At 54.1% G+C, this 69,210-nt stretch overlaps 2 protein-coding genes and 1 non-coding gene across 4 annotated transcripts in view; all 3 read left to right on the top strand.

Moving 5' to 3' along the window:
* HMCN2 (hemicentin 2) overlaps positions 1-18,675 on the top strand; it is a 172,740-nt gene extending 154,065 nt beyond the window's left edge. The window contains exons 82-94 of the mRNA XM_026457114.1: positions 4,369-4,638; positions 7,863-8,012; positions 9,722-9,859; positions 9,955-10,076; positions 10,743-10,980; positions 12,352-12,414; positions 12,534-12,656; positions 13,390-13,524; positions 14,577-14,705; positions 15,285-15,605; positions 16,357-16,476; positions 17,415-17,541; positions 18,330-18,675. Of these exons, the coding sequence (XP_026312899.1) occupies positions 4,369-4,638; positions 7,863-8,012; positions 9,722-9,859; positions 9,955-10,076; positions 10,743-10,980; positions 12,352-12,414; positions 12,534-12,656; positions 13,390-13,524; positions 14,577-14,705; positions 15,285-15,605; positions 16,357-16,476; positions 17,415-17,541; positions 18,330-18,675 (2,282 nt within the window). The remainder of the gene's footprint in view (positions 1-4,368; positions 4,639-7,862; positions 8,013-9,721; positions 9,860-9,954; positions 10,077-10,742; positions 10,981-12,351; positions 12,415-12,533; positions 12,657-13,389; positions 13,525-14,576; positions 14,706-15,284; positions 15,606-16,356; positions 16,477-17,414; positions 17,542-18,329) is intronic.
* An 8,536-nt stretch (positions 18,676-27,211) lies between these two features.
* Positions 27,212-63,500, top strand: ASS1 (argininosuccinate synthase 1). Of its 2 annotated transcripts, none has more exons than XM_026457135.1 (10): positions 27,212-27,335; positions 34,273-34,334; positions 36,212-36,321; positions 38,262-38,844; positions 41,573-41,657; positions 42,239-42,303; positions 51,392-51,523; positions 56,838-56,994; positions 61,790-61,855; positions 63,199-63,500. In XM_026457135.1, exons 1-10 carry the CDS (start codon positions 27,265-27,267, stop codon positions 63,242-63,244), a joined length of 1,377 nt encoding a protein of 458 aa, XP_026312920.1. In that variant the 5' UTR covers positions 27,212-27,264; the 3' UTR covers positions 63,245-63,500. The 2 variants fall into 2 exon arrangements, with proteins under 2 accessions (XP_026312920.1, XP_026312921.1); XM_026457136.1 differs by lacking the exon at positions 27,212-27,335 and adding an exon at positions 28,765-29,055.
* Positions 33,863-33,962, top strand: LOC111545991. Its single transcript, XR_002732607.1, has one exon. It is a non-coding gene; the product is annotated as a small nucleolar RNA U13 (small nucleolar RNA).
* Positions 63,501-69,210: the final 5,710 nt, after the last annotated feature.

The raw sequence follows: 69,210 nt of genomic DNA, 5'->3' as shown, positions 1-69,210 counted from the left end.
CAGCCTCGGTTTAACTGTCCTTTGTACCCCTCAGGTCTCCCCTGCACAGGTACATATTTCCCACATTGGCCAGGGATTGTGGGGAGCCGATCCAGCCTGTCCGTGGCTCCTTCATTTCCAGGTTCTCCCTGTTAAGTTGCTGGCTGGGCCCCTGCTCTTCTCAGCCGGGGCCACGCCACAGGCCAGCGCAGCAGCCATTTCTCTTTTGGTTCCTACCAGTTTTGCCCCTTTTCCTGATGATATTTCTCAGGGCATGCTTTCATCTTCTACTGCACATCAAGACAGCCCTCAGGGGTGGCAAAAGCTGCTGTGTTTTTTTTTTGTTTTGTTTTTTGTTTTTTTGGTTTTTTTGAAACGGAGTCTTGCTCTGTTGCCCAGGCTGGAGTGCAGTGGCGCGATCTCAGCTCGTTGCAAGCTCCGCCTCCCGGGTTCACACCATTCTCCTGCCTCAGCCTCCTGAGTAGCTGGGACTACAGGCGCACGCCACCACGCCTGGCTAATTTTTGTATTTTTAGTAGAGACGGAGTTTCACTGTGGTCTTGAATTCCTGACCTCAGGTGATCCACCCGCCTTGGCCTCCCAAAGTGCTGGGATTACAGGCGTGAGCCACCACACCCGGCCCCAAAGCTGCTGTTTTTGACAGTCATCCCTAATAAAATCACTGTGATGGTCACAGTGGGATGAGGATGGGCAGAGCCCTAGGCAGGAGGACCAAAGGTTTCGCTGTTCTTATCCAAAGTTCTAGAGGCTTATTTTTTTTTCTTTTTTTTTTTTTGAGACAGAGTCTCACTCTGTCACCCAGGCTGGAGTGCAGTGGCATGATCTTAGCTCACTGCAACCTCCACCTCCCAGATTCAAGAGATTCTCCTGCCTCAGCCGCCCAAAGAGCTGGGATGATAGGCACCCACCACCTCGTCACAGCTAATTTTTGTAATTTTAGTTGAGATAGAGTTTCACCATGTTGGCCCACCTGGTCTCGAACTCCTGACCACAGGCCATCCGCCCACCTCAGCCTCCCAAAGGGCTGGAATTATAGGTGTGAACCACTGTGCCCAGCCATAGAGGCTTTTTTGGATAAATACTTCTCAAGACCTGGCACGACGGCTCACAGCTGTAATCCCAGCACTTTGGGAGGCCAAGGTGGGAGGATTGCTTGAGTTCAGGAATTTGAGACCAGCCTGAGCAACACAATGAAATCCCATCTCTACAAAAAATAAATAACTTAGCCAGGTGTGGGAGCACACACCTGTAGTCCCAGCTACTCGGGAGGCTAAGGTGGGAGGATGGCTTGAGCCGGGAGGTCAAGGCTGCCGTGAGCTGAGATCGCATTCCAGCCTGGGCGGCAGAGCGAGACTCCGTCTCAAAAAAAAACAAAAAATGTAAATGCTTCTGAATTTGTGGTGTGTCTTTGGTTGATTTTGGGAGCCCTGAAATTGTTATTTTGGGCAAGTGTATCCAGTTTTATGCTTGTTTATGGGGGCAGTTAGCTGACCTCTTCCCTGAGCCACAGCTGATGACTGACTCTTGCTTATTTTGACATTTATTTATTTATTTATTTATTTATTATTTATTTATTTATTGATGGAGTCTCACTCTGTCACCCAGGCTGTAGTGCAGTGGCACGATCTTAGCTCACTGCAACCTCCGCCTCCTGGATTCAAGCAGTTCTCCTGCCTCAGCCTCTCGAGTAGCTGGGATTACAGGGACCTGCCACCACACCCAGCTAATGTTTGTATTTTTAGTAGAGACGGGGTTTCACCATGTTGAACCTAGGAATTTGAGAAGAGTCTGGCAAACATGGTGAAACCCTATTTCTACTAAAAAAAAACAAAAATTAGCCAGGTGTGGAGGTCTGTGCCTGTAATCCTAGCTACTTGAGAGGCTGATGCAGGAGAATTGCTTGAACCTGGGAGGTTGGTCTCGAACTCCTGACTTAAGTCCACCCACCTTGGCCTCCCGAAGTGTTGGGCTTACAGGCGTGAGTCACCGTGCTTGGCCTCGACCTTCATTTAAATGGACTCACCCCACACGTGCTTTTGCATAGACTCTTCTTTTGCACATCATTATTTGTGGCATTCGTCCATACTGTTCACATGGAATTCGTTTATTGGTTCTCATTGCTGTATGTTTTTCTGCAGTTTATTCATGTATACCACAGTTTATTCATGTATTCCACTGTAGGTTAGTTTCCAGTGATGGGCAGTTTAGAACAGGGCTGCTGTGACCTTCTTACGCACGCCCTCCGGTGAACGCGCACACACACTTGTGTTGGGGTATTCGTCCAGGAGCAGAAGTGTGAGGTCTCGTGGTACACATGTGTCCCGCTTTAGGACACATGGGCTGTGTAGTATCTGACGAATGGCTCCCAAAGACACGTCTAGGTCCTAGTCCCCAGGGCCTGCGAATGTTTCCTTACTTGGAAAAGGAATCTTTGCAAATGTACTTAAGTTAAGGATCTTAAAGTAGGCAGATTATCTTGGTGGCCCCTAAATGCTATCACAAGTGTTTTATTTTGGGGTGTGGTTTTTTTTTTTTTTTTTTTTTTGAGATAGAGTCTCGCTCTGTCGCTCAGGCTGGAGTGCAGTGGCGCAGTCTCGGCTACTATAACCTCTGCCTCCCAGGTTCAAGCAATTCTCCTGCATCAGCCTCTCAAGTAGCTAGGATTACCAGCACAGACCACCACACCTAGCTAATTTTTATATTTTTTTTAGTAGAAATAGGGTTTCACCATGTTTGCCAGACTCTTCTCAAATTCCTAGGTTCAAGCAGTCCACCCACCTCAGCCTCCCAAAGTGCTGGGGTTACAGGCATGAGCCACCATACCCAGCTACAAGTATTCTTATAAAAGAGAGCCCGGGCCGGACTCATGACTATAATGGTGGCTCATGACTATAATCCTAACACTTTGGGAGGCCGAGGAGGGTGGATCACCTGAGGCTGGGAGTTTGAGACCTGTGTGATCAATATGGCAAAACCCCATCTCTAACAAAAATTAGCCAGGCGTGGTGGCGCACGCCTGTAATCCCAGCTACTCGGGAGGCGGAGGCAGGAGAATCGCTTGAAGCCAGGAGGCAGAGGTTGCAATGAGCTAAGATCGTACCACTGCACTCCAGCCTGGGTGACAGACTGAGACTCTGTCTCAAAAAAAAAAAAAAAAGAGAGAGAGCTGGGGTGGTGTGGCAGGGGAGAGAGAGAGAGGAGAAGGTAAAGTGGAGATGGAGGCAGAGGATGGATTGTTGCAGCCTCAGGCTAAGGAATGCTGGTGGGCGGAAGCTGGAAGAGGTGAGGAATGGGCTGTCCCCCAGAACCTCTGGAGGGAGCAAGGCACCTGAACTTTGGCCCAGTGAGGCTGATGTGGGTCTCCTGGCCTCCACGGTTTCTCCCGTGTTTCTGCAACTTGCTGCAGCATCCGCAGGAAGTGAACACGCAGGCACACAGCAGCCCACCTTGGCTGAACCACGTTGCATTTCTACCGCAGTGTGTGCGAGTTCTGCTTGTTCTGCAGCCTCAGCAGCACTGGGCCTTTCCCATCCTTTCCATGTTAGCCTTCCAGGAGGGTCTGTAATAGTAAGTGGACAGGAAGCATCATCCCCATATTTCAGATGGGAACACTGAGGGTGAGGGAGTGACTTGGTGAGAGTCACCCACAGTAGGTGACAGAGCCCTAGAGGCAGTTCTGACAGATGGCCCTGACTTCATTGGAAGCAGCCTAACTGTCCTGTAGGAGAGGCTTGGTTTAGCCAATCCCAGTAGAGCCGGACAATAGAAGACTACCTAGCCACTAACAACAGATATGTAACTGCGTGGAAAGGTAGTTACGATCTATTGGGGAGGAAAAATAAAAGCAGATGGTCAGGCATGGTGGCTTATGCCTGTAACCCCAGCACTTTGGGAGACTGAGGCGGGTGGATCACCTGAGGTCAGGAGTTCGAGACCAACCTGACCAACATGACGAAACCATGTCTCTACTAAAAATACAAAAATCAGTGAGGTGTGGTGCCAGGCGCCTGTAATCCCAGCTACTCAGGAGGCTGAGATGGGAGGATCACTTGAACCCAGGAGGTGGAGGTTGCAGTGAGCCAAGATCGCGCCATTGCACTCCAGCCTGGGGGACAGAGCAAGACTCTGTCTCAAAAAATAAAATAAAATAAAAATAAAAGCAGATATGGCCATATGATCATATTTTCATAAAGCAACAGTGTCTAGAGGGAAATATTCAGGAAAGATGACTGGGTGGAAGAATCCTATGTAGTTCTTATTTTCTTCTTTCTGCCTCTCTGGATTTCCCAGTGTGTCTAAATGAACATATTCCACTTGAATATGCAAAAATAATTAAATGTTCCTAAAAGCCACCTGGGCCTCCCACAGGTGCTCCGGTGTTCCAGGTGGAGCCCCAGGACATGACAGTGAGATCCGGAGATGACGTGGCTCTGCGATGCCAGGCCACTGGAGAGCCCATACCCACCATTGAATGGCTTCAGGCGGGTCAACCCTTGCGGGCCAGCCGGCGGCTCCGGACCCTGCCCGATGGGAGCCTGTGGCTGGAGAATGTGGAGACTGGGGATGCAGGCGCCTACGACTGCGTTGCTCACAATCTCCTGGGCTCTGCCACAGCCCGGGCGTTCCTGGTCGTGAGAGGTACGGGGCAGCCCTGTCTGGACCTCTGTGGACAGAGGCAGGATCTCTTGCCGATGGGGATTGTGTGGTGCTTATGGGGGACCTGTCCCCAGCCTTGCCAGCTCCCCACCTCTTCCCTTTGCTTTGTCACAAGCCCAGAATGAACCCCTACCCTGCCCGTTTACAGTTGTGGAAACTGAGTCTTGGAGGTGCTAAGTGTTTGCCACTCATCTTGGACAGGGAACACTTGCCTGGCTGTTCTCTCTTAACTGGCACAAATGCATGTCCTCTGTCTGGACACTGCACAGCCCCTGGAAGCAGGCAGAGGAAGCCAAGGGCATCCACGGTGCCCTCAGGGGCTGCTGCAAAAAGTCTGTGGGTCAGTGCGTGTCCCAGGTGTCACACATTGCCTGGCCATGGCAGGTGGTTGGAAAAGTGATGGCTTCCTGTTGGGATGGACCCCTGCCATCTCGGATTCCTCAATCAGCTCCCTTCTCCCTTGGGTCAGACCAACTTTAAAATTAAGAAAAGATCAATCCTTAGAAACCACAGTAAATGGATTCAGCCCTGCATAAAGGCAAGTCATAAGATATTATTTCTGTGGCCTGTGCCTCTGGAGGGAACACTCCATATGTGTGGTGATGTGTCCCCCTCCCTGTACCTGGCAGACATCACTAATCTATCACCACAAGGGAACACTCCCTATGTGTGGCAATGTATCTCCCTCCATGTCCCTGGCAGACATCACTAATCTATCACCACATGCTCTGGCAGAATTTTTCTCCAATGAGCCCTCCCAGGCAGCAGTGCCTCTCAGCTAATTGGAATTGGGACTTGACACTTGACCCCCTGGAAATCCATGCGAAACCCACTGCCAACCAAATGTGGGACCCTTTCTGGCTCCTGCTCTCATCTCCCATAGGCCGGGACAGGGTACCAACCTATGCAGCTCTGAAAGTTCAGCAGTTCTCTGACCCCCCCACCAGCTGCAGATGCGGTCTCGGAGTTAGCCTTGGGTCTAAGCAGACGCCCCTCTGTTTCAGGGCTTTGTCCCACTTCTTATCCTCTCCTGTCGGCAGGCCCCAGTCCAAACCACGGAGCTATGTACGTGGCCTTTGTATTTGTTCTCTAGGGCTACGGTAAAAAAAAAAAAAAAAAACACCACAAGCTGGAGGCTTAAGGCACACTGATTGTCTCACAGTTTTGGAGGCTGGAAATCCAGGATTACACTGTCAGCAGCCCTGGTTCCTGCTGAGCACTTTGGGGAGGAAATGGTCCGACCCTCTCTCCCAGGGTCTTGCTGGTGGTCCTCGGCATTCTGTGGCTTGTCGAAACATCACCCCCACCTCTGCCTTCATCTTCCCCGTGTGTGTCTACGCTTCCCTATTTATAAGGACACAGTCATGTTGGATTAGGCCTGCCCTAATGACCTCATTCTAACTTGGCTTACTCTATAAAGACCCTGTCTTCAAATAAGGTCACATTTTCAGGTTCTGGGGGTTAGGACTTCAACGTATGAATTTTGGGTGGGGTGGTACCATTCGATCCATAACCCAGCCTCCTTATTTTTTTAATAGAAACAAGTATTCTTCTTTTATATATGTTACTTGTAGAAAGGCCAGATACTGTAGAAATCTATGAAGAAGAAGGTCATTCTCTCTCATAATTCAATGACCCAAAGTAGCGTAAGCAATTATTTGGGGAGATACATGCTTCCACACTGTTTTCTCTGGATATAAGAGATACACTTCTCTTTTTACAAATGTCAAATTTACAACCTCTATAACCTGCCATTTTTACTTCCTCTATCTTGGAAGACATCTCATTATGACACACATCGGTCCACAGCTTTTTATTGGCTTCATGTCATTCCATGGGAACGTTTTTGATCTTCATTCCTGTCGGCTTTGTCAAATGAGCAACGTAGTTTGTTTTTCTACTTTCCATTCCCCAAAACCACACCATGCTGTGCATCTTTGTGTGTGGCCCTGAATATTTCTATGGGACGATTTCCTTAAGGGGCATTGGTGGGTGAGGGGAGTTCAGGCTTTGGGAGCCTCTAACTAAACATGTTTTCCCTCCTGACTACTTTTCCTCCTTGCCCCTCAGCCTGGCAGGTCCCAATCCTGGCCTTGTAGGGAGACAAGAGGCTGCTACATCACTCCATGTCTGAGAGAGTTGGCGGTGGCTTGCCGTGCCTGGGTTCCATTTCCTGTCCCCTTCCAAAGCTGCCCGGGTCACGCTCCAGCCTTCTTGTCTGCAGCTCCCGATTCCTTCCTCACCCCCCTATTAAAAGGCCAGGGATAAGTTCACGACCCGTCTCCTGTCCCTCCCATAGGCCCCAGAGCATCAGATACTGATGAGAAACATCCCAGATGGGCTTCAAATCTCATCAAACCCCAGCTATGGGCTGCAGGAAATGGCCCTGCTTCCTAGAACCCCAAATTAACCAGCCCCTTGATTCATCCACTTAGGATCCTAGCACTTGAGTGTTTTATGTTATTTTTTGACAGATCATGGGCAATTTGTTGTTAATTTCCCCTGAGAGCTGGTGAGTGGAGAGGCAGGCTAACTTCGGTCTCTCGCCCCCTGGAATGCCATCTGCCTAAACAAGACAGCTGGCCCATTAGTCAGAGGAAGCACCCCCCGGTGCCTGCACCATCCGTTTGATTAGCGCTAAGGAGCATCTGCTCACAGACGGCCTGGCGGACGGCCGCTAGGAAGCCAGCCCACCCAGCCAGGCCAGCTGCAGGGCAGCCGGAGCCAGCAGCACTGATGGAATGGGGCTGTTCAGGTGACAGCACCCGGCTCTGGCTCGGTGCCCTGGCTCCTTCAGTGTGCCAGCCGCACCATCGTGGGCTCCTGGCATTCCACACACCCACAGGTCTTCTGTGAGTTTGTGGCTCTACCTCCTCATTTTACAGGTGAGCCAACTCAGGTGTGGCTTGGGGGCCTGATGTGGCCAGGTTTCAAGGAATGGTAGAGCCAGAATTAGAAGCCAGCTCCATGCACCTCCCCCCAAAGCCCAGCCCAGGGTTCCTCCTAACAGCCTCCCTTCCCTTTTAGAACCAAGATCCCCTGGCCGTTGAGTCCATGAGCCCCTAGCTGTGTGTCCTTGGACAAGTGGAGGTGAACTCTCCAAGCCTCCATCTACTCCTTCATGAAATGGGAATGACAGCCTGCTTGTGCTGTGGGCCTCGGGGGTGGATAGTCAGTGGCACTGTCATTCTTTCCCTTCCTTACAGGGGAACCCCAGGGGAGCTGGGGCAGCATGATTGGGGTGATCAATGGCCGGAAATTTGGCGTGGCCACACTCAACACCAGCGTGATGCAGGAGGTGCGCTCCGGGGTCAGCAGCATCCACAGCAGCATCCGCCATGTCCCAGCAAACGTGGGTGAGTGGGAGACAGAGCATCACCTGCCTCTGGGCCATTGTCCCAGCCCAGCAAGGATCCTCCAGAACATGCTGGACCTAGGAGGGGGCAGAGCCTATACCCTGAGACTTGCTCAGGGCCAGATGACCAGAGTATGTCTGACCACCTCTCATAGCTGGGTGCAAGCCAAAGTGGACTCAGGTGCAGGCAACTTCCCGTCCCCCTCACAGCCCCCTCAAAACAAAGTAACTGCATTTACAGTTAGACCAAGAGTGTGTGACATGGTCAGTGCTCTGTGGGTGTGGGTGCTCAGACTGTGGTTTCCCAAGCCACCAATGGCTCCCTGAGGCTTTTCCCCATTTAAGTTAAGGCCCGGGCTGATGGAAGTGGAGGGATCTCCAGTCATGAGTGAGGGGTGCGGGCTGGAGGTGACGGGAAGCGAGAAACACGGAGAATTGAATTGCCCAGAAAACCTAGAGGACTAAGAAGCGTCACCTGCACACAGAGCTCTCATGCACGATGTCTGAGCGATGAATGCTCTGAGAGACTTGCAGAGCTTGTGACAGTGGATGTCACTGTCTCTCCCTTCCCAAGGAATCCCTGGCCCCTCGTGGGGGTCCAGGAGGGGCAGTGCTCATGGGGTCTTCACTAAAAGCAGCTCTTCTGAAGCTGCCCTTGGCCATGGTCCTGCGTAAGCAGTGTGGGGTCAGGGGATTTTGCTGGGGAAGTCACTCTGAGCTGGCTGTCAACAGACAGCAGGTGAAGTGAGACACTGCCCAGACATGGCTGCTTATTCCAGCTGCAGGAGTGCGAGGCCTGGAGAAGCACCTGGCCCCAAGCCTGCGGGCCAGGCTCTGTTGCATGAAACAGGTGCACAGAGAGGCTGAAAGGTGGTGCCCACGCACAGGGGCCTGGCCGGTTCATGTGAACCTTGCAAAGCCGGCACCGTCCCTGACTCCAAACAAGTAGGGAGTGGGTATGTTCCCGTTACCCAGTCCATGGCCCCGCCTGGCCCTACGTGGAGGGCGGGGCATCACATGAAGATCTGAGAATCCACGTCCGGGGCCATTTTTTGTTCTTTTTTCAAATGATTTGGAACAAACCTGGGCTTGTCCAGAAGGGATCTGCAAGTTAGAATAGTTGGTTGACTTCAGCTCAGCAAATATGTCATGACAGTCCGTGGAGTCCCTGGCTCCGTGGTGACCCAGGGGCCCTCAATCGGTATTTGTTGAACTGAGTTAAATATCAGCAAGGTACATGCATTTATTTCTTCTCTTTTTTCCTTTTTGAGACTGCTTCTCACTTTGTTGCCCAGGCTGGAGTGCAGTGGTACAATCACAGCTCACTGCAGCCTCAACCTCCCAGGCTCAAGCAATCCTCCTACCTCAGCCTCCCCAGTAGCTGGGACTATAGGCGTATGCCACCACACCTGGCTAATGTTCTTAATATTTTTATTTTTTGTAGAGACAGAGTCTCACTATGTTGCTAAGCATTTCCTTGTATACATTTATTAATTTCACAGTTACTCCAGGAAATAGATTATTTGCCTCCACCAGGTCCCGGATTCTGGTTAAATAATTGACATGGCAGTCACAAGGCTGAGTATGGGTGGCAAAGGAAGGGGCTGAGCTCTCCTGGGGGCAGTGGGGAGCCATGACAGGACCTTGAGCGGGAGAGTGGCCGCCCTGAGGATCAGCTCTCACCTGGCCTTCACGCCCTGCCCCACCCAGGACCTCTGATGCGGGTGCTCCTGGTCACCATCGCCCCCATCTACTGGGCCCTGGCCAGAGAGAATGGGGAAGCCCTGAATGGCCAGTCCCTGACCGGGGGCAGGTTCCGGCAGGAATCACACGTGGAGTTTGCTACAGGTAAGCAGGACCTCCCCTAGGTGGGCCAGGTAGGACTGAAGCCTGCGCCCAGGACCTCCCGTAGTAACTCTGGGCTGGGTGGGGATGGATTGCAGGGGAGCTGCTCACAATGACCCAGGTGGCCCGGGGCCTGGATCCCGATGGCCTCCTGCTCCTCGATGTGGTGGTCAATGGCGTTGTCCCCGAGAGCCTGGCTGACACAGATCTTCAAGTGCAGGTCAGGGGTCAAGCCCTGGGGTGTGCAGACAGGGTGGGTGAGAGAGACAGAGGCGCCCGGCTCTCAACCACCCCTGAGCAGCCAGGCCTATTGTCCCTCCTGACACCGCTGCAGGGCTGGGTCACAGTCTGGCCTTGGACTTAGGGTAGGATGAGCAGTTGTTACAGGCTCAAGTTCGAGTCCTTGAGGGGATGCTCTGAGCCCTGCGACTCCAAATCAGACTATTCTTGTTCAAAAGCAAGAGTCCTGAAGAGAGGTGAGCTGCCCAGAGCAGCCCAGCTGGTTAGAAGAGGCTCTGGGAGGCTCACCGCATCTCCTCCCAGGGCGAACCCCGTCTCCTCCCATGGCTCACCCCGTCTCCTCCCATGGCTCACCCCGTCTCCTCCCATGGCTCGCCCCGTCTGCTCCCAAGGCTCGCCCCGTCTGCTCCCAAGGCTCGCCCCGTCTCCTCCCAAGGCTCACCCCGTCTCCTCCCATGGCTCACCCCGTCTGCTCCCAAGGCTCCCCCCATCTCCTCCCAAGCCTCCCCAAGCCCCTGAGTTGAGGTGAAGGTCTCAGGCTGCTTGGGAGTTGAAATCTCAGCATTTTCCTCCTCCCCTTCCAACCCTGACCCCTTTCTCCCTCTCCCCCACCCCTCCTCCTCCTCCCCTCCTCTTCATCTTGCAGGACTTTGAGGAGCACTATGTGCAAACAGGGCCTGGCCAGCTGTTTGTAGGCTCCACACAGCACTTCTTCCAGGGCAGCCTCCCCTCATTCCTGCGCTGCAACCACAGCATCCAGTACAACGCAGCCCGGGGCCCCCAGCCCCAGCTGGTGCAACACCTGCGGGCCTCAGCTATCAGCTCGGCCTTTGACCCAGAGGCCGAGGCTCTGCGCTTCCAGCTCACTACAGCCCTACAGGCGGGTGAGGCCCCCCTGCTTTGTCCCACCCCCACTGCCCCAGCTAAAACCTGCCAGGGGCCCAAATGCACATGGCTGGAATCCACCCCTGCCCCTAGCATCCACTGACCATGGGCCAGAGACTTCAGACTGAGACAGCCCACCTGGCCTGCTCACCTGGCCTGTCCCCACTCCTATCCATCCACCCACCCTCCTCACAGGGACACAGTCCTCTAAGCCACCCCTGCTCCAGCCTCTGGATCCTTTCCCCAGGCCCCAAGGTGAAGGTCCAGCCACCCCAGGCTGATGTTCAGGAATTGAGTCACCCCACCCGCTTCTCCCAAGGGCACCTGCACTGAGGCCCCACACAGGGAGCCAGGAACCACTGTTGGAACCCCTGGAGACCCACAGAAACATGCTTTCTATTCTTACCCAGTGAATGCTAAAGATACACACGTTCATATTACTTGAGGTTCCAAAGTGTTTTGAACATTGAATGAGAGATAGTGATAAGAGCACTGCTTTGAGGTAGACAGACCCCAGTTCAAATCCCAGGTGCCCCACTTTCTGGCTGTGGGACCTTAGGGGCAATGTCCTGGTCCTCTCCGAGCTTCAGTGTTCCCATCTGCACAGCAGGCATGACATCTCCTGCCTTGCAGGCTGTCGCCGTACAGATGTTGTCTCTAAAATCCTAGCCTGGCACCGCCTCATCAAGGGTGGCTGTCCCTACAATTATTTGGACCAAGCTTGTCCAACGCGTGGCCCACAGGCCGCATGACACCCAGAACAGCTTGGAATGTGCCCCAACACAAATTCGTAAACTTTCTTAAAACATTATGAGATTTTTTGCAATTTTTTTTAGCTCATCAGCTATCCTCAGTGCTGGTGTATTTTCTGTGCGGCCCAAGACAATCCTTCTTCCAGCATGGCCCACAGAAGCCGAAAAATAGGACATCCCTGATTTAGACTGTCTTGTGTCCTTCCCGCCTCCAGAACCCAGCTCACCCCTCCCCTGCCTTTGTTTTTGCTGCCCGTGGGACGCTATCCTCTGCCCCTCTGCACGCTCTCTGTGCATTGCTGCCGTGGTCTCAGGAGAGCCGTTCTGTGCGTGTTGACCTCCTGTGTTTTATTTTAATGGTTTTCCTGGGGCTGCCTGACTCACTGCCCAGCCCCACTGGGAGCCCTTCAGGACACATTTCCTTGACTGGGTGTGCCCTGCAGTCATCACCTCCAACAGGCCTAGGCCGGAAATGGGCTCGCTGACTCTCTGGCATTGTCTTGGCTCTGTCTGGCTAAGCTGGCGGGGGGGGTGGAGCTGCGAGCCTGGGCTACGGCCAGGGTAGCCCTGGGAGAGGACACCCTCATGTCCTTAGAGTCTATCCTCTTTGCCTTGCAGCGGAGAACGAGGTCAGCTGCCCCGAAGGCTTTGAGCTGGACTCCCAGGGAGCATTTTGTGTAGGTGAGAGCCCCCCACCCTGGCATGGACATGGCAGGCCTCTCAGCCTGGGATGGATGGCTTCTCCCAGCCAGCTGGCAGGAGGCTGGGAGCAGAGAGCACCGGATACTTTCCTGCCCCAGACAGGGACGAGTGCTCAGGAGGCCCCAGCCCCTGCTCCCACACCTGCCTTAACGCACCCGGCCGCTTCTCCTGCGCCTGCCCGGCTGGCTTCGCCCTGGCCTGGGATGACAGGAACTGCAGAGGTGAGACAGCCCCTGGGAGGAGAGGTGCTCCTCAGACCTGACCCAGGTGTGTGGAAGGGTCCCCAGGGCCAGGACCCTGGCTGGGGACACAGACCTGCAGGGATGGCCCATTCTTGAGGGCATTTGATGTCAGCCTGGAGGTCCCAATGCCATGTCCCCACCAGGCTCCTTCCTGCTATGGGAGCTGCAGACGAGTGAGGCCCAGGTTTCAGGGGGTGATGGGCAGCCCAAGAGACATAGGGGCGGTTATCACTTGCTCACGGCCTTCTGAACCTGAACAGGCCTCGGAAGCTTTCCCAACACTCAGCATCATTTCCATTTGACTGAGACTGGCAAGTGAGTTGTACCCCTCAGCAATGTTGCTGGATGACAAATCTGACCTTGGGTGACGGTGCTGATGCTGACCCCCAATCTGTATCTCTGCACTCCCACCAGGAGGGCCTGGTGCCGGCAAGTCTCCACTGGGCTCCAAGCCAGGTGCCCAAGGGGACGTTGTCTGCAGCCTTGCATTAGAAGCTGCAGGCCCAAGCTCTCAGGTCCCTTGGAGTGGGCCCTGTGTTTTGGGGTAGGGAGCAGGTCAATGGAAAGAGGTAGCAGAAGGGGTGGGGACCTTCCTGCCAGTGGCTCCTGGGCCTGCAGACGAAGCCTCTGGGGATAGGCTGGGCCAGGGTCAGGTGGCGAGGCAGGCCTGGGGATCGTGTTCACACAGCCATCTGCCCTGATCTGCCCCCAGATGTGGACGAGTGTGCGGGGGATGCTCGCCTCTGCCGAGAGGGACAGCGCTGTGTGAACCTGCTCGGGTCCTACCGCTGCCTCCCCGACTGTGGGCCTGGCTTCCGGGTGGCTGCTGATGGGGCCAGCTGTGAAGGTGATGGGGACACAGTGTGCGGCCTGTCCATACTCCTGGAAACCCAGAGGTTGCCAGGGATCAGCTGATAGGGGGCTGTGTGTCACTGGGCTCTGGGCTTCCAGGAAGACTGGGACTCTTGGCAGAAGGAGCACAGCAAGGCTGGGGAGACGCCTGAGCCGGGCGCTGGAGGTCTGAGCCCTCCCCTGGCTCCTGGCAGCTGGCAGCTTCTTTGACAGGGGTGTTTTCTTTCTGGACCTCAGTGTCTTGTCTGCTTGATAAAGAGGCAGCCGGGTCAGGGATGGCAAACACACTCTCCCTCTGCTGCCGTCCGTTCTGTTCCCCCGCATGAATCCAGGCCCAGCTAGAGACCCTCTGAATCCTTCTTGAGCCAGCAGCCCCTGCAGCCACCATGGAGCAGGTGCAGTCAGCCTTCGAGACAAAACCTAGGTGCCACCCCTGGATGGGTGACCTCAGTGGTCCTTCCTGTTCTAGCTCTATGGCTGCAGGACCGTGGGTCCACCCGGCTCCTCTGAGAGACTGTCTGGTGGGGAGGGAAGCATGGTGGAGGCTGACTCAAGAGGAGCAGCCATCGCACCTCTGCGGCCCCCAGGGCCCTTAGACTGCCTGGCAACTCACCGGGCTCTCCTGCCTGCCGCCTTTCCTCCTTTCTCACCACTTTCTTAGCTCTTCCCACATACCAGGCTCCCCTCCTCACCACGACCCCATGAAGAGGTCACATCTTTACCCGCTTTATGGATGAGGAAACTGAGAATCAGAGCGGGAGAGTTCCTTACCCAAGGGCTAGAATATGGCAGAGCTCAGCGGAACCCAGGACTCTGCCCGCAAAGCCCACCCTTTCAGCCCCTTTCTTTCTTTGGGACCTGGAACCCTGTTGACCTCCAACCTGGTATAACTGGGAGAGGTGCTGCAAGGGCTGCCATGCAGCCTGATAGCACTGAAACTGGATAAGGGGACAAGGAGGAGGCTCAGATATGGAGGGGGATGGTCTGTCCCTTGGGGGAGGGGCTCTGGGCTAGACCTCGCCCCCTGACCATGGCCCTGCCTCCCAGATGTGGACGAATGCCTGGAGGGGTTGGACGACTGTCACTACAACCAGCTCTGCGAGAACACCCCAGGTGGTCACCGCTGCAGCTGCCCCAGGGGCTACCGGATGCAAGGCCCCAGCCTGCCCTGCCTAGGTACGGGGAGACCCACCCTCTGGCTGGCACCCCCAGCTCAGGGGCTGAGGGTGTCTAAGGCGCCAGTGCTGGTGAGTTCTGAGAATAACCAAACAGCACCGACACATTGCCTCACTGTGTGCCTGCCTGTGCACCAAAACCTCAGCCTGACCCTAAGGAGTTACCTTCCGGGGAATTTCAGGAGGGGAAGGACTGTTCTCCAAAACCTCAGCCTGATCCTATGGGGTCATCTTCCGGGAAATTTCAGGATGGGGAGGACTGTGGAAGCAAATGGGTGTATCTCAGAGAGGCTTAGGAGAGGGAATGGATCTCACTGGGGCACTGAAGGGCTGAGGGGGAGCTGGAGTCTGGGATGATGCTGAGAGCTGGGGAGGCTGGGCCTCTGGGAGCTGTAGGTGGAATCAGATTGGAGGCTGGGGCTGGTCCAGGAGAGGGGGATGCAGTGTGGCCCGCCTACAGCGTGGGAGTGGTGGGATTCTAGGGAGTGCCAGCAAGAGAGAAGGCAGGGCTAGGCAATGGCTGCAGGCTGCAGGGAACCCTGGGTCACCTGTGCACACGCCTGACCCCGCGCCTCTACAGATGTCAATGAGTGCTTGCAGCTGCCCAAGGTCTGCGCCTACCAGTGCCACAACCTCCAGGGCAGCTACCGCTGCCTGTGCCCCCCAGGCCAGACTCTCCTTCGCGACGGCAAGGCCTGTACCTCACTGGAGCGGAATGGACAAAATGTGACCGCTGTCAGCCACCGAGGCCCTCTAGTGCCCTGGCTGCGGCCCTGGGCCTCGATCCCTGGTGGCTCCTACCACGCCTGGGTCTCTCTCCGGCCGGGTCCCGTGGTCCTGAGCAGTGTGGGCCGGGCCTGGTGCCCTCCTGGTTTCATCAGGCAGAACGGAGTCTGCACAGGTAAGGCCAGGCCCTGACCGTTCACGGGACACTGCCATTATGGGCTCTTGGACCCCTAGGGTGGGTGTGCAGGTGCCACCCACCGAGTCCAGAAAGCCAGACCTTCCAGGCAAGTGGGGTGGGTGGTGTGGGATGATGGCTTCTGTGATGCAGGGTGTCTCAGAGCCTTGGCTGTGCTACTGGGCAGGGGGCTTCCAAGATGGGGGTGGACTACTTTTTAAACCATTTGACTTCAGGACACTTTGCCCAGAAGAAGGGCATCCTGGGCAAGTGGTCCTGGGAACCCTCTTTGAGAAACACTCCTGTTAGCACTCAGAGGGAAAGCAGGGAGATTTTCAGGGGTGAAGGAGAATGTTCCAGGTAGACATGAGAATGTGACAAGGGACTGCTGAGAAGAGAGGGCAGGGTGGGGGATGGCCCCTGGACCCTGCAGAGAGGGACAAAGAGGAGGGGACCTGCCCCAGGGCTGACGCCTCGGCATTCCTGCCTGGATGGAGGGGTCTGTGGGGCGGTGCTGCCTGCTCCCTCTATGCCTTGGTGAGCATGGGGTAGGTAAGGTGGGGATCCTCCCTCTCACCAAGCCCAGGGACTCCCCCAGCCCCTGAACCCGGGCTGGGAGGGGCAGGACAGGGAGAAGGAGCAGGGCAGCTCCAGAGCCCAGGGGGCAGGTGTGTGGCCATGTCAGTGTCTGTGGTTCAGCGCGTCTCTCTGCCCCCGTCCCCCACCTGCCCCACCCCCATGCCCGGGTCAGACCTCGACGAGTGCCGGGTGAGGAACTTGTGTCAGCACACCTGCCGCAACACCGAGGGCAGCTACCAGTGCCTGTGCCCCGCCGGCTACCGCCTGCTCCCCAGTGGGAAGAACTGCCAGGGTGAGCCGGGCTCAGGCTGCCGCCCAGACACCCATGGGGCTAGGGCAGGCAGCGTGGGATGGGACATGTGGCATCTCACCTACTCCATTCACTGCAGCCCCTTCACAACTATCCTGTGAGGGTGGGGCGGGGAGGCAGGCTCAGAGGGGTTCCGTGAACACCCCCGGCTCTCACAGCCATGCCAGGGCCCCTGCTCCGGACAGAAGCTCTGAGATTACGCCGGCAGGCTCTGAAAGCAGCCCTGCAAGGCCAATCCCAACTCTGCTGTGTGTCCCTAGGAAAGTCACTTCACCTCTCTGAGCCTCCATTCTCCTGGTTAAATAGGGCTAGCACAGTCCCCCTCAAATAGCTGGGATGAGAGCTGTGGAGGTTGAGCACAGAGCCGCACAGCTGCTACTGCTGGTAGAGTCAGTGTCTCTAACTCCCAAACTGGGCACAGTTTCCCTGGTGTGCACAAACGGGGCTGGGGCCAGTCATGCTGCTTCCTCCAAAAGAACAGGAACCATGCCTGCCCTGCCTGTCTCCGTCCCTCACGCTGCCATGGCGGTCACTGAACATCCTCTGAGAAGGGTGGGGGTTCCACTGAGGCAGACAGGATCAGGGGCTCTGCCCGTGGGCAGTGGGCACTCTGGGTCTTCGGGCAAAGCAGCCACCCAGGGAAAGCCCTATCTCTCCCAGGCCGTCCTGCCCAGCACTTGCTCAGGAGGCCCCCATGGTGCCCACCTACACACCCTGGAAAGCCCCGGCCCCTGGGGAGATGAGAAGGTGCTGGGGGCCTCCAGGCTGGGTGGTCACGGGTCAGACTGACTGGGGACAGAGGGAGAAGGGCTGCTCACCTCACTGGTCCCCCAAAGGTACTTCTCCCCCCACACACTCCCCTTTTCCTTTGCTCCATCTTTTCATCTCCCTCCGCCACTTCACCAACCTCCCCCATCCAGACATCAACGAGTGCGAGGAGGAGGGCATCGAGTGTGGACCCGGCCAGATGTGCTTCAACACCCGCGGCAGCTACCAGTGTGTGGACACACCCTGTCCTGCCACCTACCGGCAGGGCTCCAGCCCTGGGTAAGGGCTGACTTGGCAGGGCCTTGTGCCCTCAGGAAAAGCACATTTTTCAGTCACTCCAGGTTCAGGCTGGCCCTGTCACTGTCACTCCCCACGCAAGTGATACAGGCAGGAGTGCAGGGAGCCCTGGGGACAGGGAGAGGCTAGAGTGGGAGAGAACGGGGATGCAGGAGCACACACACCAAACCCAGACACAGGAACACCATGCAGACTCACAACCCCAGGACAAAACTCAGACACGCCAGCACCAAACCCATCTCCACGCCACTCACAGCGGCCACGGACACTTAGCACCACGCACGGAGACATGGGGACCTTAGGGGTGACAGCACTGCCCTGGAAAGGTTTCTCGCGGCGGGTGACCTGCCCCAGGCCTTACAACTAGAAACCTAGGCTGGGTTTGGAAGCGGATGCGCCGGGCAAGGCTAAGCTCAGTCTCTACCTCTAATCCCACCCTGGCAGGCCAAATCCAGACTGGGTGACTCGGCCCAGGGACACATCAGTTCCCCTGTGTCTGCTGGGCTTCCCTGGGGCACGGACCTGGAAAGTCCGCTGGAGGGACCCTGAAAGGGCACGTCTCTGGCTTCTCTGGGTCTCAGTTTGTTGATCTCTAACACGGGCTAGCGGGGATGCCCGCAGAGAAGGCGTGTGGGGCTCTGCCGGAGAAGGACGGGCAGCGCGTGGGCGGAACTGCAGGGGCTGGCAGGGAGGTCTGATTACGCAGCAGGGCCACGCTCCGACCCACCCCCGAGTCCGCCTGTCCGTGTGTCTGTCTGTGCCACCCGCAGGACGTGCTTCCGGCGCTGCTCGCAGGACTGCGACACCGGCGGCCCCTCCACGCTGCAGTACCGGCTGCTGCCGCTGCCCCTGGGCGTTCGCGCCCACCATGACGTGGCCCGCCTGGCTGCCTTCTCCGAGGCCGGCGTCCCAGCCAACCACACCGAGCTCAGCGTGCTGGAGCCGGACCCGCGCAGCCCCTTCGCGCTGCGCCCGCTGCGCGCGGGCCTGGGCGCGGTCTACACCCGTCGCGCGCTCACCCGCTCTGGCCTCTACCGGCTCACCGTGCGCGCCGCGGCGCCACGCCACCAAAGCATCTTCGTCCTGCTCATCGCCGTGTCCCCCTACCCCTACTAAACGGGAGAGGGCATTGGCGGCTGCCCCGGCGTGACCCACGAGGAAGGGGGCGAGGAGGAGCTTGGTCCACGCCACCTGCTGTGGCAAGCGGAGCGTCATCATCTCTCGCCCCGTGCGTCAGCGAGACCTTGGGTCAACACGACCCTGCGCGCAGCCTTGACCCCCGACAGCGAGGACCTGAGCTCACAGAGGGAGGCGTCCGGGGCGGTCCTTGGGTGGCCAGGCCCGCAGGCAGGGCCCGGGGAAGCCTCCAGGTCTGATCCGCCCCTCAGTGGGAGCGGGACAGGGACACAGGGCACCTGGACGCCCGGGGGAGGAGGCAGACTCCGCGTTGGGGGTGGCAGCAGCTGTCGCCCGGCCACACCTGGCAGTGTCATTCTGAACCCTGTTGCAATATAAAAAGATTGCTTTTTTAACCAACTTGGTTTCTTTGTCTAATTATTTTGCTTTGTAGGGAAGGGTTTTGACTGGGAAGGAGACCACGCCTTCTGTTCTGATCCAGGAGCACTGCAGTTTGAGTCCACCAGCCGCCTCTCCTTAGGAGTAGGGTTGCCTCAGGCACCTCCTGGCCTCAGTTTCCTAATCCATAAAATATTGCAATAGGGCCCTCCCTTCCCCCACAGGGCTGTGGGGGCAATTAAATGAGGAGTAAATGTGTTGCATAGACAGCAACAGCCGGTGGCAAAAAAATCTTACTTTTTAGAGGCAGGGTCTTGTCCCATTGCCCAAGCTGGAGTTGCAAATGACATGATGGTGACTCCCTGCAGCCTCGACCTCCTGGCCTCGCCATCCTCCTGCCTCAGCCTCCAGAGCAGCTGAAACTACAGGCACATGATACCGTGCCTGGCCTTTATATTAATTCTTCATGTTTTGTATATAGGTAAGGCATACAACATGACACTTTGATATGCATAATGAAATGGTTACTATAGTCAAACCAATTAACATAGCCGTTAGGGATTTTGGGTGGGCTTGAAAAAAATAAAATTAAAACATACCCATCATCTCGTATATACTTATTTTTGTGGCAAGAACACCTAAAATCTACTCCCTTAGGAAAATCCCAATGTGATATGATCATTATTTTGAGATAGGATCTCGCTCTGTTACCCAGGCTGGAGTGCAGTGGCGTGATCTCTGCTCACCTCAATCTCTGCCTCCTGGGCTCAAGCAATCCTTCCACCTCAACCTCCTGAGTAGCTGGGACCACAGACATGCACCACCACACCTGGCTCTTTTTTTTTTTTTTTTTGAGATAGAGTTTCGCTCTTGTTGCCCAGACTGGAGTGCAATGGTGAGATCTCGGCTCATCGCAACCTCCGCCTCCTGAGTTCAAGTGATTCTTCTGCCTCGGCCTCCTGAATAGCTGGGATTACACCTGCCACCACGCTCAGCTAATTTTGTATTTTCAGTAGAGACGGAGTTTCTCCATGTTGGTCAGGCTAGTCTCAAACTCCTGACCTCAGGTGATTTGCCCGCCTCGACCTCCCAAAGTGCTGGGATTACAGGCATGAGCCACCATGCCAGGCCTTATTTTTTAAATGTTTTGTAGAGATGAGGTTTCATTATGTTGTTCAGTCTGGTCTGGAACTCCTGGGCTCAAAGTATCATCGCACCTCAGCCTCCCAAAGTGCTGGGATTACAGGCGTGTGCCACTGCACCCGGCTTACTCCAGCCTATTTTTATCAGCTAACTCTTGTTGTTTTCCAGTCATAGACTCCTACAGCGGGCTTTATGGCTTAGCTATTATCTTGTATCCTTTGCAGCTCGCCCCTGGGTTTCACGTGAGTCCTGTTCCAAGCTATCTTTTTCCTGATAGCATCTCCCCCTCTGGGGGACAGATTATTGAAGGCAAGGGCCATTTCTAGGTCCTGGCCTTAATAATTCATCTAATTCATCCACAGGAAGGGCCTTTGTTAGATGAATGGATGGGTGGAAGTTTAGTGCAACAATCCCTAAGTTTTTTTTTTTTTTTTTTTTTTTTTTTTTTTTTTTTTTTTTTTTTTTGAGATGGACTTTCGCTCTTGTTGCCCAGGCTGGAGTGCAATGGCGTGGTCTCGGCTCACTGCAACCTCTGCCTCCTGGGTTCAAGTGATTCTCCTGCCTCAGCCTCCCGAGTAGCTGGTATTACAGGCATGCGCCACCACACCCGGCTAATTTTGTATTTTTAGTAGAAACAGGATTTCTCGGGCCGGGCGCGGTGGCTCATACCTGTAATCCCAGCACTTTGGGAGGCCGAGGTGGGCAGATCATGAGGTCAGGATATGGAGACCATCCTGGCTAACAGTGAAACCCTGTCTCTACTAAAAAAATATTTTAAAAATTAGCTGGGCATGCTGGCGGGCACCCATAGTCCCAGCTACTCGGGAGGTTGAGGCAGGAGAATGGCGTGAACCTGGGAGGTGGAGTTTGCAGTGAGCCGAGATTGCACCACTGCACTCCAACCTGGGCGACAGAGCGAGACTCCGTCTCAAAAAAAAAAAAAAAAAGAAAAGAGAAACAGGGTTTCTCCATGTTAGTCAGGCTGGTCTCAGACTCCCCACCCCAGGTGATTTGCCTGCCTCGGCCTCCCAAAGTGCTGGGATTACATGCATGAGCCACCGCGCCTGGCCTAATTTTTGTATTTTCAGTAGAGACAGGGTTTCACCATGTTGGCCAGGCTGATCTCAAACTCCTGACCTCAAGAGATTCACTCGCCTTGGCCTCCCAAAGTGCTGGAATTACAGATGTGAGCCACTGTGCCCGGACCCTGGGGTAGTTTTTAAAAGGCAGTCAGGGCAGGCCTCACTGAGCAGGTGGCACCTGAGAAGAGACCTGAAGAAGGTGAAGGAGAAGGTTACATGGCCATCGCAATAGAGGGGAAGGGTGTTCCAGAAGAGGGGACAGCAGGTGTCAGGGCCCTCAGGCAGGAGGGTCCAGCCAGGAGGTTGGGGAGGCTGGAGATGAATGAGGTGGGAGAAAGGGAAGAGAGAAAGGTCGAGGGGGTGGGGTGGATCCTGTGGGGTCTTTGGGCCACCATAGAGACTTTGGCTTTGATGAGTGAGCTAGGGAGAGACAAGAGTAAATGTATAGCTAGGTGTGGTCGTGCACGCCTGTAGTCCCAGCTACCTGGGAAGCAGAGGAGGGAAGATCCTTGAGCCCAGGAGTTTGGGACTACAGTGAGCTATGATCTGGCCACTGCACTCCAGCTGGGGTGAGAGAGCAAGACCCCATCTCTTACGAAAATGTTTTTTTCAAAAGTCAATGCATATCTGCGTGTTGGCCTATCTCCAGCGTGCTGGGTCTTGGGAGGAGTGCAGATGAAACGGAGTTTGGCAGAAGCCGACGCTCCTGCTCCTCCTTCTCCTCCTGTTCCTGCCTTCTCCCTGGGCTGGTTGCAGCCCCCTGCCTGGGTGGGTGGCCTCTTTGTTGCCAGCTGCCCTGACACAGCCTCTGGTACAGAGGTTGTCTATTGCATGTGGTTCTGAAGAAAAGAGTTCCTCTCTCCCTGCTCCTCCTACTCAGTGTGACATGGTCAGCTCCCCCTAAGTGTCCCCTCCCTCTCATCCAGGCAACGAGGAAAGTCGTCTGAGTTATTTCCTTCTAGCGATGAATGACAATCAGGCTGTCTAAACCGAGCTGTTCTGGGTACACAGAGAAGAAATCGCTGTGTCCATTTTACAGATGGAGAAAGGCAGGTACAGGGAGGGAACCTGATCCAGTCACTTGCCTGAGGTGTGACTGGTTAATAGTCAAATTGGGACTCTTGATTCCCAGCTAACAGCCCCAATAGAACCTTCTCCAGGGCGCTTCTTTTTGCTGGTTTCCTTTAAACCAGTCTGCAAAGTTTTTCTGTTAGGACCAGATAGTAGTTACTTTCTGCTTTGCGGGACATTCAAGTTCTGTCAAAGTGACTTACCTTTGCCATTGCAGCACAAAAGCAGCCCCGGAGAACCCATGAACAGATGGGCACGGCTGTGTTCCAATAAAACTTTATTTGTGGACACTTACCTTTCAAATTTATTATCATTTTCATGTGCCATGAAATCTTCTTCTTCTTTTGATGTTTCTCAACCATTTACAAATGTAAAAGCCATTCTTAGTTTGCACGCAGGCTTTACAAAACCAAGTTCAGACCAGAGTTTGCTGATCTCTGGTTTAAACCACAGAAATCACTGATGGTGGAAGTCCAGGCTGGGTGGAGAGATTAGAGGAGGCAGGAAGAAGTCGGGGAGAAGCTTCCTAGGCCCTCCTGTATCCTATTCGTCCAAGGTCCACCTGCGAGGGCCTTGGGCCGAACGCCCCTCTTTGTGCAACTCCAGGGGTCAATGGGTCAGAATTGGAGCGCTGCTCTTCGCTAGGCTGTTAATTTTTTATGGAGCTGGGGACTTTGTGGAGGCAATGCAGAGGTGGAGACCCACAGAGGGGAGGTGCCACTCCTCTCTCACCCCTGCTGTCTCCTGCAGGCCACTCCCAGTCTCACCCAGGCTTTCCATGTTTGTAAAACTACTACTTGTTAAGTCTCTGTCCAGTGTCTCATAGACTCGAGTTGTGTGTGTGTGTGTGTGTGTGTGTGTGTGTGTGTGTGTGTGTGTTTGAAACAGAGTCTCACTCTGTTGCCCAGGCTGGAGTGCTGTTGCACTTCTTCCCTGCCCCCGAAAGGATGGTTACCGAGCAGAGGAGGCCCCTCCCAAGCAAGCTGCAGCCAGAGCCAGAGAGTATTTTCCATCCAAGAAGGGTGTTTGCCGCTTCTCTTTTTCTAACTGCTGGCTGTCATTGGCCAAGATTCTGTCCAAGCTGCCCAGCCCCCTGGCGCCACCTGACCTCCGCAAGTCTGTTTGCACCATCATTGACCTCCCTGATGTGGATTTTCCATGAACCCAACAACTGGACTCTGCGTTCCTGTGGGCGGGGAATGGCAACCTAGGGTCTGGCCTGGAGGACACTCTCTTTTCCCAGGGCCAATGCCCAGACTTGGGCAGCGGCAAAGTGGCTTCTGGTGCCAACCACTAGGAGGTTGCAGGGTGAGATCCTTGAAGTCTCTACACACCCAGGCCCCTTTATGCCCAGCAGGCATAGAGCCCTTGGGTGGCTGAGGCGAGAGAGGGAAGCAGGAGGAAGCCCATTCCAGGGCCGTGTGCACAGGCTAGATCTATGCCTTTAGGTGGCTGGGGGCATTTGACGAGAACATGTCCATTAAGCTTGCTCTGTAGACATTCAGACAAGTGGCCACAAAAGTTAGAGCCGAGGCCAGGCAAGGTGACTCACGCCTGTAATCTCAGCACATTGGGAGGCCGAGGTGGGTGGATCACCTGAAGTTAGGAGTTCGAGACCAGCCTGGCCAACATGGTAAAACCTCGTCTCTACTAAAAATACAAAAATTAGCCAGGTGCAGTGGTGGGCGCTTGTAATCCCAGCTATTCTGGAGGCTGAGGTAGAAGAATTGCTTGAACCTGGGAGGCAGAGATTGCAGTGAGCTGAGATTGTGCAACTGCATTCCAGCCTGGGTGATAGAGCGAGACTTATCTCAAAAAAAGAAAAAAAAAGGTCAGCGCTGACTCTTAGAGAAGCCCCCTGGCTGCAATGTGGAGCATGCAGCAGAGGGGATGGTGAGCACAGGCAGGAGGATAGGTGAGGTGTCTCCTGCAGAGGTGCATGTGAGAAGTCCTAGTCATCCAGGCTAAGACAACAGCTGTGAGGAGTGAAAGCAGGAACCAGAGCGCTCACATTCTTCCATTTTCTTGCTGGAGCCCTCAGCCCTCTGCTCTGTACCAGTATCAGAGCTTACGACAAGCAACTGATCTGGTAGCGGAGGAAAACGATAAGAGAGGCATCACTAAGGAGCAGTGTGTGGAAAGACCACATGGTAAAAAGGGCTTGACACGTTGAAACAACCACAGCCAGGCCGGTAGCAGCAGTATAGTGGGTAAGGGCAGAAGAGGAAGTACAGGCATTGAGATTTGATCCTAAGAGTCAGGGGGACCATCAAAACCTTGTTTCAGAAACCATTTTACTCATTAATATTGCAGTATATAGTTCTAAAACTTTACAAATGTTTCAAAAAAAATGTAACTACAAGCTGGGTGCAGTGGATCATGCCTGTAATCCCAGCACTTTGGGAGGTCGAGGTAGACAGATTGTTTGAGGCCAGGAGTTCAAGACCATCCTGGGCAACATGATGAAACCCATCTCCACTAAAAATACAAAAATTAGCCCAGAGTGGCACATGCCTGTAGTCCCAGATACTAAGGATCACTTGAGCCCAGGAGGTGGAGGCTGCAGTAAGCCAAGATCGTGCCACTGCATTCCAGCCTGGGAGACAAAGGAGACCTTGTCTCAAAAAAGTAACTGCAATATCATTATTATTACACCTAAAAAATCAATAGTAATTCTGTCTTCCTGTTATTGAATATCAGTGTTTCAAACTTCCAATTGCTTATAAAAATATTTCTTTTGCACTAAAAAGAAATCAGGATCTAAATGAGATCTAAACATTGTGATTTATTTTATTTTATTTTTGAGACAGAACACATTTTGTGCCCAGGTTGGAGTGTGCAATGGTGCAATCTTGGCTCACTGCAATCTCTGTCTTGGTTCATTGCAACCTCTGCTCCAGAGGTTCAAGCAATTCTTGTGCCTCAGCCACCTGAGTAGGTGGGATTACAGGTATATGCCAGGACACCTGGTAAATTTTTTGTATTTTGAGTAGAGACAGGGTTTCATTATGTTGCTCAGGCTGGTCTCAAAGTCCTGGCTTCAGCGATCTGCCCATCTCAACCTCCCAAAGTGGTGGGATTACAGCCATGAGCCACCACCCAGCCTTGATTTTATCTTTTATAACTCTTTTAACCCAAAGATTCCCCTTCTGTTTCTTTTTTTTCTTAAAAATCAATTTAATTGAGGTATAATTTTTTCCAGGAATGCAAGGTTGGTTCAACACCTGACAGCCAATCAATGTAACTCACCACATTTATAAAATAAAGGAGAAAATCATATGATCATTTCAATAGGTGTGGAAATAGCATTTGACAAAATTTAGTACCTATTTTTCTAAAAATCTTCCAATAAATTAGGAAGAAAAGTGAACTTTTTCTGACAAAAAAAAAAAAAAAAAAATCTATGAAAAACCTACAGCTAACATTGTACTTAATGGTGAAAGACTGAATGAATGCCTGGGCCTTCGCATGTACTCCCAAAATATGTATAACTAAGATACATCAGTGAAAAATACAAAAAAAAAAAAAAGAAAAGAAAAGAAATTGAGGACTTTTATACCATCTATCAAAGATGTCTCAACCTACCAGGTCTTCCTCTCCGCTGAATGGAAGACTTAGGCATTTGCCTGGGCACAGGCCTCCACCTGGCCAGTCATCCATAGTATCCAATAAAATATTCATCTCAGAGCTGGGCCCTGGAGTAGCCATAGCTGTGACCTCAAGAAACTCTATCTCTTAAAACAGACAAATAAACAAACACACAAACAAAAACCTCTCTGGCTGTTGGGGAGAAAATGTTGGAGGGGCAACTAGGGGAAGCAGGGGAACCAGCAAAGAGACTTAAGTGAGAAATTATAAGGGTCTGAGTAAGAGAAGTTGGTGGCCCTGTGTGGAGGAAGTAGAGGTGAAGAGAAAGGGGCAGACTTGATTTATTTAGAAGATATGAATGTTGTTGGGCATGGTGGCTCACATCTGTAATCCTAGCACTTTGGGAGGCTGTGGTGGGTGGATCACCTGAGGTCAGGAGTTCGAGACCAGCCTGGCCAACATGGTGAAACCCATCTCTACTTAAAATACAAAAACTAGCCTGGTGTGGTGGCGGGCCTGTAGTCCCAGCTATTCAGGAGGCTGAGGCAGGAGAATCGCTTGAACCTGGGAGGCAGAGGTTGCAGTGATGGTGCCACTGTACTCCAACCTGGGTGACAGAGCAAGACTCCAAATTAAAAAAAAAAAAAGAAGAATGTCTGAGTGCCTCAGATCCCAGTGCCTTTGTTTCTCCACCTGCTCAGGCCTAGGTGCTGCTTTGTTTTTAGGAATGCCACCAAGAACGCTTACCTAGAAAGTGCAAAGACTCCTGGAGGACCCCTGACCTGGGTGTGGGCAGGGGGTAGGATGAAAGACAAGGCCATGGTGCCCCAGCCTCAGGTGGGGGAATCCCTTTGGGCCACGCCCCACCTTGGCCCCCAGCTCTGCTCTGCAGGATGAGGGCCAGGGCAGGATTGAGGGTCCACCTGGCCGATGGAAGGGACCAGGCAGAATACAGCTCATTCAGAAGCTGGCCAGTCCTCCCTCACCTTGGTCTTTGCCTCTGGGCAACCACTCACCCCGCTGTTGGTGGCAGGAGGGCGGTGGGGGGCGGGGGTTGCTGCTGGCAGTTTGGGCCCCTGTTTTCTTCTCAGGAGAGCTGTGACCTCACTGCCTCTCATGTCACTGGTGCCTGTGTGTTAGGAAGGGTCTGTCCCCTAGGCTGGAACAATTTCTGAGGCAGGGAGTAAAGGTCCCAGCAGCCTGTGACCCTGGGACTGTGACTTCAGTTCAGCTCAGACTGGAGCTAGAGCAGAGGGTTTGGGCCAGAGCTTCAGACACTGGATTCTGGCTCCACTCTGCCACTCACATGCTGTGTGGACTTGGGAAAGATACACCGTCTCTCTGTGCGGCAGGTTACCATGGGAATAAGAGTCACAGGTACTTCATACAGGGTAATCGTGAAGATGAAAACAATGCTTACTCTCTCCAGGGCGGCCCTCCCAATGAGAAAACAGGTGCGGTGGGGAGTGACCGCCCCAAGGCCACACAGCTGCTGCAAGGATGTCATTTTGTGGACATTCCTCACTTGCCTCCTGCTAGTGTGGAAGGCCCAGAGACGCCACGAGGCCCCCAGCTGGTCCTGTGAGAGGGCCGAGGGGGGCCAGTTGTGATTCTGCCCCCTAGCTGGAAGGGGCCTCAAGCCATCTATGTACACCCAGCCCCACGTGGCTCACCGGGGGCCCCTTTGCCATCAAGGGCCACATCCCAGGTTTAGCTTAAGAGAGAATAGAGCTGTGGCTTTGTTTGTGAATTGGTTTGATCCTTTTCTCCTTCTCGAAGGACTCGCAGCTATTTTTGCTGGCCATGGGCTTGAGGCGGTGGTGGGGGCCGGCTGGCAGAAGGGCTGAGAGTGGATGGTGGTTAAAAGGAGTGCTGACTCCAGGGTAGCAGCTGGGCAAGACTTGGGGCTCCCACCTCCCACAGGTTCAGAGCCGGCTGAGGACCAGGAGTCCTCCCCTCTGGGGTCAGGGCTCACTATGGAACAACTGCCTTGGATGGGGTCCCAGGACCTGCTATTTTACTGGGGCCCTGGTTGCGGTGATCAGGGATTTGGAGCCGGGAGACAAAACTGGGAAACTCCTGATGTAGAGAAGATTTTGAAGGCGGGCCTGGGGTCACAACTCCCAGCTGCTTTTTACAAGCAAGAGACTTCACCTCTCTGAACCTCAACCTTCCCTCCTGTCCAGTGGGTTCGCAGCCTGACAGTCTTTTACTCACTGCTTACTGGGTGCCCTCTGGAGTCTGGGCAGGTGCCAGACTCTGAGAAGACAGCCAGCAACCACCTCCCTGGCCCGTGGAGGTGGAGGGAGGGGACGCCAATGACCTCACCAGCCCCTCTCCGACCACCCCCCCCCCCCTTTCCCTTTTCCACTTTTCCAACTTTTCCTTCCGTGCCCTCCTCCGAGCGCGGCGGCGTGAGCCCTGCCAGGCAGCCGCTCCGTCTGAATGGAAAAGGCCGGCAGGGGATGAAAGCCGGGCCTTCCAGCGCTGGCTCACCTTAGGGTTTCTCATCCTTACTCGGCTCCCGGGGGCTACGGTGGGGAGAGGGGCTCTGGGACCTGCAGAAGGCCCGGGCTGCCAGCACCCGATAGAAGTGAGCACGAAGCTCCCTGCGCCAGTGGAACTTTTATCCCTGCTTCCACCTCAAAGGGTTTGAATGCTTCCCCAGGGCCAAGAGGCAAGTATCTTGAAGGACGGCTGCGGCCACCCCCCGCCCCTGAGTTACATGGGTCGCAGCCACTGCCGCCCTCCTTGGCGCCGCCAGCCCGCGGGCCAGGGCCAGGAGCCGCGAGCCGCCTGCACCCCCGCCGGCGCGCCCCTGGGAGGGTAAGCCGGCGCCGGGCCCGGGCGGGGACCTGGTGGGAGGCGGGTGGAGGTGGGGACGAGGCCGGGGGAGGCGGACCCCGCCCATCTGCAGGTGGCCGTAAACCCTGAGCGGCTCCAGGCGGGGGCCGGGCCCGGGGGCGGGGTCTGTGGCGAGCGTTCCCCCCACGTGTCCCCGGTCGCCGGCCCTGCCCCCCCGGGCCCTGTGCTTATAACCTGGTATGAGCACCCCTACCGGCCCTGCTCTGCTGCCTGCCACCGCTGCCCGAGCCCGGTAAGGAGCCCTCGGCCCCTCTCGCTGCCCACTCCCTAGCCTAGGGCTCCCCCTTCCCCGGCGCAGCTGAGGAGGCGGAGGAGACACGCGTTCCGGGGCCCGCGGCGGCGGAGGGCGGACCCCCGATCGCCACTCGCCGGGGACTGGGACCCAGGCAGGAGGGAAGAGGCCCCCGATGCTCAGACGCCTGGCGTCGGATCCCAGGTTCCTGGAGCCTGGGGGACGCGGGGAGACGCGAGTCCCCGGGTCCGAGGAGCGGGTCTGGTTATTTGTTCCCTGCGCAGCCGGGTTCCTTCAGGACTCCTTCGCGGATCCGGCTTCCTCTGTGTGGTGAAGCCCCCACATGGAGAACTGGGGAGTCCGGAGCGTGTGGGGGGCTCCCGATTCTCTCTCCCTCTCTCCGACTCGCCGTCTGTCTCCACCTCTATTTCTCTGCGTAAAACCAGGATTCCAGCCCCTGTGGGGCTTGGACGTATCGCTTTCCCCGCAGCCTCAGTTTACCCTGGGCAGATGGGCTTGGTGGCCCTGGCTCCCTTCCCTGCAGGGGGCGGCACCCGGCTCTCTCCGGTGGGGCTGGCAGTCTCGCGGCCTCGCGGCGGGTTTCCTGCTGGCCTGGGCTGGGCTCTGTGGGAGGGGCCGTACCAGGAATATCCTCTATCCGGGCTGCTGTTGCCTTTGGCCCCTCAGCGACTGCTCCCTCCATGGAGGCAGGGTCATTGTGAAAGAGAGGAAACTCCTCTCCCAGTCCGCCGGGGCTGTTCCTGAGGAGGGCTGGCCTGGCCTCAGTATTCTCTGAGAAGTGGAGACTCCACTCCCGAGCAGCCGAGTCAGGCTGCAGGTCTCAGGGCAGGAACAGACCTGTTCTCTCCCCAGGGGCAGATCAAGACCTAGGGGACCTGGGCTTTGATCCTCCGGCTCCCAGCAAGCACACACCCGGTGATGGGGAGAGCTGGTGAGGCCTTGGCTCAGCCTCCAGATTCCCAAGCTTCCCTTTCATTTTCTTTTCTTTCTAAAAATTTATCAGAGATGTGGACTCGTCATGTCTCCCAGGCTGGCCTTGAGCTCCAGGGCTCAAGCGATCCTCCTCCCTCTGGCCTCCTAAATTGCTGGGATTACAGGCTTGAGCCACCCAAGGCGCCTGGCCCCCAAACTTCAGTCTGTTAGAGCTGGCTGGGGCTGAGGGCTCAGGAAACATAGATAGATAGTGTGAGGCTGCTAAGGGCTCTGTATAGACTGTTGGGCGCTGGGCCTGGGTCCAATTGCACAATAACTGTGCCTGGGGTTAGGTTCTGATGAGAAGGAGGGAGAAGCAGCCACACAGACTGGGAAGCTTGGCTAGGAGCAGGAACTGGAGGAGTCTCCTTTCCAAACTCCCTCTCCCCCTCAGACCCCTTTGGCCCAGGGCCTGGGGCGGGGAGATTGGGGGTGGGGGCCGGGCCCTGTCCTGGAGGGGCCGTCTGTGCACCATGCTGAGAAGTAATTCTGGTTCTGCTCTGTGTGGGTGGATCAAGTGAATGAATAGTGACTCCTGCCTGCTGAGCGCCTGGGCAGGGGCAGGCACGTGGTAAGAGGGAAGAGGAGGCCCCACTCTCAGCACAGTCTCCTTGCTTGGGAAGCAGGCCCAGGGCCCCAGGAGCTTTGGGATGGAGCCAGGTCCAGAGCTGCCTGCTACACACGCGCTTCCCCCTCCCAACCCGGGCCCATCTCATCTCTGGCCTGTGGGTGCTGGAAGGCCAGCCAGGTCAACCAGATGCCTCATTTGAGCACTGACTACACAGCCCCTGGAGTCAGTGGTTTGCCTGTGGGCACCGGGCACCCATGTAGAAAGAGGTAACTTCGCTGGAATTCAGAGTCTAAGGCTCTGTTTTCTGATGTAGCTTTGGGCAAGGTTGATCTTCCAGGGCGTGGCTCCCTCCCCAGAATTGGGGGAGACCAGGCACCCACAGGCACTTTGATATGAGTTGAGTGAATGAAGAATGTGCCCTTCCTTCATCACCAAAGACAAACCGAGCTCAGCTGAGTTAGAATGTCAGAGAGGGGTTGCAGGGGAACCTTCCACAGGGCAGTAGGCCTGAGCTGTAGCACACAGGCTCTCCGGACGAATAGTGGGCAGGTTGACCATGACGCACTGGGGGACTGGTTTTCTGGAAGGTGTGTAGAGCAAAGGGGAGAAGATCCAAGGTCTCCTAGGAGCCAGGGAGAGAAGGGCCGAATGCAGGGGAGAGCAAGTGGCCTGTAGTCAGGCTGGGTTTGAAACCACTAGCCTGTGACCTCGGCGAGCCGCTTAGCCTCTGTCTCTGCCTCTGTAAATAGGTGGCAATGGTATTCTCCACCTTAAGATGACGCACTGTGACTCTGAACATAGTAGCTGCTCTTGTTGTCATTCCAGCTCTGACGTTTTCAAGTAGCACGAGTTTTCCTTAGTGTCAAGCGGGCGCCCAGGCTGGCCTGTTTGCTGGAAGCTGAACAGATGGCTGTGGCTGGGGCCACAGAGAATGCCATCCCAATGAAAGCCAGGTGGCTCTGGTACCTTGATGCAAGGCCACCTTCCCTCCTCCCAGGTGTCTCTTCTGGTGAAGGAGGGCTGGAGGGCAGTGGGCATTTGCCAAGGAGCTGGAAAAACCTGCTGTGGCCCTTGCTGGGGGATGTGGTGGGGGTGGAGCTGGGACTAGGGGAGGCTGAACTCAGCCAGGATCTGCCTGCCAGGCACAGCTCCCAGGAAGAAAGCTCAATGTCTGGGAGGGGCAGAACCCAGAGGGCTGTTAGGTTGTACAGATGGGGAAATTGAGGCTTAGCAAGCCAGGAACTTGGCTGAGGTCAGCCATGGCAGCGGTGCACAGAGCTTAGTGGACACATGCTTGGTGCCCAGCTCTGGGCTCCTTCCCCCAGCATCTCACCAAATCCTTACAGTGCCCTGTGGGGAGCAGACTGTTCGAAGCCCCATTTTGCAGTTGAGCAGTTATGCTAGGGAGCTGGAGCCACTCAAACCCATGTCTGGTGGACTTGACCTGTGTGCTGTGCCTGGAGTGAGCACTCACTGGATTGCAGCTGCCGTTCCTTCTCTCCCTGTCACTTCCTCCCTGACATCAAGCCCTCAGTTTCATTTAGTTTTGGCCTTGGGCTGCATATGCAGCTTAGGGACCTGCTGAGGCTGAGGGAGGAGGGTGCCCCACCCGCTGCTGGGAGGGCAGGAGCAACGCTGCTGTCTGATTACATCATTTTCCCAAGCCCATCTGCCCAGCTCATTTCTCTGCATGCATACACAGGCCCCAACACCCACACACATGTGCATGCACACAGGCACACATATGCAAGCCCAAACACATTACAAACACGCATGCAAGCACACACATTGTGTACTCTCAGGTACACACCTCTGGGTGAGTACACACACACACACACACACACACACACTGTCTCAGGTACACACGCCAAGTCCATGCATTGCTTCACAATGCCCAGCCCCAGAGGCTGAGGGCCTCAGAGCCCTCACCTGCCCAGATACAGCCTGGCAGGCAGGAGGGGCTCACTGGTTTCGTTTTGTTTATTTAAGACAGAGTTTCACTCTGTCACCCAGGCTGGAGTGTGGTGGCACGATCTTGGCTCACTGCAACCTTTACCTCCCGGATTCAAGTGATTCTTATACCTCAGCCTCCCGAGTAGCTGGGACTACAGGTGCATGCCACCACACTCAGCTAATTTTTGTATTTTTAGTAGAAATGGGGTTTTGCCATGTTGGCCAGGCTGTTCTGGAACTCCTGACCTCAAGTGATCCACCCACTTCGGCCGTCCAAAGTGCTTGGATTACAGGCGTGGGCCACCGTGCTCGGCCATGAGAGCGTGTATAGGACTCCGCAGCTTCGGGGCACCCCAGCCCTCTTTTTGCAGTGAGGAGCTGACCTCCAGAGAGTGGAACTAGCAGCATTGTTCTAAGTGCCTGCCACAGGCATCTGGGGATGGTCCCTGTTTCCATGGAGCTCGTAGTAGGGGAGAGGGCAGTTAGATTACAGCATGATGGCCGGATGTGGTGGCCCACACCTGGAATCCCAGCACTTTGAGAGGCTGAGGCAGGCAGATCGCTTGAGTCCAGGAGTTCAAGACTAGCCTGGGCAAGGTGGTGAAACCTGATCTCTACAAAAACTACAAAAATGAGGCAGGTGTGATGGCATGTGCCTGTAGTCCCAGCTACTTGGGGCTAGTGGCACTGAGCTGGAGTGGAAGGATCCCTTGAGCCCAGGAGGTCGAGGCTGTGGTGAGCTGAGATTGTATCACTGCACTCCAGTCTAGGTGACAGAATGAGACCCTGTCTGAAAAAAAAAAAAAAAAAAAAAAGGAAGGAGGATAGAGCTCTGATAGGCAGGAGGCATGGCGGGTCACTGAGGCAATGCAGGTGTTTCTGCAGAGCTGCCCCTCCCTGTGCCTACCCTCTTGGCTCCAGGTGCCTCTGGGAGGGGGCAGGAGCAGGGGTGACTCTCAGTACTGGGTGAATCTTGGGCCGGCATCATCAGATCACACTTGCCCAGGACTTCCCTTCCTTGAGTCTGCCCGAGAGGGGTGGTGGTCTCGTACCTGCGAGCAGTGGGTTAAGGAGCTGAGCCGACATGAGTTTGAGTCCTGGCTCAAACAAGACGCAGGGCAAAGTTCCTTAGCCCAAGCCTCAGTTGCCCTGCCTCTAAAATGAAAAGAACCCCAAATGGAAGGGGTCGGCCTAAGACGGACATGCCCATTCCCTTGATGGTGGAGTTGGTGTCACACGCGCATCCGCAGGCCGAAACTTGCTAAATTGGACACCAAAAAATATGCGATTATTTTTGTAGCTCATGAGTGTGCTGATCGGATATTCTCGTGTGTTTGCGAGGTGCCACCCTCAAACTTTGTTATGATGTTGGCTCATTATCCATCTGATATTTAAAAAAATGCAATTTATGATCTGTCAAGTAGACCTCAACAGAGCTGTTTTAAAACATACAACAGAATTTCCCCCAACCCAACCACACCACCCACGCCATCACACACAAACAGGGGTAAGCTTGCACGCATTTCCTGAATACCTTCTGGGGCAGGGGACAGGGGGCAGGACAGGTGGCTCTGGGGCTCCTGGGCCTCCCCCGCTCAGTGAGGCTGCTCACAGGAGATTGGGTGGCTGGGAGGTAAGGTTTACGGCCTCTGGGATGGTGCGGGCTGCCTGCAGGCAGCTGAGTAGCTTTGCTTTTGCAGAGTGGTTCACTGCACCGTGAAGACAGATTCCAGACGCCAGGAACTCACGCCTTCAATCCCAGGTACTGCCCACCTTAAGCCCTCCCTGCCTCCCTTTCTCCCTCCTTCCCTCCATCCTGCGTGGCCAATTGCCTGGCTGCAGTTGCCATGGATACCACCTGCTGGCTCCAGGGTCAGGGCCTGCTGAGTCACCGGCAACTCGGGGACAGAGGGTTGGATGCCCAGTAGGGACGTTGTGGGCACCGACCAGAACCACCTCCTCTCCCCCAGCTGCGTGGCCCGTGAGGTGTTTCCCCTTCTAAGTCCAAAGGGCAGCACAGGCGTGTGAGCCCCGGCTGACTGGCGGGTGGGACCGCACAACATGACGGGACTGAATACTCATGTGACGGGGCTCCAAAGTCCACCTGGCTACACGGCTGCGCATTGCGGCACAGGCTGGGAGGCCTGGGAGAGCCACTTCCTCTCCCTGAGCTTCCAGGCACATGGACAGTGCTCAGGATAGCGATGCCTGCATCACTGCAATGGTGATGGCCGGGTGACCCTTCGGGGCTCCACTTCCCCAGTAGTGTCTAATAAAGACCCTGGGTGACTCTGACCTTGTGACGTTGGTCGGACTCAGGTGGAAACATTCCCATGCAGAGCAAACATGCCCTGTACATTCAGGAAATGTGGGATGCTGGGGCCAGGTGTCCACAGAGGCTGGAACCAGGAGGCCTGGGCCCACATCTGCCCCTGCTGCTTGTTGATCGGATGACCTAGGGCACGTGACCTCGTCTCTCTAACCCTGGTTTCCTATTCAGCAAATTGGACACAGTAAAGGCACCCAAGCCCAGGACCACAGGAGGCATGTGGGGGAGGCAGAGTGAGCCCAAGGGCAGCCCAGGATTCAGGGAGAGCCCTCGGGGAAGAAGCATGGCTGCAAAGACCAGGAGACAGGAGGCGGTGGTGCAATCAGGACGCTTCATTGTGGCGGAGGGTGGGGCAGGATGGGACACCACAGGCACTTCCCGGCTGCAGAGGGCCTGGCTGCAGAGGGCCCCATCTGTCCTCCTCCCGGGAAGGGCCGCTGGTTGCAGAGGTTTTAGGCCTCTGCCTATCTATCGCCTTCCCTCCCTGGGCCTCCGTTTCTCTACCTGCACACGGGGGGAGTTGGTCTCTGAGTCTCTCCAAACTGGGCATTGGCAGAGTTGAATTCAGAAGTGCTCACATTTGGAGAGACACCATGTCTAAAATTCCACCAGTGAAGGTTCCATGGGGTTCCAGGTAGGAGAGGGACTGGGGCTGGGCACCTGCCCCACAGCATCCTGCTCCACCTGCAGGTGGGTGGCGGCACTGCACACTGGGGAAGCACGGATTCGTGTGCGCTGTGTGACCCTGAGCCTACCACTGACCTCTCTGAGCCCTGCTGTCTGCCTCCCCAGTAGGGATGACGACTCCTACTTCATGGGGTTGTACTGAGGGCTCAGGGGCACAGGGAGATCCAGCTGAGGCTCCCAGGGCCCTGCCAGTGCTTGGCAAGGAGCAGTTCTGATGGGGGATGTGTCAGCTGCCAGAGGCTCAGAGCCAAGGCCCCTCCCACATCTCCTGCCTGCGTGCATTCTTCACATCCTGGCCTTGGGCCAAACTGCTCAGTCTCAGCCGCCTTACCTCCCTGCTGGGGGATCAGGTCTAAGAGATGCCTCTCCCCGGCCAGCCTAGGAGGGCAGTCAGCATTCCCAGGCCCCAGCGTGGTCCGTGGGGGTGTGTGCAGACTGTGCAAGGTCAGGGTCCCTGGGGGTGGCAGGCGCTGAAGGTGAACATCCTGTTCCCGACCTCCAGTGGCAGCTTGCCTGGGAGACAAGGCTGTCCAGGGCCAAGGCTGGGGGGGGCCATCTGCAGGGGCTGGCGGGGGGCACTGGCTGTCTCAGGGTCACTCAGGTTCTTCCTCGACTCCCACCAGACACTATGTCCAGCAAAGGCTCTGTGGTTCTGGCCTACAGTGGCGGCCTGGACACCTCGTGCATCCTCGTGTGGCTGAAGGAACAAGGCTACGACGTCATTGCCTATCTGGTGAGGGAGCGACCTGGGTGTCTGTCTTCCTGTGTGTCCCGCAGCCTGTTCTGTCTGCCCCCTGCCAGCCTCTGTCCGGGTTGTCAGCCTGTCTGCTCACCGTCACTCATTCAAGCTTGGCCTCTTCTCTCTAAGCCTGTCTTGAACTGGAACTAGGAAAATAGCTTCTCGTTGTACTGCCTCACTTTCTCTATATGCAAATCGGCCATCCTCGAGATGCCTTCCAGAGCCAGGTGATGGAGGCGCGGGGAGGGCACAGCAGTGACCTTGGCAGTGCTGCTGGTCAGCCTGCTTGCAGAGAGACGGTGGACTGGGACCTGCTGCCAGCCCTGGGAAGGCACACAGTCTTGCCATCTCCAGAGTACGCTGTCAGCCTGCAGTAATTCCACAAAGATTGTGGAAACCTGAGCTGGAAGGACGCTGGGGGTTACCTGGTTCTGGGATGGGAAATAGGTCACAGGTCATGGGTTATGTGTGATGCCACTTCCCCATCCAGGGCCCATAGGAGTCATCCCTCTCAAACCAGCTCCTCTTCGACTGAACCTGGTCACAGCTCTGAGTCCTCTGTGCGGCTGTGCTATTCAGGACTGTTGGGTGTAAATTTTAGAAACTCAACTCAAACCAACTTACGTGAAAAGAAGAGGGAAAAGACAATTCTTGGCTCACATAACTGAGAAGCCCAGGGGTAGGATGGCTTCAGGCAGGGCTGGATCCAGGTGATTCTAAGATCCATCTCCAACTCTACTTGGTTTCATTCTTGGCCTCTCCACAGGGCAGGCAAGGTTCATGGTCACCCTCATAGCCCACCTTTCCCCAAAAGGAGAGCTTACCCCCAGTAGGGCCCATGAGGACCCACCATGCATTAGTCACTATGACTGCATCATGGGGTGTGAGGCTTGGGCCATGAGCCTGCTCCTACAGTGGGCAGGATTTGTTTCTCTCCATCCCTGTGGAATGGGGTCCACCCAGGAAAGAAGGTTCTGTTTCCAGAGGAAGTGAGGCTGGGTCTCTGGACAGACAAAACTTAGCCCTTGCCAAAAGTGACTTGTTTGCTGGCATATCGGCGTGTCTAACCGCACCCAATGCCCTTGTCATTCAGGTTGGGGAAAGTGAGGCCCAGGGGAAGAAATACTTCGCTCACAGTCACCTGGTGGGTGAGAGCACAGCTTTGAGGGGCTGCAAAGAGCCCAGGGTGTATCCGTCTCACTGTAGGCAGCACAGCGGGGCAATCCGAGCAGGAGCTGGCCGTATAGAGCCCTGGGCTACCACCTGGGGGAATTAAAAGCTCAATGTGATTCAGAGAAGCACCTGCAGCTGGGCTTTGGCAACATTCCAGTGTCTGGTGAGCAGAATAAAGGGCGCGAGGGCTGGGGCCAGGATCTGGGCAGCAGGCCAGAGTCCAGGCAGGAGGAAGCATGGCAGTGTCTAGACAGGGGCCGTCGGACCCCGAGGTCAGGGCACCAGCCGCAGGGACAGAGCTGGAAGTTCCTGAGCGCGGGCTTCTCTGCCTCCCACCTCTTCAGCTGCCTTAGGATGGCCCAGTCTTTGGGGAGGAGAGCTGAAGGCTAGGAAGGCCCTGACAAGCTAATCTTTGCACTGGCCGAGAAAGAGTTTTCAGGAAAAGATAGATGAGTTTCAGGAGAACCCGAGACCTTCCAGCAATGACTGCAGCCTGTGTGGCCAGGGCCAGGCTCAGCCAGTGCTCCAGCCCACGGAAGCCACCGGCCAGCACCACATTGCAATCCAGCTCCCTCTCTCACCTCCTGGAAGAATCTCACCTCTCCAAGCCTTGGACTTTGTCCTTTTTCCTTCTTACTGTGACTTGGCCATGGAATGGAAGCTGTTTCTGTAGCAGGGGATGGGGGGCTGCTGTACGTGGACGGTGCGAACCCAGGGCTCCCCACAGGGGCTGACAGGGCCTCTCTGCTTCTGCTCCTCAGGCCAACATTGGCCAGAAGGAAGATTTCGAGGAAGCCAGGAAGAAGGCACTGAAGCTTGGGGCCAAAAAGGTGTTCATTGAGGATGTCAGCAGGGAGTTTGTGGAGGAGTTCATCTGGCCGGCCATCCAGTCCAGCGCACTGTATGAGGACCGCTACCTCCTGGGCACCTCTCTCGCCAGGCCTTGCATTGCCCGCAAACAAGTGGAAATCGCCCAGCGGGAGGGGGCCAAGTATGTGTCCCATGGCGCCACGGGAAAGGGGAATGATCAGGTCCGGTTTGAGCTCACCTGCTACTCGCTGGCCCCCCAGATAAAGGTCATTGCCCCCTGGAGGATGCCCGAATTCTACAACCGGTTCAAGGGCCGCAGTGACCTGATGGAATACGCAAAGCAACACGGGATTCCCATCCCGGTCACCCCCAAGAGCCCATGGAGCATGGACGAGAACCTCATGCACATCAGCTACGAGGCTGGAATCCTGGAGAACCCCAAGAACCAAGCGCCTCCAGGTCTCTACACAAAGACCCAGGACCCAGCCAAAGCCCCCAACACCCCTGACATTCTCGAGATCGAGTTCAAAAAAGGTACGTTTTTTGAACGTCCCACCTGTTGGGACTCGAAAGGGGTCGAAAGGGGTTGACTCTTGGGGCCCTGGCTCCTTTCCCCTCCCTGCCTGGGAACCTAGGCCCTCTTTACCCCCACCCTGCATCCCTGGAAGCCGGAGTTCAGGCAGGGGCTTCAAGGGTGCCCGCACAGCCCACCTCCCTGGACAGTACGACCCATGGATGCCTCTAGGCTTGGGAGGAACACGCCACCCATCACTTGGGTTCATGGGCACCAGGTCTGGAATGAGAGCGCTCTAGTCCCTGAACAGCCACTCAACTTTCCTGGGCCTCAGTTTCCTCACCTGAGGATGAAAGAGTGCCTGCTGTTTTCCCGGGGTAGAATGAGGCCTTCAAGGAAGCGTCCAGCCCCAGGCCCTGATCGCAGAAGGTCCTCAGTAAACAGTGTTGGTGAGCCGGCCTCAGGGACCCCTGGGACCCCACGTGGAAAGCCTTCGCCAGTCCTCACTGAGCCGCTCTGGACCTCACCCTTCCGACCCCACGTTCAAAGTTGTGGCCACTCTTGCTCCCCTCGGCAGTGGAGCCCGTCCTGTTCACTGCCTCTTCCTCACTGCTGTCAACAAGAAGCGTTTGCTGGCCTGGCCCGAGTGCCTGGGTGCCTGAGCTTGGGAGAGGGCATCTCTTGGCCTGGAGGAAGGACAAGGAAGCAAGGCACACCTGCCTGGGCTCAGAGGGAGGGCTCAGAAGGCCTGAAGGGGTACCTTTTCAGGAGGCTGGAGAGATCAGGGAGGCTTCCTGGAGGAGGTGGTGCTGGGCACAAGGGCACCCCAGGACCAGGCGGGGGCTGGCCCATTTGTCCACAAAGTGGCTGCCCGCACTGGAGCTGGGATGAGAGGGAGACAGGCTCGTGGAGAGGCCTGGCCCGGCTCTGACACTCGGCCCTTACCCTGGGTACCACAGAGAGGAGGATTGGGTGGGGAAGGCTCAGGCCGGTGGGGAAGCAGAGCTGCAGACCCCACTCTCCCTCTTGCTGGTGTGACCTTGACAGCCAGCTTCGCCTTGCTGGCCTTTGGGTGCACTCATCTAAAAACAGGCCACAGGCGTGATGCTCACAGATGCCCAGCATGGTGTGTGGAATGGGGTGTCGGAGGCTGAGTACTTTAATAATCTGCCTCTTCTGGGCCTTTCCCAAGAGCCTGGCCAAGTCAGCGAGTGTCTTCCTTGCTCCCCTCCATCTGTCCCAACCCACTGGGGGTCAAAGAGGCCCCCAAAGGCAGCCGGGCCCCCAGGCCTGTTTGCAGGCACACAGCCTCCCTTGAGGATCATCTCTGAGGAGATGGTGGGAGTGGCCCCAGCAGCACCTCCTGGCTTCCTGCACGGGGCCCCCAGGAGCCCGGAGACCTGTAAGGGTGGGAGGCAAGCGGCAGGCTGCAGAAGGTCCCGGGCACCAGGCTCCGGCAGCCCTGCCCAAGGACCAGGGCAGCTCCGCGGGCTGAGCTGGAGAAGAAACGTGACCTATTGTCATGATTTGGGGGCTGTCTGGAAGAAGAAAAAAAGACGGGAGGAACCCTCCCCTGGCCAGTGCCCATTCACTCTCTAGTTAATTTATTTGAAGTTTTAATCTAATTATTAACTATTTTAAAGGCTAAGAGGCTTTCTTCGGCAGCAGCACCAACAATGTCACCTCTTCTCCCGGGCAGGCCCCATCTAAGGCCCCAGCGAAGGCCGATAATAGGACCGGGGAGGGACAGAAAGGGAGAGGGGAGAGGCGGGGGGTGGCGAGAGGGGCTTAAGGTTCATTATTGGGCAGACTTACATTTAATAGCAATTTACAACCAAGTTATAAAACCCCTGGAAATGGGGGTTAAGAATGGCGAGGCTGACAGCGCCTTGAGCGAAGCCCCTCCAAGCGGCGCCTGGCTAATAAAGCCTCGAAAGCCGCTATTGAGGCCTGATTGGCACCCGATGGCTCGCTCCATGGTAATGAGCCGGGCAGATGGGTGGGGGATTAGCCGCCAACTTTGAACAGCTTTTCTTTGTCACTGTTTCAGCTCTCTTGTTAGCCCCAATACATTTATTGCTCATTTCACACCGCTCGAGAAAGTGCCCCTTGCTATTCAAAGTCAACCCCGAACCCACCCACTGCCCCCCCCAACCCCTTCCCTCCTGCCACCCCAGACCCAGCTCCTCGGATTCAGGGACGCTGCCGACACCTCGCCTGCTGGAGCGGGCACCGTGTCACCCCCATCAATCAGATGGCTGCGTGTGGGTCTGGGGTACAGGGTCGGGGCGCGGGGTCCGCCTGACAGACGTGGCAGGGGGCTGTGTGTGTGTGTGTGAGCAAGTGTGTGTGTGCTTGAGCCCAGCCACACCTCGGCCAGGCGGCCCCCGGGTGACTGGTGGGACAGAAGGTGCTCCCGGCGTAAGACAATGGTGGAGCGTGAAATTCAATTAGTTCAGGGCCTGGTTCCAATTTCACAGCCCCTAAATGCAAAAGGGGCAAAGAGAATGGGAGGGTGGGGGAGAGCGTTTTTATTACATTTTCCCTTTCATTCTGGGGGGCTTTCTCGCCCCTTCTCTCCCTGCAGCAGGCCTCAACCTGCACAGGGCTTTTGAAGGAGTCATTTGGAGTCCATATCTGTCACATCCATTTAAGGCGTTGCAGGAGGAGGGAGAGGGAGGGGTGGCGGGTGCAGGCTCCTCTGCTGAGCCGGGCCCAGAGGCCCACTGCCTTCTCCTCCCACCCTAGGGGTCCCCGTGAAGGTGACCAACGTCAAGGATGGCACCACCCACCAGACCTCCTTGGAGCTCTTCATGTACCTGAACGAAGTCGCGTGAGTGTCTGCAGCCCCGTCCAGCCTCCTGGGCACTGCTGTCTCAGGCGAGCATGGACCTGGACCGTTGCAGCTAATGGTTGTGGCTGAGGCTCAGGGGTGCAGAGGACAGGCCATGTCCCTTCCCCATAGCCACAGAGTTTCCTGGACCAGGGGGACCCGTTTGGCAGGAGAGGCTCCGTGGTCCTTAGCCTTGGAAGATAACCCCACGGGGTCTTCTGCCTCCAAGGGATCGTTAAGCTGGGGCTCCCGGGGCCCTTGGCTGGATGGGAGGCCAGGATAGAAGGAAAGGGAGCCGTAGTTAGCTCTGGTGCTAGGCAGGGCCCCAGGACACAGGTAACAGAAGGAATAATTTGAACTCACACCTGGGCAATCCCTTGTCTCTCTGGGCCTCAGTTTCCCCACCTGTCCAGTGGGCACTTGGACTAGGTGACCTGGCTCAGATGTCCTCTGAGTCTTAGATCCTGAAATGCTGCCTAACCTGTGGCCTAAGCTGCACCCACCCTGGGGCAGCCCAGCTGGGTGGGTGACTCTGAGCCTTGCGATAGTGTCTGAACCTAATGGGCCGATTCTTCCCACAGGGGCAAGCACGGTGTGGGCCGTATTGACATCGTGGAGAACCGCTTCATTGGAATGAAGTCCCGAGGTGAGTCTGCTCAGCCCTGCTCAGAGCCCGCCTCAGGGCCCAGCAAACTCAGAGAGCTCTGAGACCTGTCCCATTTGGACGCTACTACCCCTATGCTACGTGGGCGACCTTGGGCGTGTCCTTTCACCACAGCCTCCTGCCAAGTGGGGCTCATGGGCCCTTTGCCACTGACTTTCAGGGTGTTAGGAGAAGGGCTGTCCAAGGGCTGAGAGAGGCCCAAGAGGGCCTGGGGAGTCCCCAAGGAGCAGGCAGGCCAGGGCCAGGCCTGGAGGTCAGGCTGTCTTGTGTCTGGGGCGGGCAGGCCAGGTTTGGAGGCAGACCGTGCAGGCCCGATTTCGTGGTCATTAAGGTCGCATGGAGGCTGTCAGCCAGGCAGGGCACAAATCCTGCCAGAGGTGGGCGCTGTGGCTGCACAGGCGCTGGGAGCCGGCCAGAGCCTAAGGTCCTGTCCCAGCATCAGGCCCGGCTCACGGGGCCCTTTTTCCAGGGATGGTTGGGGCTGTGCCGCAGTTGGGGCTGAGCCTCGGTGTGGCATGCCTGCCACCTCGGCTGGCCTCTAGCCTGCCTAGCCCCGTATCCGCCTCTGGCTGGGCCCAGGAGCAGGGCAGTTGGTCCCCAGGCAGGTGCCTCTGTCTTCTCTTAGTAGCCAAAGCCCATGATTCCCTTTGTCGTTCACTCACCATTTCATCTTGACCACATCCTCCTCTCCAGGACTCAGTTTCCCCATTCATACGCCAAGGGGATCTCAGGTCCCTGAGGGTCTGCCAGTGTGTGATGAAGCCATGCTGTGTTCTTTCTGGGGGGGGGGGGGGGATCCTAAGAGGGAGAAGGCAAGGTTTCAGTAGTTGGATCCCCTGAATTGGGCACCTGAATTTTTAATACTGGTGGTGGGGTCAGGGGTCCCCACTTTGGTAAGTGTTCAGATCTCTTTGCTTAGGGTCGATTTGAAAAGATACCAAGCCAAGTAAAACCTGATCACGAGGCCGGGTGCAGTGGCTCAAGCCTGTAATTCCCGCACTTTGGGAGGCCGAGACGGGTGGATCGTGAGGTTGGGAGATCGAGAACATCCTGGCTAACATGGTGAAACCCCGTCTCTACTAAAAAATACAAAAAAAAAAAAAAAAAACAAAAAAAAAAGCCGGGCGAGGTGGCGGGCGCCTGTAGTCCCAGCTACTCGGGAGGCTGAGGCAGGAGAATGGCGTGAACCCGGGAGGCGGAGCTTGCAGTGAGCTGAGATCCAGCCACTGCACTCCAGCCTGGGCGACAGAGCGAGACTCCAACTCAAAAAAAAAAAAAAAAAAAAAGAAACACACAAAAAAAACCCTGACCACGGTATAGTCACGGCCCCATGTCCCTCAGGCTATTTTTACTAAGATTCTAAAATCCAAAGAGAGCTGATCACCCCATGTGGGCCAGAAGAAAAGGGTGGTGGTGCAGAGGGTAGGAGGCCTGTTTCTGGTCCCAGGTTTGCCCTGCCTTGCCCAACGACCTTGGACTTGTCATCTATCGCTAGGCCTCAGTTTCCCCAAGTGTAATCTGGTAAGCGTCGGGAGTTGCATCACTCTGGTTCTGACCTGTTCGCATTTACCTCAAAAGACATGGGAGCACGGAAAAGGGAGGCGAGTTTGCCTCTTTCTTGTGGTTTAGCTCCTTGCTTGCTGTTATTCGGGAGAAACAACCTAATTGAAGCTCTGGAAAGGCCTTGAGAACAATGTTACTAATTAGCTGCTCCTTTTTATCCTGGCTTACCTTTGTCTCTTACCTATATTAACATGTGATTAGATGCCCCTTTGTTGCAGCCTGCCCTTGGGAGCCAGCGCAGTGTGCACCCTCTAGGGAGAGCTGGGAGGGACCTTGGGGAGCCACAGACCGGCACCCCATTTACAGATGGGGAAGCCAGGGCTGGGGAGGGGTGGGATAGAGGCCTTGCTTCAAGTACCAGGCACTTTAGTGGCAGGACCAGAACTGCCATCTGGGCCCAGAGTGGCATGGAGTAGAGGGCTAAGAGCTTCGACTGGAGTTAGACAGATCTGAGTTCAAACTCACGTATGGGGGAAGGAACGGCTACACTGGAAGTGCTCCATAAATAGCCATCAGTCCCCAGGGCATGCGGAATGGGGACAGAAGTAGCCCCCACACTCTGGGAGCTGTCAGTGTGGTGGGGGATGGGGAGGGTTCCAGTACTGCACCTGTTGTTATGCCCTTGCCATGCCTGTGGCAGGCATCACCAGTCGATGCTGGCACTATTCTGTTAACTCCAGAGGTGTCTCAGGGCTGCTTGCAGGCACTACCAAATGATCAGGATTGGCACACATGATGAAAATGCATTGCCTTCCCTATTGAAAAGATAAGGACTGGCCTGAAGTCACTGAAATGGCATCCTGCTGGGTGGGGTGAGTCAAGCAGACTTGAGCAAAAGTGAACTGAAGGAGGTGGTTAGTGATGAAGACCTGGACTGCACTATTCTGAATGTGGAATGGTAGCTGAGAGCATTCCAGAGAGGCTGGACCTTTTTCCCAGAATGGGGGCCTCGTCCCCATAGAAGGTCAGAGCCATGAGATCAACAGTCTGTTCCAACCCCCATGGCTCCTTACCACCACCTGGGGAAAGGTTCCTGGAGCCCAGCCTTCACTCTGCCCTGGTACTTTGTGTGTACTGTTGGAGGCTGTCCCCAAAAGCACAGAATTTAGTCTGCATTGTACAGGAAAGAAAATTGGGATTCTGACGGCAAGAACTTGCTGTGTGATCTTAGACAAGTCTCTCCCCCTGCAACTCCAATTGTCAGGGGGCCAGATGAGGAGGTCGTATCATCTCCCTCTGAACGTCCTCACTCGCCTACTTTATTGCTTTGGGTTGGGGAGAGAAGAGAAAGTTGCTAGGTAATTTTGGGTGGTATCTTGTTTTTATTTCTCCAAATATTTCATGTGAGAAGGGAAGAGGAGAGACGGTAAATTAGGGCGCTGTGGATTCTCCCGTAACAAGGTTTTTATTAAGTGTACAGTAATGAGAGAAGCTGTTAATCATCAATTATATTGAGGGCAGAGCAGAAAGATGCTATTGTCCGTATCTCGGTGTACAAGGGGAAAATGTCATTTGTATTGATTTTACAAAGCTCGTAATTGAAATTCGTTAAGGGCTGATTTTTTTCTCTGGGGGGTGGGAGCGGGTAGGAAGTTGGGCAGCTCCTGTGCCCTGGGTCTGGGGTGGCCTAGTCAGTGGCAGTCAGGGTCAGGGATGGGGGCTGGGGAAGCTTCAGCTGGAGTAGCCTTCTCCGTATTGTGGCTGTTCACATGTCATTATCACATTATCTTTTTAACTCTGGAGGGGGGCTAATTAAGTGAAGTAAATGAAATCAGTGGGGAGGAGAAGGGGGGCAAGGCAGGCCGGAGGGAAGCCGAGGGAGGCCGGGAAGGAGCCAGCGCACGTCCTTGTGCTCAGCTTCTTTCTCTCTCTCCTCTGTGGCCTCAGACTTTTCCAGCTGCTCTCCCGCCTCTGCTCTCCTCCCAGCCCTGCCCGCCTCACCTCTGCCTGCCACGGCCTCGCTCCTCCTCCTTGCCTTCCTTTCCTCCTCCTTCCCCTCTTCCCTCCCTTGCCCTTCCCTCTTTGCCCATTCTCCTCCCCTTCCCCACTCTCTCCTCCTGTCTCCCTTCCTCCTCCACTTTCTGGCCCAGAAGGAACAAGGGCTGCCACCCACTTGCCCAACCTGCCCACCCACCATCTGGAACATTCCAGATGGAGAATGGAGGGAGACCTGTGAAGCAAAGAGGTTTTCAGTCCCAGAGGCCCACACAGCATGGGGCCCGCCGGGCACCAGGAACATAGAGGATGGCTAGAGTCCCACCCTGACTGACCTGCCTCCCATCACCATGGTAACTGCCTCTCACCTTGGCCCTGGTACCTAAGAGGTACCCCCATGCCTCACCTTTTCCAAATCACTTCTTCTGCTTTCCCAAAGGACCACAGTCTTTAGTCCAGGTGCCCTCACCCCCAGCCCAGGCCCCAGCTGAGCTGGCAGATCCCATTCAATTCTGCAAAATTGCTCATTCCAGGCTAACCTGGCAGCCTCAGGGACAGACGAGAAGAATTTCAGCCACAGCAGCTGTTTGGTTCCCACCTCTTTCTGATCGGTCCACTCTCCCCCCCCCCCGCCACCCCTGGCCACCCCTAGCTCCTTGCCCTTCTCCCCACTCCCCGCCGCACCCTTCTTGGCAGTAATTATGGTGTGATTGAAGCTGCTCCAGAGAGAACTGCTGACACCTCTGTCTTTTTCCTGTAAACACGGGGAGATGAAAATAGACACTTGGAGCTGCTGTGCGTGTCACTCCAAAGATGTCTGTTGTCTCTTCCATGGCAACACAGAGGCTCAGCTGTCATTTCCTCCTTCTCTCTGCACAGTGGTTTGTATGCCGACTGTCAAAAGCCCCAAATCTATAGTCTTTTAGCATCAGGTTTCTGTCACTTTTTTTTTAAGTCTTTTTTTCCCAGAAGAAACACACAGAAATCATCTGTACCCCCTACCCCTGCAGAGAGGAGAGGGAAGAGCTTTAAAATGCACGCACACACACACAGGCACGCGTGTGACAGCAGCAACCCGAAAACAAGCTTTTTGATCAGTCACAGTTAACTTTAACACCTTCTAAGAAAAGGAGCAGGAATATTAATTGCGCTGGTGTGTTTTGTGTCTGCAGCCTTTCCCCTTGCCCATGAGCCCTCCGGAGGCTGCCTGGGAGGGTGGCAGCCAGGAAGCCGGTGCTGGGGGCTCAGGAAGAGGAGGGTTCTGCCTTCCCTCTGCCCACCAGACACTCTCTGCTCCCGGTGGCACTGGCCTCATTTTCCTGGGGACACCTGTGATGGGCCAGTAGCTGGAGCAAGTCAGAGCTCTTCCTCGAGCCCTGAACCTCACCTGCGTCCTCCCCTCTCTGGACTGATGGGAGGCGATGCTTCGGCCTAGAGTGTTCTCGAGACAAGACTGTCAGTAAATAGGGCACAGCTGGAGGACACTCTGAACACTTACCTTTGAGGTAGGTCCCAAAGGAAGTTGCAATGTCAGAGCAGCAGGAACTTGCAGCCTTCCTGTTTTCCAGCCTTCTTGTTGCCTGGGTCTAAGAGAGGGGGCTGAGACCAGCTAAAGTCACACAGCAAAGCCAAGCTGGGCACTTTCTGTAAAGACATGGTTGCAGGACTCCTGGTGCCCAGCTCCAGCCCTGCAAATAGAGTTTGGACTGCCCTGCAGTTGGCCCAGCTGAGGACAGAAAAGCAGGGAGGCAGGCCTGGGTGTCTAGGAGTTGAAAATGAGGAGGGCTCCTGCTACTGGCCTGCCCAGGATGGCGCTATTACGACTCTGTGGCCAGTGTAAGGATGGGCTTTGCAAGTTTCTAGAATATTCCAAACTGTACCCAAACTCATCACTAGAAGGCCTGTTTCCAACCCAATATGTATCGAGTTCGAGTATGTACCAGGATGGGAGGACCAGCAGGACTTTGTCAGTGTCGTGCTCTTGGGAAATTGCTTTATTTCTGGTAATAAGGTTTCTAGGCTAATTGAAAACTTGCTTCTCCAACATTATCGTTGTATCTGCCATTTTGGAGACAGAGATTTCCCAAGGTTCTGCACGTACTGATCTTTCTAAACACACTGCTCAGCCATTCCCCTTTCTGGTGGCTTGGCGCCGTCGTGTTTGTTTGGGGTCATCATGTTTTGTGTTGTGTTTCTTTCAGGCAGGGTCTTGCCTGTCACCGAGGCTGTAGTGCAGTGGTGCAATCATGACTCACGGTAGCCTCGACCTCCTGGGCTCAAGCAATCCTCCCACAAAGCACACACCACCACACCAAGCTAATTTACCATTTTTTTTGTAGAGACGGGTCTCCCTACATTGCCCAGGCTGGCCTTCAACTCCTGGGCCGAAATGATCCTCCCACCTCGGCCTCCCAAGTAGCTGGGACCACAGGCACATGCCACCACACCCAGCTCATTTTTTAATTTTCTGGTAGAGATGGGGTCTCACTATGTTGCCCAGGCTGGTCTTGAACTCAGCTCAAGCAGTCCTCCCGCCTTGGCCTCCCAAAGTTCTGGGATTACAGGTATGAGCCCCCGCACATCTGGCCTGTGCTGAGTTCTATGTCCCTGTTCTCCAGGCTGTCTATAATGACTTTTCTCAGTCACTCCTCTGTTTCTGCTGCTATCAGCCTTTTTACCCCTTCCTGGTTTGTGGCTCTGAGCTGCTCTGCAGAAATGACGAGGGACCCATTTAAACTGTGTTTACAAGAGTCACGGTGAGGCCAGAGGAACTCCCGAGGGATGTGAGGGCTTGGGCCTCTAGCATAAACTTGGAGAGAGGCCATTTCCTGCTCAGCCGTCACAACTAAATTCAGACGGTGGAGACTCCCGAAGGCTACAGCCCCCACCAGTGAAGCGGGATGGGCTCTTTTGTGGCACGCTATACTGCGATACTCGTATTTGCACCTGGTTGCTGTGAGGGGCTTTCACAGGCATGTCACCTGACACCAGTATATCAGGGGTTTACAGATGAGAGAACCAAGCACCTAGAGAGGTTCCCTTCCGCCCAGGAACACAGAGCCGTGGTGCGCACTCAAGCTTTTCCTCCACAGCAACAGCCCGGACTTGGGCTTTCTCTCATGCTCTGGTTAGCAGTTGGTCCCTTTGCCAAAGGCCCTTCGAGGCCACCTGGAGCCGAATGGGAGACCCCGGTGCTGGGCCCATTCCCCCTCCAGTTGGCTGGGTAGTATTAGGCAAGCCACTTCCTCCCCAGGCCTCAGGTTCTCATTTGTAAAACTGGTGTGTGGGACTAGATTTAAGGCGAGTCCAGAGTTTGCAGAGGGGCCTCCGTTCCTCCCAGCACAGCCTCTGCCATCTCTTCTATATGCTGGGCTCCTGCCGCAGGCTGTTGGAATACTAGGTTGGCAGCTAACAGTCGGGGGAACATGGTACCGGATTGATCCTAATGCAAGCTCTGACATTTCCGTGATTCTAAGACTCAAAGATCAAAGATTGGAGGAGTTCTCCGAGGAGGAAACTTCTGGTTAGTGCACGAGGGCTCAGCAGACTTGGCCTCCCCAGGTCCCCGGTGGGCTTCAGAGTCAAAACCAATATCCTTCATGGTTTTTATATTTTTTTATGTTGTTGTTTTTGTTAATTTTAAACTTGTGGTAAAATACACGTAACATAAAATGAATCATTTTAAAATGCGTAAGTGTGCCGCTCAGCGGCATTAGGTCCGTTCCCAGGGCTGTGTCACTCAATAGCATCAGGTCCGTTCCCAGGGCTGTGCCGCCGTGACCACCATCCACCTCCAGAACATTTTCGTTTTGCAAAGCTGAGACTCTGGCCCCATGAAACACTCCCCATTTTCCCTCCCCCGGCCGCTGGCAGACACCATTTCTGTCTGTATGATTTTGACGACTCGAGGGGCCTCCCATGAGTGGAACATACAGTGTTTGTTTTTGTGCCTGGCCTTTGCACTTAGCACCATGGCCTTACGTTGATGCTGTGGCATGTGTCAGGATTTCCTTCCTTTTTTTTTTTCTTTTTTTTTAGAAGGAGTCTTGCTTTGTCACCCAGGCTTGAGTGCAGTGGTGTGAAATCAGCTCACTGCAACCTCTACCTCCTGGGTTCCAGTGATCCTCCTGCCTCAGCCTCCCAAGTAGCTGGAGCTACAAGCATGCAGCACCATGCCCAGCTAAAGTTTCTGTATTTTTAGTAGAGACAGGGCTTCACCATGTTGGCCAGGCTGGTCTTGAATTCCTGACCTCAGGTGATCCGCCTGCCTCGGCCTCCCAAAGCGCTGGAATTATTACAGGCAAAAGCCACTGTGCCCGGCCTCCTTCCTTCTTAAGGCTGAATAATATTCCACCCTGCATTTTGCTTCTGCACTCATCCCTCAATGGACACCTAGGTTGCTTCCGCCTCTTGGCTATTGTGATTAATGCTGCTATGAACATGAGTTGGGTCTTTTTCAAGCAGCCACTGTAGAAAGATGTTAGTAAATTCCCAGGATAAATGAGAACCTGCCCCTTTAGTGATGTAACGTGTGATGGAAGAAAGGAAGTTCTCGAGGTAGAAGTCCGGGAGATGGGGGAGCTATGGCCCCTGCTCTACCCAGACAGCAGCTGCAGGGCAGGCTTGCCCAAGGCCAGGTCTCTGAAGTTGATGAGAGAGGTTGGACTCTGGGGGCAAGAGGGAGCCTGGGCTGTGTGGTATGGGCAATCCTGCCTCTTGGTGCCTCACTGTCCTCCAGTGCAGTAGGGCCTCACCCCAGACCTAGCTCAGCCCAGGGCCAGGCACTCCTGTGTCACTCAGAGATCATCTGTTCCAAGCAGGTTGTTTTCCAAATGGAGGGACTGGGCCTGAGGTTGCAAGAGGGGACTTGAGCCATCCCCTCTCCCCTGACCTTTGAGGGTTGGGCCTTCATGGCCACTTGACTTACAGGGCAGCAGACAGCACTGGTGAGGGACTCGGGAGCCTACATTTAGTTCCCAGCTCCACTTAGAGCAAGTCCCCTCTCCTCCTGGGCTCAGTTTCCCCATCTGTACAGTGGGGTCAGCCTAGGTGACTGCCCAAGCCCTCTGCCACCCAGTGGTCTCTGGAAAGACCTGGCTGCAGGGGCCCCACAGGCTGAAGGTGGCATGTGTGTACACATGTGTACATGTATGTGCACAGCTGTCCCCCTCCCCTGGCTCCCTGGTGGAAGGGAGGAAGGGATATTTGGGGCTCTGGGCTCTACCGTGGTCGCTTTAATTACAGGCTTTCAACCTCGGGCCGGTGGGCACGCATGGGGAGGGAGGGGTTGCTGCTCCGAAACCCTGTCATTTTCTAGCGTCGGAGGGCCCCTTCAAAGGGGGCATCTAGACATTTTCTCCGCAAGCCGCAGAGTGGACTGTCGTGGCCCCAGCATGAACATAATGACAGATGCATTTTGCAGCAAGCTGGGAGTGAATGGGTCCGACTGGCTTGTCTCCTGTCAGACGAGTCATTATTATTATTTTTTTTTTTTTTGTCATTTGCTGACAGTTTGGGTTTCATGCATTTCTCTCTTTTTTCTCCTTTTCCCCCTGCCTGGAAAAATGGCTAGGTATCTACGAGACCCCAGCAGGCACCATCCTTTACCACGCTCATTTAGACATCGAGGCCTTCACCATGGACCGAGAAGTACGCAAAATCAAACAAGGCCTGGGCTTGAAATTTGCTGAGCTGGTGTATACCGGTGCGTAAGACTCTACGACTGTCCCCTCTAACCGCCCCACAAGGGATCCCAAATCACCGTCAGGCCCTCTGGCCTGGCCCTCCCCTCCGTATCAGCACCTTCCTCCCCTGCCACCCACTGCCATCCTTGTGTGAGACCCCAAAAGGTGCAGGCCAAAGGGGGTTCAAGGAAAGTGCAGGGCATGAGGGAGCAAGGGGATGCTGGAACCTGCCTTGACATGGGGTGTGTCCAGGGAGATGCACCGGCCTCCCAAGGTGTCCAGCAGCCTCCACCGCCTACGGTTTGCATGACTCCAGCACGTGCTAGGCGCTGGGGTGCACGTCACCCCACATGGTCCTCACAACTTTCCCAGAAGGTCTGCAGCTCCCTGTACACACGAGGAAACTGAGGCTCAGAAGGAAAGCATAAAACCAGAAGTGGCCTAGCTGGGTTTGACCAAGTCAGGCTGTCTCCAGGCAGAACCTGGACCTATTCCATGAACTTGAGGGAGAGGCTCTGTGGACCAGGAACTCAGCCCCAGACCCCAGTACTGCAGGAGCCAGATCTTGACCATGAAACCACCGGGGTGGCCACAGGGCCTGAGCCTTGCCACACACACAGCCGATGTGTGGAAGGACCAGTGGGTGACATGAGCACCTGAGGCAGGGGTGTCCCCGTTTTGCAGGTGAGGAGCCCGGATTTCCATGCCTTGCCTGGATTCCAGCCTTGGAATCCTGACTCCAAAATCCAACCCTCATATGGTGTAACAGGGGTCCCCAAACTACAGTCCCTGGGTCAAATCCAGCCTGTCACCTGTTTTTGTTCAGCCCGTGAGCTAAGAATAGTTTTTACGTTCTTATTTATCTATTTATTTGGGGCAGACTTTCACTTTTGTTGCCTGGGCTGGGGTATAATGGTGCGATCTTGGCCCACTGCAACCTCCGCCTCCCTGGTTCAAGTGATTCTCCTGCCTAAGCCTGCTGAGTAACTGGGATTACAGGCATGCGCCACCATGCCTGCCTAGTTTTTGTATTTTTAGTAGAATTGGGGTTTCACCATATTGGCCAGGCTGGTCTCAAACTCCTGACCTCAGGAGATCCACCCGCCTTGGCCTCCCAAAGTGCTAGGATTACAGGCATGAGCCACTGCATCTGGCCAGTTTTTACATTTTTAAATGATTGGGAGGAAAAAAAAAAATTAATGCTATTTCATGACAAATTATATAAAATTCAAGTGTTGCTGGGCACAGGGGCTCATGCCGAGCGAGGTGGCTGTTTGTTTCTGCATTGTCTGTGGCTCCCCTGGAGTGGCGAGGGTAGGTTGAGCCATTTTGAGAGACCATAGGACCCGAAGAGCCTAAAATATTGACTCTCTGGCCCTCCCCACCCCTACTCCATAACATACACATACCCCTGATTTGGGCATTACATTAAACAGCTGCGCTGAGCTGTGGGAGGACACGCTGCTGCCTGAGGCTGACCCTCACATCTTTGGGGGCCCGGATGTCAGGGGACCTGTGCAAAGTTAGTATTAGTTAATCTAATAGTTAATCTAATAGCTACCTGGGCTAAGCTCTCCTCCCCTCGCCTCTTCCCCTCCACTCCCAGATTTTGTTTCCTTTTAAGCCTCCTAATCACTGTAACTCATCTCAGGATTTCAAGAGGGCTCGGTGGTTATTGGCTGGCGTTATTTCTCCCTGCCATTGTTCCTGGCAGCTTTGAAGCTGAGTTCTGTCCCCCTTCCCAGGTACAGACAGGTGCTTAAATACCATTGTCTCCTGCGGGCTTTCCAGCCTGGTAGGATCGCAACCCTGAAAGAAGGATTTTAGTTACAAAGTGAAAGTCATTAAGATGTGGCAGAGGAGAGAGCACCTGACTGGGCTGCTCCAGGGCCTCCACGGAGGCTGATCCCACCGTAGCCGTGGCTGCCACTTATCCTGCTGTCCCGCTGCCAGGCTCTGAGCTGGGCACCTGATGGGGTATTATCTAATATTAGCTGTGCAGAGGTGAGGAAACGGGGGCCCCCAGGTGAAGACACTTGCCCAGGCTCTCCTGGCTGGTGATGGGCAGCTTTGAGCTGGGGACAGGCCAGCTGTAGTGGTCAAGTTCCCAGTTATTCCAACAGATTCCAGGATGCTCATGATCAAGCAGCACAGACAGGGGAACCCTGGGTATAGGGCACAGTTTGGCTTCTGGCTGCGGTCACGATGCCTGTACACTGGACTGGCTGGCTTGAGTCCCTGCCCTGCCAGCCAGCGACAAGCCCTCTACATCCCAAACTGAGGTACAATGATTAGGAGACTTAAAAGGAAACCAAACCTCACAGTGGAGGTGAGGGACAGTAGGGGCTTCTTCTTGGCGGTTATCACTAATATTAACTTTGCCCTGGTCCGCTGACATCCAGGGCTCCACAAACATCAAGGTCAGCAGGCTGACCCCCACAGCTCAGAGGGGCTGTTTGATGCAATTTTCCCCGTGAGGGATACAGAAATGGTACAGACCAGGGCTTTGCTTGATCATGGTACTTAACCTCCCTAGGCCTCAGTTTTCCCATCTGAAGAGTGGGAATAACAGTTCTACCTGTCTGGTGGTGAGGACTAAAAGCATGAGTATCTGTGAAGCCCCAGGAACAATGTCTGCCAGACGAGTGGTTATTCCAGTGCGTGAAATAACTGCGAGCACCTGGCGTGGTTTCCCAATGTGGAGGCAGGGCACTTGGAATCTTGCCTCTGGCTGGGTTAATGGTCTTGAGCAGGTCTGTCGCTTCCCTGGGCCTCAGTTTCCCCTGCTGTCAAATAAAGGGCACCAGGCTGAGGGCACGTCAGGGTCTCTTCCCAGTCCCGTCTAGCTTCTGGGTGGAAAGCCCACCATTCTGCTGTAATGCTTGGCTCCCTCAGAGCCCCTGTGGTCTCGGCACAGATAGGGAGACTGAGGCACGGGGAAGCCCTGTTGCCCCAGCCTCACTCCTAGAGGCCCTGGGTTCTGTGACCACTGCCACCCTGCATCTGTGTGTCTGTCTGTGGCTGGCTGGCTCCCTCTCCTCTCCCACCATTCCCAAATTTCCTGGCCTGGCTGTGTGGGCTTCAAGCAGACTATCTCCAGGGATGGCATCCAGGGTTAGCCTGGCAGGACCCAGTGGCGCTGTCTCATCCAGAGGGTATAGCTCACCTCTTCTCGCCTCGCCTCCATTTCTTCAGCAATACAATGGGTATAAGGTGCAAGACACACAGAATTGCTCCAGTTAGAAAAGGTTGCATGTGTTTGGTTGGGCCTAGCAGCATGGGGGAGGGGTCCCTCTCCAGCTCAGCCCTACGCCCCACCCACAGTGTATCTGCAGGTCTAGGGGGTGCAGGGTCTCCCCCGATGCAGCTTAAGCCAGGCTCGCTGTCCCCTAACCCAGGCTGGGTCTGCTGGGAAAAGAAATCTGAGCAGAAGACCCCCGTGGGGCAGAGGTAGAAAATTCTGAGATAAAGCCCAGGCCAGTTGCTCCCACGGAGATCTCTGTCCTATCTCTGGCTCCATCTCCTGCCTATCTTCCAGCCTGGAAACTTAATGGGCTAATTATCCCCGCTCCGTCAGAAAGATGGCCAAGCCCAGGACACCAGGGCATGGGGGCTGGGAGAACATCAGTGGCCCCCCTCCACAAGGGTCTCGGGGTGTGTTGGAGAAAGCCCTGGGCCAGAGTTAGGAGTGCTTCATCAGACCTGGGCTCTTCCACAATCTTGCTGTGTGGCCTTGCACAGGCTGTTTCCCTCTCTGGGCCTCTCTCCCTGTGTACAGTGAGGGCTGGCACACAGCATGGTGTTCAAACTGCAAATGCAAAACGCTTTGCACTCTGCATTCTCTCACTGAATCCACACCACCTCTGGTTAGTAATGTTTTCTCACTGTGCAAAGGAGTAAACTGAGGCACAGGGCGGTTACATCACTTTGTCCAGGTGAGGCTGGGATGTGGACTCAAAGAATGGGACACTGGAGAGCAAGGGCTCAACCTCTACTCTCCCTGCTTGGCCCTCCCCCGCCTCTGCAAGCCCCAGGACCCCATCCCAGAGGCCTGTCCCCTTTCCCACGGAGGCCCTCAGCAGGTGCCCCCAGGGGCCTGGGCCTCCCACAATAGCCGCAGCCCCTGGGCTGACCCAGCCCTTTATCAGGGCAAGAGATCACGCGCCATCTGGCCCCGCAGCTGTCCAGGTGGGCTCACCTTCCCGGCTCCGTTTCAGGAAACCCTAGCCTTGCTCTGTCCCTCCCCCAAGCCATAGCCTGCCTGCCTGCCGCCCCTTGGTCCCAGCCTCCCTCAGAAGAGGCTAAAGAGAGGCCCGGGGCAGACTGGGGTCTGAGCGCTACCCCTCCCTGGCCTTTAGGGCTCTGGGGGAGAGGGGAGGGAGCATGTTTCTCAGGCACCTCCTGCTCCCACCTACACACTAAGGGATGTTCTGGCCATAGAGAAAGCTCCGAGTTTATCATAGGAAGCAGAGTTGTTACAACTTGGGCCAACAGAAGTCAAATGGAGGCTCCCCACTTCCAGCCTGAGTGATCCTGGAGAAGTTTCTTAACTTCCCTGAGCCTCCCTTCCTCCACCCAGAAAGGCTAAAGGCTAAGAGAGTTTCTCTCAGAGGGCTGTCTATGAGGATTCAGGGAGCTAGCCCAGATGAAAGCCGGAGCACAGCGCTGCTGCTTATCTATGCAGAAATATTCTGTCTGCCCAGGAAAACAGTGGCAGGCACAGAAAACAGCCCACTGATTCCAAGGGGCCCGCCCACCCCGAGGGGTGGGCTCCAGCCAGGACTCCAGTTCACGGTAGCCCCTAAGGCCGGTGCGGCTCAGTGCTAGGGGCTCCACATGAAATATTACTGTGACATCCCCACTCAACAGATGGGGAAACAGAGGCACAGAGAGGGGAAGGTTATGCATGGCCATGGTCTGAACCACCACCCAGCTGCCTGCACTGGACACCCACATCACCAAGCCCCAGGCAGCACGTGCCTCTAAGTACTGTCTGAGGTCTTCTGCTTCCCCTGGAAGATTAGTGTGTCCGTTGGGCCAGGGATGGGGGCCCTTTACCATTGTGTCCCCAGGTGCTGGCTTGTGGCGCTTCCTGAATGCCTACGGCATGAAGCATGGGTCACTTCCCTCCTCCTGACCCACAGGCCCTTTGCAAGGTTAGAGGCCAAGGCTATGAAAGCATGGTCCTCACCTCAGCCGCTGGCAAGCACACATTGTACCAGACTCATGGGAGGCAGTCATGGTCTGCATGGCGGGGTAAAGCATGCGGCACCCGTCCTGTGCCCTTGCGGTGCAGGAGGCCTTGCTAGTGATACCCCGTTTTCCTCCCCGCAGGTTTCTGGCACAGCCCTGAGTGTGAATTTGTCCGTCACTGCATTGCCAAGTCCCAGGAGCGAGTGGAAGGGAAAGTGCAGGTATCCGTCCTCAAGGGCCAGGTGTACATCCTCGGCCGGGAGTCCCCACTGTCTCTCTACAACGAGGAGCTGGTGAGGTAGGCGCCCCACACCTCATCCTGACCCCGACTTGGGCACAGAGCCTGTCTTTTGACTGGATCCTCAAGACATCTGTGCCTGAGCACATGTCAGGCACCATGCAGAGGATAGAGCAATGGTCACAGAGGAGAGAGACACCACTATGCTTCCGTGGAACTTACAGGCTAGCTGGGAGAAAGGCATGGATCAAACCATCACCAGAATGTAGAATTAGACAAGGTGGCAGCGGGCTATGAGGAATGCAGGATAGTCTGGCTGGGTATAATAACTGGGACTGGCTAGGAGGGGTGGTGCATGCCTGTAATTTCAGCTGAAATTAGGAGCCTTAGGGGGCCAAGGTGGGAGGATTGCTTGAGCCCAGGAGTTCAAGACCAGCCTGGGCAACATAGAAAGACCTTGTCTCAAAAAAAAAAAAAAAAAAAATATATATATATATATATATAAAATAATTGGGGTTGTAGAGAAGCTCCTTTGCTATTCAAACAATAGCAGAAAGAGTTAACAGGTGAATAGCAGGGAGGGCTGGGAGGGCAAAAGAGGCCAGGGGGAGGGAGCCGAAGCTAGATCTTAAAGGGAAAGGCAAGATCAGATCTGTGCATTTAGAGGGTCCTCCTGGCTGCTCTGGAGAACGGATTTGAGTAGGCGGGAGGGCACCTGTGGAAATGCCGTAGCTTGGACCAGGCTGATGATTCCTGGACTAGATAGCAGCAGGCGAAGGTGACACATATCTAGGAGGAGGGACTGAAACGACTTGGATGTGGAGGGAGATGGAGGATCCAGAATCACTCTAGTGTCTGGGGTCGTGAGCAGCTGGGTGCAGTCCCTGGGTTGAGGAAGGATCGTGCATTTGGATTTAGGTGTCATGAGCATGGGTTTCTTTTGAGATAGCTGGGAAAACTACCTAGAAGGCCGTCGGACACTTGGGTCTAGAGTTGAGGAGAACCTAGGCTGAAGACCCTGGAGCATCATAGGCATTTTGATGTTCTCTGAAGCCCTGGGCCAAGAGAGACTGCCTAGGGGAAAGTGTGGAGAGAGGCAAGAAGGGAACTAGCTGGGCAAGATGGCGTACACCTGTAATCCCAACTCTTTGGGAGGCTGAGGCAGGAGGATCGCTTGAGGCCAGGAGTTCAAGACCAACCTGGGCAACATAGTGAGACCTCATCTCTACTAAAAATAAAAAAATTAGCTAAGTGTGGTGGCATGTGCTTGTGGTCCCAACTACTTGGGAGGCTGAAGTGGGAGTGTCTCTTAAGCCTGAGAGATCAAGGGTGCAGTGAACCAAGACCATGCCATGGTACTCCAGCCTGGGCAACAGAGCAAAACCCTGTCTCAAAAAATAAATACATAAAATATTAGCCAGGTATGGTGGCATGCACCTGTAGTCCTAGCTACTCAGGAGGCTGAGGCAGGAGGATCACTTGAGCCCAAGAGTTGGAGGCTGCAGTGAGCCAGGATTGCACCATTGCACTCCAGCTTTAGTAACAAAGCTAGGCACTGTCTCTTAAAAAAAATAAAAATAAAAAATAAAAAAATAACACAAGTGGAACCATGAGGAGATTTCTCATTGATGGACCAGGCAGAAGGTGGCCAAGGAGGAGCCCCTGGATAGGCAGGAGGGTCCTGGTGAGCCAGGGCCAAGGTGGCAGCTAACGACTGGCCATTCCTGTGTCCACCCCGTGGATGAGAGTGACCTGCACCAAGGGACGAGGTGTCACCTCCAGAGGTCACCGGGCCAAACTAGAGATGGGGCAGGCCCCTGTGGGACAGACAGCCCCCACTGGACAAGGGTCCCCCAAGGCCCAGCTTAGCTCAGGCCGAGGCCAGCCCCTGGAGGCTGGTTGGGAATTAAAGTACAAGCCTTGCTTGCCAGTCAATATTATTTTTTTCTTTCCCTTCTCCTTGCCATGTTGAGTTTCTCCCCCCCTTCAATCTTTCTAAACACGTTATAAGCCATAAATACAACTGAATCAGTTTAGATCAGTCGGGGTAAATGTCAAATTATCTTCTCTCTTTCTCTCTCTGGCTCTTTCTTCCCTCCCCCTCCAAATCAACAGCCTCTAATAATCTGTCCAACCTTTCATTAAGCCTTACAGTCTCACTCAGGGAGATTAAATGAATAAAGTAAAAAGGGAAAGGGGGAAAAAAGAGAGAAAAGCAGGAGCATTTATTCTCACTGTGTCTCCGACCATTTCCCTTTTCTTTTTGATTTCTACATCGCTGACTTGAAAGCCCTTGAGTGACAGCGTCACAGGGCCCAGCGAGGAAGCCGCAAGAGGCAGCAGAGCTGGAAATGCCGCGGCACAGTCGGTAGAAAGTAACGTAATTATAGAGCAGGTCAGAGCCACTCGAATGAGCAAAAATAAAAGCACAGAGGTTTTCTGTAGACCGTCAGGGGAGGTAAAAAAAAAAAAAAAGAAAAGAAAAAAAAATTCATTGTAAACTCTTTTTCCACCTCCCCTCTCACTTCAAACCACAATTTTAAAAAGAGGTTTTTTTTAGTTTCTGAGAAATCCCCTCTTGGAACTCCCAGCAGCCTCATGGGACGCTTGTCCCTGGATGTGGGCCCTCTTTGCAGGGGCTGCCAGGGCAGTTAGGAAGGTCCCACCTTGGGGAACGGGATGGGGAGAGTTTGTTGTGACTTGTGAGAGATGGAGGTGAAGGGACAGATGGTCACGGAGGTGGGGGGACTCTGTCCTGCATTCTCCCTGTGCTGAGTACAGAGGCCAGTGGGGCTGAGGCTTGGTTTCCAAAACAGGGTCTGCTAAAGGGATCTGAAGAGGTTGGTGGTCTAGTTTGGTCCGACCCTTCCTAAGCACTGACTCTGCACAGAAAGGGGTGGCCAGCAAGTCTGGCATCTCCTCCTCTTCCAGGGAATGCAAGCTCCTAGTGGCTTCAGTGCCTGAGCCCTGGAGGGGCCGTGGAGGTACAGAGGAGGGAGGAAGGGAGATCAAGGAGGTGCAGGAGTACGGGAGTGACTTTGCAAAGAGTTCCACGCACCCACCGGCTTAAAGGCCTGGTGAAGGTCAGGGCCCGGGTCCTGAACAAGTCACTGGGACCAGGCAGATGCAGAGACCTCATTTGTTCTTGTAAAAAGTCCACAGTCTACAAAGAAGCAGTCAGAGGACCAGCCTCAGGGTCTCAAAGCAGCAGATCCTCCTGCCTGCCAACACCAACCTCCCCTCACCCCCACCAATCTCAACTCTCTAGAGAGGGCCCCTGAGGGGACACGCCACCTCCTTGTCACTGGGAACCTTGAATCAGCTTTGTCCCAGGGCTGGAATTCTGCAGAGGAGGGGCTGATTCAGAGCAGGACGTGACAAGGGACCCCATCCTCTCAGAGGCTTGTAGAGTAGGAGGCATCTGAGTCCACGTGCCCTAAATGCTTAGCACAACCATAATTAACGAAGGAGGCCGGGCGCGGTGGCTCACGCCTGTAATCCCAGCACTTTGGGAGGCCGAGGCGGGCAGATCACGAGGTCAGGAGATCAAGACCACCCTGGCTAACACGGTGAAACCCCATCTCTACTAAAAATACAAAACATTAGCCGGGCGTGGTGGCAGGCGCCTGTAGTCCCAGCTACTCTGGAGGCTGAAGCAGGAGAATGGTGGAAACCCAGGAGGCAGAGCTTGCAGTAAGCCGAGATTGCGCCACTGCACTCCAGTCTGGGTGACAGAGCAAGACTCTGCCCCCCCCCCACAAAAAAAAAAAAAAAAAAAAAAACCCAAAAACATAATTAACGAAGGCAATGGGTGATTGATTGCTTATATCTGTCCCCTCCCTGTGGACACCACTCTTGCTCTTCCTTCCTTGGCACCTGGCCCAGGACCTGGCAGGCAGCAAAGGCTTAATAAATGCCTGAACAAATGAATGAGTGAATGAATAGCGTTAGGACTAGTGGGTGCTCACCGTGTGCCAGGCACCAGCTACATTATTTCATGTGGAACCAAAAGTGACGTTGAGAGCTAACCACGCGTTTGACAAGTGCGAGACCGAGGCTCCGAGTGCAGGAATACTGGCCTGGGCTCTCTGGTGGTGTGTGGCGGAGCCAGGACGCAAACCCCAGTCGGCCGGCTGGAGTGACTGCCATGGTGAGGAAGGTTGGGAGGAACAGCTAAGGGTGGAGAGCCCCAAAGCAGAAGGCTGGGAAGTCTGGGAGATAGAAACTGTAGAGAGGTAAAATCTGCTCTGCTGAGTACAGCAGCAGTCAACCCAGCATTTTCCACGACACACTGGCGGTGGGTGCCCAGGTTTCAGGATGGATTAGGTGAAGTCTAACTGGTTGGACACATGAGGGAAAGGTGACTTCGTGGACCAATCTTGCTGTGAGTGCTGGAGGCCTCTCTGCAGCTTGCAAAATGCCTTTGTGCTGTTGCAATTCACACCCTAAGGCCTTCTGAGCCTTCAGGTCAGTGGATGCCATCCACACAGTCCCGAAGGCACAGCTGGCTTGGACACGTGCTCCATTTACAGAAGGAATGCTCTGGTTGGTAGGATTTCATAGGGCTAGTTCTGGAGCGGCTGCTCCTAGCCTCCTGCCACATTGTATAGCAGGGAAGAGGCTGCTGTGTGCTCCACTAGGGCTCTCCAACCTTTGGGTTGGTGCCTGGTCCAGAATAGGGTTCCCGGAGTTGTACAGAAATTAAATGGAAAGCCGACGTGCAGGGAGGTTTTGGACCCACGCAGGGGAAATGCCCTGGTATCTGGGAGGTGGGGCTACTTCTGACCCCAGCAGTCCTCCCTTCAAGCAGAGGCCAGGGCCAGGCTGAGCTGACAAGCTTCTACTCTCCTTGCAGCATGAACGTGCAGGGTGATTATGAGCCAATTGATGCCACCGGGTTCATCAACATCAATTCCCTCAGGTGAGAAGCTCAGGGCCCTGATGGGCCGTCAAAGCCCCCAGGTGTAAAGGATAGGCTTTGATGGGACCTTTCTGCTGCCCTGCCCTAGACAAACCCCACTTTCCTGTCCATCTGCCCATAGCATCCTCAGAGGCATGCTTTGATAGCCAACAGTAACAGACGGTCCTAGGCACTGGGGTCCTAGGTTCCTGTGTCCCAGCCGGTGCCTCTGATACCTGCCCTCCCCTCCCCCTAAGCCACCGGGACTCCACTATGCGCGCCTTTGCAGAGCAGGTTAAACAAGGAAATAGCGTAGAGGTGGAGAGAAGCCTTTGTTTTGTCACCATACCTGAGCTGTAGGTCTAGCTGGAAGCCATCCTAGCCACGTGGATCTCCATGGCCCAGGAGGGTGGTGCACATCATCTGAAGTCACTCAGACCTTTGATCCTCTGGAAGTCACCAGTAAAGGGTGTCAGCTGTACGTGCCGCACAGATGCAGTGAAGGTTCAATATGAGCCTGTGGAAATCAAGCATGCGGCTGAGACCCTGGCATGTGGGAAGGGCCAGGGGGCAGTGGCAGCAGCAAGCACTCTCAGCCCAGGGCTGATGTGCTCAAGAGCAAACAGGGTCGTTTGTCACCAGCAGCTAACATAGACCAAGCTGCTCTAGGGCACTCTCCTAGGATCTCATTTAATTCTTACGCAAAATTTGCAACTCCCCAGAAACAGGCTGAGTGATTAAGTAACTTTCCAAGGGTCACACAGCTAGGAGGTGGTAGAGCTGAGTCCGGAGGACCTGTCCTGCTGTGGGTTCTCCATCACCAGCTCCCTTCTCATGGGGATTGGAATCTAGAAGATGATGCAAGTCTGTCTCCTCTTGCTAACAACATGCCCTGGGCACAGAGCCACCATTTTCTCCCAGAGCCAGTTTCTTGTCCCTGGAGGCAGCTCATGCCTGGAGAATCCCGCCCATCTGCCCAGGGTCCTCTCCCTTCCCCTCAGTCACCTCCACCTCCCCTGCCTCCTGTGCCCTCTGTTTGTATTTTATGACTCTATAAACCCTTTTAAATGGCCCAGAACACACAGGGCTTACATAATGGCCTCTTCATTTCTCCCATTGCCAGTTAAACGCTTTGTCTTCAACAATGACAAACAATGTTTTCCCCCTAAGATAAATTAATTACATTATCCTGATTGGAGGGCAGGAGGGGCCAGGGCGGGAGAGGGAATAGAAAAAAAGACAACTTCACACACATCTTAACAAACAGCTGCCCCCGACACCCCAGTTCTGCCTGAATTAATTGAACCCAGTGTGTGTTGTTATTGTTAATTTACATTTTTCTTTGTTTTGAATCTGGTTTACAGGCTGAAGGAATATCATCGTCTCCAGAGCAAGGTCACTGCCAAATAGACCCCTGTACAATGAGGAGCTGGGGCCTCCTCAATTTGCAGCTCCCCCAAGTACAGGCGCTAATTGTTGTGATAATTTGTAATTGTGACTTGTTCTCCCTGGCTAGCAGCGTAGTGGGGCTGCCAGGCCCCAGCTTTGTTCCCTGGTCCCCCTGAAGCCTGCAGACGTTGTGTTGTCACCGAAGGGAAGGGTGGCGGGCAGCTGCGGTGGGGAGCTATAAAATGACAATTAAAAGATACACTAGTCTTTTGTTTCTTTATTTCTACAGAGTGTGTGTGTGTGTGTGTGTGTGTGTGTAGTTAATCATGCTTTTCTTAGCCCAACCTTTGTGTTTTCGGACCTAAGTGCTGCCGAAGGCCACCATTTGCCAGACAGCCTGTTAATCTGGGAGTCAACCCCTCTCCAGCAAAAACTAGGAATCCAGAAGTGCCGCCTGGGTCAGATCCTAGCCAGCAGCCTGGGAATCAGTCACCAACTGTGGTCCTGTTGCAAATGTCAGGAAACCGAAGAAAACTTAAGGGATGCCCTTTGGGGGCATCAACGCACAGCCCTTTCTCTGGGGATCACCTTTACTCACAGCCCACAGGGAGCTTCTACACAGGGCGGCCATGAGTGACCCCAGGACACTTACTACAGCCGTGTGGCCTAGAGCAGCCTAACTCATGAAGGAGGAGGGAGAGGCCTGAGCAGAGAGGAGAAAAGAGCAGGCCCGAAACTTGGCAGCACTTCCCACTGTCCACAAACCAGGCCCCAAAGCAGCCATGTTTGCAGTATGGCCCCCTCCCCCCCCTTGGTCATATCTGATTGGACCGTGGATGGACACCTGACTAGAGCTGGCCAATCAGAAACCCCAGGAATTGGGCCTCGGCACATGGCCGGAAGTGAGGACATGTAACGTAGGCACTCACCCTGGAATGCTGTGGACCTGGGACCCAGAGCAGGTGTAGAAGGAAACGAGAGGGAAGTGATGGGAAGAGAGGGTCATGGTATATTAGCGTCCGTATTCCTATCCTGGTGCTTCATGAAAGCTGGTGGCATCTCTTGGCCTGGTTTCCCTGACACCTGATATCGTAATGAATTCAGGACTCCAGCTGAGTGAGGGAGTTTCTGCTCCTTGCAACCAAAAGTATCTTCACTGGGGAGACTTGAGTGCTGCTTGCTCTGGTTCTGAACTCAGAACCTGACCTCAGGGTTTGCCTCACCACTCCACTGCCTGTGTTCCTGAGGGTTTCTCGCAAAAGAAGTTTTACCTTTAAAACTTATTTTCCTCTGATTATTAATGTCCGTGGTAATAATAAATGACTCAATATTAGCTTTGTGCCAAACACTTCGCTATACACTCTATTCACATTAGCTCGTTGAATCTTCAAAATCACACTTGGAGGTGAACACTTTCATCTCCATTATGTAGAGGTAGCAACGAAGCTGCAGATAAACTGACTTGCCAAAAGCCACTCAGCTAGCAAGTGACAGAACCGAGAACCAAACCCCGGCCCGACTGAGCCCCCAAATCTTGTGCGTTTGTCTTTTTGTTATTGTTGTTGTCGAGATGCAGTATCGCTCTGTTACCCAGGCTGGAGCACAGTCTCAGCTCACTGCAACTTCCGCCTCCCAGGTTCAAGCGATTCCCCTGCCTCAGCCGTCTGAGTAGCTGGGATTACAGACGCCCACCACCACGTCTGGCTAATTTTTGTGTTTTTAGTAGAGATGGGGTTTCACCATGTCCGTCAGGCTGGTCTCGAACTCCTGACTTACGGTGATTCACCCGCCTCCCGCCTCCCAGAGTGCTGGGATTACAGGCCTGAGCCACCGCCCCCAGCCATTATGTCTTTAACCATAGTGATAAGCTGCATCTTTAAGAAAAGAAATAACGGCCGGGCGTGGTGGCTCAAGCCTGTAATCCCAGTACTTTGGGAGGCCGAGACGGGCGGATCACGAGGTCAGGAGATGGAGACCATCCTGGCTAACAGGGTGAAACCCCCGTCTCTACTAAAAAAAATACAAAAAACTAGCCAGGCGAGGTGGCTGGCCCCTGTAGTCCCAGCCACTCCGGAGGCTGAGGCAGGAGAATGGCATAAACCCGGGAGGCGGAGCTTGCAGTAAGCTGAGATCCCGCCATTGCACTCCAGCCTGGGCGACAGAGCGAAACTCCGTCTCAAAAAAAAAAAAAGAAAAAGAAAAAGAAATAACTAGCTAGGCGCAGTGACTCTCGCCTGTAATCCCAGCACTTTGGGAGGCTGAGGCAGGTGGATCACAAGGTCATGAGTTCGAGATCAGCCCATTTGAGACCAGCCTGGCCTCAGCCTCCCAGAGTGCTGGGATTACAGGCATGAGCCACCACGCCTGACCACATTTGGTATATTATCAGTCATATTTTGTCTATCTTTTCTTTTTTTGTTTTTTTGCTAAGCATCCTATAATGCACATATATTTTTTCCTATGCTTACAATATTTTTGCAGTTATTTAGGCTAAAGTATAAATGCTTTATATTTTATAGTTATAAATGTATAGCTTACACTTTAAAGAATAAATTATATATATTTATGCTTTAATGGATATACTTTGCCCCCTATTTTTAAAATTTTAACATATCGTAAATGCTTTCCTATAACATTAAAAACTCAATCCTTAAGCCTGGGCACAGTGGTTCATGCCTATAATCCCAGCACTTTGGGAGGCTGAGGTGGGTGAATCGCTTGAGTGCAGGAGTTTAAGACCAGCCTGACCAACATAGCGAGACCCCATCTACATAAAATAAATAAATAAATAAAACTTTAAAACTCCTTAAACATTTTCAGCAATTACATAGTATTTTGTTACATTGATACTCCCTAACTTAACCTTTCCCTATTTATATATTTAGTTCTTTCCATATTCTAAATTATTTTTCTGCCTTTTGTTGACTTATTTTTTATGTTTTAAATAAATAGAGATGGAGTCTATGTTACCCAGGCTGGTCTCAAACTCCTGGGCTCAAGTGATTCTCCCGCCTCAGCCTCCCAAAGTGCTGGGATTACAGGCGTGAGCCACCATGCCCAGCCCTTTTGTTGAATTTAATGGAATGTTTTTAATAGTTGGTTATTAGCTATACTTAATTATTAGTTATTGCTTTTTTAGTAGCCTCTCTGAGAGTTATTTTATATATCTTTAACTTACCACAGTCTACCTTCAATTAATAGTATGCCACTTCAAGTGTAACATAAGAACTTGGCTGGGCACGGTGGCTCAAGCCTGTAATCCCAGCACTTTCGGAGGCCGAGACGGGCGGATCACGAGGTCAGGAGATCGAGACCATCCTGGCTAACACTGTGAAACCCCGTCTCTACTAAAAAATACAAAAAACTAGCCGGGCGAGGTAGTGGGCACCTGTAGTCCCAGCTACTCGGGAGGCTGAGGCAGGAGAATGGTGTGAACCCGAGAGGCGGAGCTTGCAGTGAGCTGAGATCCGGCCACTGCACTCCAGCCCGGGCGACAGAGTGAGACTCCGATCTCAAAAAAAAAAAAAAAAAAAACTTGGTAACAGTACAACCCTAGAACATTTCACTTTATGCTTTTGTTGTCATAGATATGCTACAAAATCCCATAATACATTGCTATTATTTTTGCTTTAGACAGTCAAATACCACTTTTAAAAGATTAAAAATAAAAATTAAAAATTAAAAAAATGAAGATTTTAAAAGATGAAAAATAATGGCGGGCCGTGCCTATAATCTTAGCACTTTGGGAGGCCAAGGTAGGAGGATTGCTTATGCCCAGGGATTAAAGGCCAACCTTGGCAACATAGAGAGACCCCCATCTTTACAAAAAAATTTAAAATTAGCCAAGTGTGGTAGCCCATGCCTGTGGTTCCAGCTTCTCAGGAGACTGAGGTGGGAGAATTGCATGAGCCTGAGAAGTAGAGACTGCAGTAAAGGGTGATCACAGCACTGTACCCTAGCCTGGGCAACAGCTCAAGACTCTGTCTCAAAAAATAAAAATAAACAGCTGAGATTGCACCACTGCACTCCAGCCTGGGTGACAGAATGAGACTCTGCCTCAAAAAATCATAATAATAAAAAAAGATTTAAAATAAGAAAAGAGTATATCTTATGTTTATCCATATCTTTTTCTGATGCCCTTCATTCCATTGAATAGATCAAAGTTTCTATATATATCATTTTCCTTCTGTTGAAGAACTTTTAAAGGTATTTCTTCTAGTGCAGTGATTAATTCTTTCAGTTTTTTTCTTTTTGGTTTTTTTTTTTTTGAGACAGAGTCTCACTCTGTCACCCAGGCTGGAGTGCAGTGGCGTGATCTCCGCTCACCCCAACCTCTGGCTCTCGGGTTCAAGTAATTCCCCTGCCTCTGCTTCCCAAGTAGCTGGGATTACAGGTGCCTGCCACCACGCTGGCTAATTTTTGTATTTTTTAGTAGAGACTGAGTTTCACCATTTGGCCAGGCTGGTATCAAACTCCTGACCTTAAACGATCCACCCACCTCAGCCTCCCAAAGTGCTGGGATTATAGGCATGAGCCACCACACCCGGCCCAGCTTTTATTTCTTTGAAAAAATTCTATTAACATTTACAAGTAGATCTTTGCTCCATTTTGAGTTCATTACTGTGTAGGTCATGATTCAGGATCAAAATTTATTTTTGAAAATACTGATATTTTGCTGTTCCAGCACCATTTCTTAAAAAGTCTTTTTCCTATTGTATTACCTTAGCATCTTTATCAAAAATCAATTAGGCCAGGCATGGTGGCTCACGCCTGTAATCCGAGCACTTTCGGAGGCCAGCGTAGGTGGATCACTTGAGGTCAAGAGTTGGAGACCAGCCTGGCCAACATGGTGAAACCCCATCTCTACTGAAAATATAAAAATTAGCTGGCCGTGGTGGTGCAAGCCTGTAATCCCAGCTGCTTCAGAGGCTAAGGTATGAGAATCGCTTGAACCCACAAGGCAGAGGCTGCAGTGAGCCAAGATCGCATCACTGCACTCCATCCTGGGCAACAGAGCGAGAATCTGTCTCAAAAAAAAGAAAAAAAAAAAAAAATCAATTGATGGATACAGGTCTACTTCTGGATTCTCAATTCTGCTTCGTTAATGTTATGTGTCTAGCCTTACGCCAAAAACTCTCTGACTTGCTTATTATAGCTTATAGTAAATTTTAAACCTCATTAAGATTGTTTTGGCTATTCTGGGTCCTTTACTTTTCCAGATACTTTTTTTTTTGAGACAGAGTCTCACTCTTGTCACCTAGACTGGAGTGCAATGGCATGATCTCCGCTCACTACAACCTCCGCCTTCTAGGTTCAAGTGATTCTCTTGCCTCAGCCTCCTGAGTAGCTGGGATTACAGATGCCCCCCACCTCCCCCGCCTAATTTTTGTACTTTTAGTAGAGATGGGGTTTTGCCATGTTGGGCAGGCTAGTCTCAAACTCCTGACCTCAGCCTCCACCTCTTCCCAAAGTGCTGGGATTATAGGCGTGAGACACTGCGCCTGGCCCATATAAATTTTTTAAACAAATTATTCATTTCTTCAAAAAGTCTGCTACGATTTCATTGGAATTGTATTAAAACAACGGATTCATTTGAAGATAATTGTCATCTGAGTTAGTGCATTACTATTGCTATAAAGGATTGAGACTATTTATAAAGAAAAGAAGTTTATTTTGGTTTATGCAGGCTCTACAGGAAGCATAGTGCTGGGATCTACTCCTGGTGAGACCTCAGGAGACTTCCAATCATGACTCCTGGAAGCTTCCAATTACTATAGAAGGTGAAGGGGGATACAGAAGGTTGTGTCACATGGCAAGACAGAGAGCAAGAGGGACAGGTTCCAGGCTCCTTTTTAAACAACCAGATCCCAGGCACAGTGGCTCACGCCTGTAATCCCAGCACTTTGGGAGGCCAAGGTGCTTGACGTGAGGAGTTAGAGACCAGCCTGGCAACATGGCGAAGCTAAAAATACAAAAATCAGCCGGGT

Source organism: Piliocolobus tephrosceles, chromosome 14 (genome assembly GCF_002776525.5).
Source record: "Piliocolobus tephrosceles isolate RC106 chromosome 14, ASM277652v3, whole genome shotgun sequence".
Taxonomy (NCBI): Eukaryota; Metazoa; Chordata; class Mammalia; order Primates; family Cercopithecidae; genus Piliocolobus; species Piliocolobus tephrosceles.
Note: the sequence above shows the minus strand (reverse complement) of the source record. Positions and strands in the feature narration are given on the sequence as shown.

Excerpts from the sequence above, each read along its gene's own strand:
- ASS1 (XM_026457135.1), top strand. The coding sequence starts at position 27,265 with ATGCTGTGTGGACTTGGGAAAGATACACCGTCTCTCTGTGCGGCAGGT. Across the intron at positions 27,336-34,272 it reads CATGGGAATAAGAGTCACAG|AGTGGTTCACTGCACCGTGA; the intron begins GTACTTCATACA and ends TTGCTTTTGCAG. Across the intron at positions 36,322-38,261 it reads ACGACGTCATTGCCTATCTG|GCCAACATTGGCCAGAAGGA; the intron begins GTGAGGGAGCGA and ends TCTGCTCCTCAG.